General features: G+C 36.1%; 1 protein-coding gene across 1 annotated transcript; it reads left to right on the forward strand.

Moving 5' to 3' along the window:
- Positions 1 to 273: 273 nt before the first annotated feature.
- On the forward strand, positions 274 to 35,500 carry TLCD4 (TLC domain containing 4; the record flags this gene model as incomplete). Its single annotated transcript, XM_080692813.1, has 6 exons — positions 274 to 428; positions 5,786 to 5,875; positions 8,197 to 8,255; positions 10,367 to 10,461; positions 29,008 to 29,081; positions 35,182 to 35,500. 6 exons carry the CDS (start codon positions 274 to 276, stop codon positions 35,498 to 35,500), a joined length of 792 nt encoding a protein of 263 aa, XP_080548939.1.
- Positions 35,501 to 72,089: the final 36,589 nt, after the last annotated feature.

Below are 72,089 nucleotides of genomic sequence, written 5' to 3' on the forward strand. Positions count from 1 at the left end.
CAGTACTTGAAATTCCTTTTTACTGTTAAATTCGAATAAAACTTACACAATTTTGAATATCATGACATTCAAATGTCTTCTGAAATTTAAAATATTGAGATATTTAACATAATAAATTTTTCATTTATAAGTTCTTTATATTCTTATATTTGTGCTATATTTTAAAAATTACTAGAAATAGAAGCACATGCTCTTTAAAATTAAAGAGTTAATATAGGTTTATCATGAGATAGCAATTTATAGCGATCCTTTTTCTTAACAGATTGAAGAAATATGGACACCAACACCAAAGTGGTCACCAGCACGCTTTGTACGAGCTTTCTTGCCTTTCAGCTTCTTTTTCACTTTGTAAGTTACTGGTTTTCAGCAAAAGTTTCTCCAGGTTATAATAATCTCAGCCTTGAAAAGAAGATTGAATGGAACTCAAGGTAAAACAAACAAAAATCTAATCAACTTAAAGAAAAACTAGTTTTATGAAATAAATAAAAACATTTTTAGAAGTTTTTCAAGCCAGTATGGTGGTGTACTCTTGTAATCCCAGTAATTGAGAGGCTGAGACAGGATGGGAGGTTTGAAGCCAACCTCAGCAAGTAGTGAGACTTTCCATCAGCATGGATACCACCAACACCAAAGCAGTCACCAGCATGATTTGTATGAGCTTTCTTGCCTTTCAGCTTCTTTTTCACTTTGTAAGTTACTGGTTTTCAGCAAAAGTTTCTCCAGGTTTTAATAATCTCAACCTTGAAAAGAGATCGAATGGAACTCAAGGTAAAGCACATCCTTTGAGACCCTGTTTCAAAAAAAAAAAATAGGACTTGGGGTGTAGTTTAGAGATAGAACTCCTCCCCCAAAGTTTTTCAATTAAAATATAACAAAATTCAAGGTCATTCTTTATTTGACCTGAAAAATGAAAGACAAATAGATCTCATACAAGAAAAATTTTAAGAATTCTAATATTGAAAGATGTTAGGAAAAATTTAACTTTCTAGGGAAGTATGGAAAGATTTAGTAGACTCCAGTTAACTGGAAGTTTGTGGTTTTGCATATTTCCCAGAAATCTAATCTTTGAAGTAGAAAACACATACTCTTTGGCAATGATAACAGAAGAAAACATGGAGCCAGGCGTGGTAGCGCACGCTTGTAATCCCAGCATTTGTGAGGCTGAGACTGGAGGATTGCAGTTTGTGGACAGCCTCAGCTACTTAGAGAGGCCCTTTGCAACTCAGTGAGACCCTAAAAAATAGGGCTGGGGTATAGCTTGGAGGTAGAATGCCCCTAGGTTCAATCTCTAGTACCAGAAAGGAAGGAAGGAAGGAAGGAAGGAAGGAAGGAAGGAAGAAGGAAGGAAGGAAGGAAGGAAGGAAGGAAGGAAGGAAGGAAGAAAGAAAGGAAGGAAGGAAGGAAGGAAACAAACATGAGTTCTGAGTAGCTTGTATGTGGTATCAGCTAGCTCAGTCAGACCTAGATCAGTTAAGCTCTACAACCAGAGGACATAGTATATGACCTGCACATTTGTATTTTTTTAAATGAACCTTTCATTATAATTTGGAACCCTCTAGAATTTCTCTTATTAAGCAATTCTAAAGTAAAACTTCCTTTTACTATTTAACAAAAGCAGCACCAAATTTTTTTTTAAAAAGGAAAAAGAATTAGTTTATGGATGAAAAAATCTGGAGTTTTCATTGGCCCTTTGCAAGTTTTGTGTGTGTTTGCACAACTAAGTCTCGCAAGAGTTCAAATGCAGAAAAACTCTGACTTCTGCTTTTCTTGCTTTAGAGTATTTATGCGTCTAAACATTACAGCAGCCATTTGGATATTTTTTATTGTTGTTATTTAATTGAAGTTAATGCTAACTATAAATTTATTTAGTAAGTCTCAAACTTGTGACATTATTCTTCACTGAAATTTTCTTTTAAGATTTAACAACTTCTGCCCATGTCTAAGGATTTATTTGAGAATGGCCATATTTGACCTGGAATCCCTTGTCTTTCAGCCAAATCATTTTTCAGGCATTTACTTTTATAACCCAGAATGAATTGTTTTCTTTTGCATTTCACTCTGATATGTATACTTCAGAACTGCAGTACTTTTAACCCCCAAACCAAGAATTATTTTATTATATCTTTTTTTTTAAATAAGAGGTGTAATTTTTCTGTCTAAACACCAGCACAAAAACATTGTCCAAATGTGATATATCAGAGATATCATTATTTAAAAAACTTTTTCTAACATTTGAAGATGGAATGATGGGAAAGGCAGGGGGAGGGAAACATTCTTTTATTAAATTTTGAACTATTTTTATTTCCTTTTCTCTGTGGTTAGGATGGGTAAAGGCATTTGAATCTTGGGTAGATCTAATGCAAAGAAATAGGGAGGGTAAGGAGAGAGAGAAAAACCATGATGAAAATGAAATGATGAAATTGCAAAATATTGTCTTTTTGTTCTTATCACTGGCATTCTATGATTCAAGAAATTACCATTTGGTAAACTGAGTTTCAATTTGAAGAAGGAATCTAGGATAATATAAGATTCATTTAATAATTCAGATGGTGTTTTTTTTCTTTCTCTTTCTCTCCCTCGCTCCCTCCCTCTTTTTCTGTCTAACTTACTCATGCTTACTCCAGCCTGTTTACATGGAATTTAAGTTGTGAGGTAGAAGTACAAAGAAGGGGAAAATGGGGCTTTTAAAAATAGTAAAATGTGTATCAATGTCTTAAAATTCTGCCTCCAGTCCTAAAACATTCACATCAATACAACATACAGAATTTTCTCTAGTAACCAGGAAAGAGTCTTTCCTATTTGATGGTCTAAGCCATCAAATAGGAAAAGGACAAAGGAAAAATATTGGGAAAAATGTACACTTAAAAGAAAATAGTTTAATTATTAGTGAGAAATTGTACTTAGTTATTGCTTTTTCTGAAAACATATCTATATATATATAGATAAGATTTACATATTATAATTTTAAAAAATGAATTTATATCCAGTTGCTTACCCATGGCATAGAAAGTCCTATTGTGTTCAAATATTACTAATTTTTTTTTTTGTGGTACTGGGGGTGGAACCCAGAGTCTTTCTACCTTTGGGCTATACTCCCAGACCTATTTTATACATAATTTGGAAACAGGGTCTCACTAAGTTGCTGGGAGCCTCAATAAGTAGCTGAGGCTGGCTTCAAATGTGTGCGATCCTCCTGTCTCAGCCTCCCAGGTGCTGGGATTACAAGTGTGCGCCACCACACCCGGCTTGAAATATTACTAATTTTTAAATCTATTTCTTAAAATTTTAATTTTTTGTCTGTAAAGCTATATAATTTCTACTGTCAATACTCAAATTACTTGTTTAGATTAAATTAGTAACTTTAAATTGCTATTCTAAAAATTGCTGTTCTAAAAATGGTTATTATTTTTTTAAAGTGCTATTTTTTTAAACAAATACTTTTTCAACTCTTTCTATTTAGGTGTTTCTTTTTATATGCAGAGGAATGTGCTTTTTGCCTTGCCAGGAAGCTGATTATAAATAATAAAATGTGAAATTTTTAATAACAGAAAATATAGATTTTTGGAGGCAGTATTGGGCTTGAACCCAGAGGCATTCTACCTTTGAGATACACTCTCAGCCCTATTTTATTATTTATTTCTGAAATAGTCTTTCTCTAGGTTGATGAGTCTCACTACTTGCTGAGACAAGTCCTTGCATCTGTGATTCTCCTATTTCAGCCTCCGAAGTACTGGGATTACAGACATATGTCACTATGCCCAGCTTGAAAGTGTAGACTTCTACAAGATACTGTATGCTTACAAGGTGTTTGTTCTTCCTATTCAGTATGGAAAACAGGAGCTATTTGACAACAACAAGTAATATTTAATTTTCTCTGATGAAAAATATGCCATATCTGTCATCTGAGGGAAGTAATGCTTCCTACTTACCATAAGACATCTTGGCAGAGAAGGGCATCTGAAACCTGGATGTCACTCATAAAAATAATTTTTCAAAAGCAAAATTTTTGACTCAAGGTTACTAAACACTAAAACAGGTTGGCAAGAGAGACTTTGTTTTTCCTTTCATAGAATTTTCTAGTGGCAGCAGAGACCTGTCTTATTATTTAGATGGAGTGTTTTACTTGATATCAAAGACTTTACATTTTTATCCTGCTGTGCTCAAATGGAATGCAGGTGTTCTTGGCATGAAAATTCCAGGCTTTTAAACCACATAAATTGGGTTAATTATTCACATTTCAGAGTGATCCTCTAGTATTACAAAAGATTCTTTGTCAATCACTAAATTAATAAAAATCTTTATTAAAAGATTTGGTTTAGCATGGTATATCTAGTTATATCATTTATTAAATCAAGTATATTGATTTTTTCCAGTTACAATGAAATTTTTAATAACAAACTTAACAATTTATCTTATTTTTATAGACTTGGGGTCAATGCTGTATAAATTTATTCATCCTTTATTCTAATAAAACTGCATTATTTATAAACTTCTAAGTAACGACGTGATAAATATGAAATTGTTAGGTTAAAAAAACTTTATTGTGTGGCTAATTACATAGTATCTTGTATAGTTCTATAAGTAGCATATCATAAAGCTTGAGTACTGGTTGAGTCATTAAATTATTAGCAATGTTCATAAAAACATATTTTCCACCTAAACCTTTCTATAAAAGAAAACTTGACCTAGATCTTTAAACATTTTGCTTTCATTTAGAAACATATTTTTGTATAATTTTATGGTCCTCAGTTTTTCTATTGGGAAGTGTTTTCATAACAACAATATAGAAGCACTAATAATAGCTGCCCTTGGCTTTGCACAGATTTGTTACAGGAACCAAGGCAATGATGCCTGTGAATAGACATTTAAAACTGGAACCTCCAAGATAATCTTCATGTCATGGCCCATTGACATTTTTTTTTTTTTTAATATGAAGCTGGTGAAGGCCAATGGATTTGGATTTCCAGCTGACCGGAGCAGGCACTCCCTGTAGTGATGCTGTTGGGGATGGAGCTCTCCCTCCGTGGAGGGAGAAGGGTGCAGGATAGAGGCCTTAACTACATCATCATGTATATTCTACTTTAGAACTTTTTTATTTTTTGTGGTACAGAGGATTGAATCCAGGGGCATTCTACCCCCAAGCTTTACCTCCAGCCCTTTTATTTTATTTTATTTGTTTTGAAACAGGGTCTTGCTAGCCTTTGAAGCTGGCCTCCGACCTACGATTCTCCTGTCTCTGCCTCCCAATCACTGGGATTACAAGCATGTTCCACTGTGCTACATTAGAACTTTTAACCAAGAAAAGATGTATCAGCTTTTTTGTTTGTTTGTTTTGTTTTTTTGTGGTGCTGGGGATTGAACTCAGGGACATTCTACCTACAAGCTACATCCTGAGCCCGATTTTTTATTCTTTATTTTGAAACAGGGTCTCACAAAGTTGCAGATGGTCTCACTAAGTATCTGAGGCTGGCCGCAAACCCATATTCTCCTGTCTCAGCCTCCCAAGTACTGGGATTACAAGTGTCTACCACCACGCCCGGCTTTCACCAGTTTTTTAGCACAAAACCTTAGACCTTGACATTCTTCTGGTTATTCATTTCAATATAAAGTTATGGCCTAAAATTTCTAAACGGCAATTTTGTATTATTCACTCAGATGTACATCAATTCTGTATTTTAATGCTTTGAGGTATAACTTTTTCAGAATGTTAACTATTTTACCAGAATGAGTAAAAGCTTATTATAAGGGAGCTAAAATATTTATAATGTGTTTTGTTTTGTTTCAGGGTAGTTTCTACATGCCATTCTTTGGTGGTTGGGATCTTGGGCCTGTACATTTTCTTTTTTGATGAGGCTACTAAGTCTGATCCACTTTGGTAAGCTTTTCTATCCAAGTTGGTCAATTTGATTTATATTTTGATATAAATTATTAACAAGAATGTCACTTTATTTCAAAATAGAGCATATTGATGATATATTATTTATTACAAGTTTTATATTCAGGCTTATTTCAATATTGTATTAAAGAGATTTTATATTTGAATACAAATAATGAGGTTCACTTTGCCTTAGTATTGCAGTTATTATCCAAAACAAGTAAGAATACGATAATAAGGTAAATAAGAATTCTGTGCTAATGAGTCAACCTAAGTTACTGTAAATACTGTTTTGAGAAAAGCTGGGTCATTATGAGATAATTGAGTCAGCTGGGTAACTATTTAAGACTTTATATTTAAACTTGTGTTTGATATGAAAGAGATGATATAAGAATTATATATGTCCATGTGAGAAGATTTTAGCTATACAAGAATTACTAAAAACTATGTTTGGCAATAATAGAATCTTTTATAAGATGGTTCCTTTTGAAAATCTTAAACATCATTCAAATGGCAGATACTTTGCCAACTATATTTCCTAGAACTACATAAGGAGGCCTATAGCTCAGATTAATTTCAGAGAAAAGGCGTGTTTTGTGGAAGCACTGCATTAGAATGTGTGGTAATTATGGGCTCTCTTAGATGTAGGACAATTTAACCAGGTCTTTTGACCACTGCTGTTTGACTATAAGGATTTTCATAAGTATTATATTATTATTGTCAGGATTATATTAGTTGATGAATTTTTATTGGGAAAATATTTTTCAAAGTGAAATTAATTATACAAATTTATTTCCTTGGTCATATTTTTATATCTGCCTAGACAGTTTCTGACTTTCCCAATTGTTTTTTTTTTTATTTTTATTTTACAAACATGATTGTCAGAAGAATCAGTTATTTTGGGAAATAAATTTTATAAGAAAGATTTGGTTCATTGGTCACTTTACATTGTTAAGCATTAGCCTAACAAAATTTGATAATTTTTTATTTTTATCTTCAATGTCATGATTTATTCTAAGTTCAGTTTTCCTAAGTCACACTTGTAATTTAAAATTTATAAAGAAAATATGATTTCTACTAAATATTTTGATTTGCTGTTTGGCTATTATCAGTTTTATTTTATATTAATTTTGCCAGTAATTAATATTACAAATTAGATAAAGGTCCAAGTAGGGCAAAAGTGTACATTCTTGACCTATGTGAGAATGGAAACATCAGGGCTAAAATACCTTAACTATTTCCTAATTGTATGATAACAGGCAGATCCCTCTCTAGTCCTCAGAAGAATGCTAATAATAATACTATACTATGGTACCTTAAAATAAGAGGTGGACTAAATGATATTTTAAGGTATTTTGAATCTCTAATTCAGAATTAGGAATATAAAATTGTAGCCTCTGGAATCTCACTTGAGTCCTTTTGCAAAGAGATTATAAGAGAATACATTCATAAGTGTTAGTAAAATTTTAGCATATGTATGCATGGGTGTATATATAAAAACACATATATAAAGTTATAGTTACTTCTATAGTTAGAAGTATTATCTAGGCTAAAACAGTTCTTTAAGCACTTAGGTTTATGATAGGATCTGGGGTTGATAGTGAGACAGTGTTCATTCACTAAAATCAGTTATATTGGGCTTTTCAATTGTCCTCCAAATTTATCATAAATGCCACAGGTGCTGTGGATGATGCCTTCCCCATTTAAAGCAGACCCTATGCTGTGCCCTGGATTAGGAGATCGTGGAGACAGCTCTCAAAACATAGATTCAGAAAATGTACTGGGTCTCTTAGTCATTTTCTGGACCAGCTTTAGGTGTTTTAGGGTATCTCAGTCTAGTTTTTATCCTGAGTTGATGATTTATCTGGAAGGAGATTTTGGAGGCTGGCTTGAGGATAGAGTAGACTTCATGAAAAGTATAGGCAACAAAAGATCTCTTGATTAAATTCATTCATCTTGGACAGGAAACCTGCAAGGGAATGTGGATCCAAGTTATCTTGGGGACAGCATAGGTCTGGTAGTGCCAGTACCACCGGGAATACCACATTTTTGCTAAACTGTGACTGTTTTACAATTTATATTGAAAATGACAACTTACCACTTGAAAAATCTATAGAAATCATTTCAAGCATATTTATTTACTTTTTAATTTTTTATTGGTGCATTGTAGTCATACATCTTAATGGGATATAAGATGGTGGAGACATACATGCACACATAACCCAATTAGCCCTTTAAAGTATATTTAAATATCAATAGAAAAACAGTTCTCATATATAATCCACATGCTTTAAAAAGAATTCTTTTAAAAATATTTACAGGGGTGATTCATCAGTTTCAAGAATGAATATTACAATTGCTTCAGGCTACCTCATTTCTGGTATGTGATATTTAATTTATTGTCTGTTTCTTTTTAAATTACTCATGGAATTATGCAAGGACTATATAGTTTATGTTTTTGGTTTATTTGAGAAATGCCTTTTAGGATCTGTACAAGAGAAAATAATACCTGTGGTGGCTGTAGAATATTAAACACATTCTGGTTCTCACTGAAGATTCAAGTTGCAGAATGGGACGTCAAACCACTCAGGCTCAGACCTTTTGTTGTTGTTAACAAAGGTTAATAAAAGGTTCTTAAAGATTCTTTTCATTATAATTATTGGGAAGCTGATAAAGTTTAAGCATCAGGGTACCTCACTTGCTAGGGCCTTTAGAATGTCTTCCATCATGTTTTGGTAAAATTTGCAAAACTAAGTTGTTTTAGCCATAATCAGTGAAGTTAATGGACTCTTTCTTCTCCATATCCCCTTCTGTTACATTTCCTCTTATGTTGCATGGGGCTGGAATGGCTTTTTTTACAATGAGGTCAAAGGAAGTTAAGTTGAAAATATGCCATTTTAACTGCAATTTGAAAAGACATTCTGAATTATCTTAAAAAAAGAAATAGCAGAGCTATGATTTGTACATTTATGTAGAAACCCTATTTAGTAATTTTTAAACTTGTTAAATAACTTAAAGACAATCCAATAAAAATAATGGGAATGAAACAAAAATGAGGAAGATAAATGGCTTAAATCAATAGAAAATTTTGTGCCGATAAAGAAATGAATTGTTAAAATTAATTACATTTTATTAAAAGAAGTAATTTAGTAACCGGAAGAGATAAATTTTGAAAAGAAATAATGAATGGGAATTTGGATTATTTGATAGCCCAATTAAAAAATGAATCATGTGAACACGTTGGGAAAAGATTTGTTCAGTAGACACAAAATTATGTCATTTACGAGGATAACACAAAATCCATTACATGCCACATGTACTACTTAATGAGTGCTAAGTTTGAGAATAGTCACTCCTCAGGAAATCTCGATTGCAAGAAACTTGATTAAGGTTTTTCCCAAATGAGATAGCAATCCAAAAAACTTACAAACAAGAAATATAAACTGAAATTAACTTTTCTAAATCAAGCTGAAGGAAAAATGAGTTCATTTTTACCTCTATCTAGAACACATTATGAAATCATTATCATAGAAATTGGTGACCAGTGGGTGCACAGCCTAAATATGTAGGGAAAATAAATGTATTTAGAGAAGGATATCAGACAATTATCAATAATGCAATATTACTTTGCTTGATTTTCATAGTTGTGGCATTGGTTTCTCTCTAAAATTTATAATTTGATTTCTCTTTCTAAATATTCATATCTAGTTTCATAATAGTAATTTTTACTTTTAAGAATAGCCTCTATATTCTACAAGTTCTGGCTCCACAAAACTTGAATATTCCCCTGGTCTCCCTCCATGATAACCATTTGTTTCTCTGTCTACATTTCATATTTAGACTCTTGGTGAGGAAAGTAATTATGTTAACATTTTGAGCAGTTTATATTTTGTTAAAGTGAACTATTTTCTGAATCATGATATTTAAACTCAGGACCTTTTAAAAGAAGAATTGAAGCCTTGATTTCTCTCTTGGTATATCTTTTAATAGTCATAGTTTTGAGTGATTTTTTACTATTTTAAGTTAATATTTAGTTACAACCATTGTTAATTAAAATTTTTTGTTGAATTTGTGTTTAAATGAATTGGTCATTTTGTACCTTTTCTATCATTATTTGTGATAAAAATCAGTAATTTGAACTTATTTTAAATTTATTTTTGATAGTACTTTATCACCAGAAACAAGTTACCATTTATACTTTCAAGAAATATTATGTTACAAATTATATGCTGAGTCCTGGTTTAGATTCTCAGGGTACAGAGATGCCCATAGCTTGGCCCTTGTCCTGGAAGAACCACAGTGGACTGGGTGATCCAGATATAGGGGTAGATACTTTATGAGAAAGGGTAACTGGGCAAGCTGAGAGCTAGAGCAAGGGCTGTCTGAGAGGACTGTGATAAGTTGGCAGGAGAAACAACTAAATACATTTGAAAAACAATACAATATAGCTTTCTTTCTATGTAATGTCTTACTTATTTTTCCTTTTTACAGATTTGATGATTCTCATTTTGTATTGGAAAGTGATTGGCGACAAATCTTATATAATTCACCATTGCACGGCACTGTATGCATACCAATTTGTAATGGTGAGTGTCAGGACTTATAGTAGCCTAACCAGCAGACCAGATTGGGAATAGGGATTTAAGGGTAAACATAAATCTACACGTACAGTCTGATTTTTAAAGTCCATTTCCAAGTGCATTCAGGGATTGTGTTTGTGCTATGTTATTTTATTAACTAAAATAATAACTTTACATGTGTGTCTGTATTCATGTGTTTATTTTATTCATAAACTTTGAGATAGGCAGATGACCCTAATTCCTTGATTTTCCACTTAAAAAGTTTAGGATTGTGTAACCCTAGATATTTGTCTTTCTAGATGTGTTTATGACTTAACAGCCAAGATGTGTTTGTGACTTAATAGCCAGGGATATGTATAGAGATTCCTGTATATCTAACTAAAACATATATTTTCTGTTTAATCCATGTATAATTCCATGTACATGCATAATTACATTCAGTTAGGCTGGATCTGTAAGGGACTCTTGCTCAGAGATTTTATCAGAGTTCCAAGGTGGGGTCTTGCTATGGTGACCAGGTGAGCACCGACTCCTGAGCTCAGGTGATTCTCTTGCCCTAGCCTTCCAAGGAGCTGTGGCTAGAGATGCACGCCACAGTGCCTGGCTGAAGATTGAGGTTAATATAAAATTCTTAAAACAAATATCGGGCACTTGAAGCATATTAAATTCTATTTCTAAAATTATGTTTAATGCATTTAAATTTATAAAGTAGCCACTTTATATCCCTTGTATGTTTGTTAGGTTTCTCTACAGTAATTATTTTTCAGCCTAGATACAACAGGCTCGGGATAGGTATCTGTGAGTAACAGAAATAAACTAGAATTTTATGAATTTTATGTAGTAGATATGGTATGCAAAGTCATATTTCTGTTTTAAAACTTACAGGTAACCTCTGGATTTTTAATCTTATTTGATATTACTAACATACTTATATCATTAGATATTTATAACTCTTAGGAAGATTTTTAAAAATTCCTTATAAATGTAAACTAAGAGTTTTCTGTTTCTGTTTTTATTGACCCACACAAAAAATAAGTTGATTTGGCATCATTTTTGCAAGAATTGGATATATTGAAAAATATCAAAACCTCTACTATTTTCTAATTAAACTCACAAATCTAAATGATTAATATGCATTTTAAAACTTTGCTTCTTTTAATGTATATGTAAATGCTTATGAATTAAAAGGTATCTATACTCACTTGATTTTTCAAAAACAGCTATTTTTGCTGGCTTTTCCTACTACTTATTTCTTTTTCTTTTTTAAAAAAATTTTAATAGATCATAAATAGTTGTGAAATATAGATGACTGTCATTTATAAGTCTTAGGTATTTGATATACAGACACTGTTTCCTAGGCACTTTTGCTAAAAAGACATACGAGCTGACAAAAACCAGTTAACTCTGGGAAGAATATAAACAATACCAGTTTAATATCAGCTGCAAGTTAGAAGTATAGTCTCTGAAAATGAGTCCTAAATAATCAGTGTGTATGAAAAGAACATAAACTGGTGAGAAATGATAGGTCACGTTCCTTCTCCCTTCCTTCCTTCTTCCTTCCTGGGATTGAACCTAGAGACACTCTACCACTGAGCTACATCTGCAACCCTTCTTGTTTTATTTTGAAACATGGTCTCTCTAAATTCCTGGGATGTTGACCTGGCACTTGTGAGCCTCTTGCTTAGCCCCCCTAAGTTGCTAGTATTACAAGCATGTACCACTGTGCCCAGCACTTACATCCCTTTTAAAAAATGTGATCAGTGGGAACTGCTGTTCTATCTTGGCTGCTGAAATAACAGGCTTGGAAAATGGCTGGTCATGCCTGGATTGGCAAGTTGAATGTTCAGTTATATAAGATAAATGCTAGCTTTTCTTTGGATGTTTATGTCTTAAAAAATCAAATGCATGCTAGAGTTTTTAAAAAGAAATTAACAGTTGTTTTATGGAGTAAGTTGATAAAAGAAATTCACTGCAAATTTTTTTCTAAATATAATTACTGGGGGGAAGAGGGACAGTCCGTAATGTACATGATGTACATTCACAAACATATCAATTTCAATCACTAAGCCAAACATGAGAAAGGAGGGAGGGGGAGAAAATGTGGTTGCATTAGGGTAAGGGCTAAAGTTATGTGTGCATATATGTCTCTAACATCTTGTTATCATAAGATGTAGGACTACAGTGCACCAATTAAAAGAGAAAGAAAAATGTGAAATATGAGAATATTAAAAATAAATAGTAAAATATTCCTGCTCTTCAAAAAAAAAGATGGTTACTGTTTTGATATGTCTTTCTCTGTTCTGTTTTACTGTGAAATAAATTGATCTAAGGTATTCATTTTTAACAAAACAAAATAGAAAGAAATAGGTGAAATAAAATGTTGATAGATACAGAGATCCTGTGTTAGTTACAGATCCTACATTTACTTGTCGAATATAATAACCTTTCTTCCATGCAGTACTCTCCCAGTCAACTTTGCATTTTAATATTCTAAAGGGCTAACAAAGTGATCAGTATTATTTTGTGGTATAAATGGCCATGAAATTCTTATCACTTATGAGAATTGGTGTTTGGCAAACATCTGATACTTTTGCAACCATTTAAATTGTTTTCTTAAATGATTTTGTTGTTCAAACTAAGTAAAACTTAGAGTGATGAATAGAAGCATGTTCCCTGTAGGATTTTAACATATGTCCTACTGATGAAATAGTTGAATAGAAAGATTCTTTTGGATTTAGCATGTTTTAGGTTATGAGGAGGTTATATAATGTTTAATCACTATTTTTACACTTCTCTCTGCTATATTTACTGGAGTTTTAAAATAGTTTTGCAGAGTAATTTAGAGCTTAAGGGGTTTTCTTCTGCCTCTACAGAGGAGTAAAATTCCCATAGCATTTCCCCCCTGATATCCAGCTTTTAGCTGAGTCAGGATATTAATGCCAAGAAAAGCATGGCAAGCTGATCTTTCATTGTAAGAGAAATGAACAGATCTGCGCTTTAATGGCTTATTTTTAAGGATAATACACCTTTGTTTCTATACTCTTTCTGACTTCTTTGGCATACTCTTTTTTTGCCTACCTTGTGAATCATCTCCTCTCTCCAATCAAATCATGCCTATAGACAATGAGTTATGTTACATTTGGCAAATATGTAAACTTGAAAATCATTGAGTATGTATCCTTAACCAGATCTCTGGAATCTGATCAGTAAATCATTCTTCTGTAACTTAGGAAGAAAATTTGTGTTCCAGTGGGTCTTTGTTCATTTATTTAAGGGTATTAGGGTGCAGACTGAAGCCTTAAATTAGGTGAGAATTTCTGGGTTTTGCTTAATGCTTTACCCCAGCATCTATGTTTTAAAAATGTTTTGTAAAGCAAATATGTATGAATTGAGCTAGGTATGGTGGTACATGCCTATAATATAAGGCTAAGGCAGGAGGATCAGGTTTGAGGATAGCCTCAACAAGCAGCAAGACTCTTAGCAACTTATTGAGACCCTGGTTCAAAAGAAAAAAAATGAAATTGGGCTGAGGTTGTAACTTAGAAATAGAATGCCCCTGGGTTCAATCCCCAGTATCCCCCACACAAAATGTTTTAAGTAGTATTAAAAATGAAGGATTTGTTATGTCATTTATAGTAAAGTTGTAATTTATAGTAGGAGATAAGCATTAGGAAAACATTTGTCTTATGTATAGTCTAAAAAAATGTCGAGAGCAATGCCATAAAATAAATGCCACTCGTGAACAATTTATTGTTAACAATATTAGAAAAGAAGAGTTCTTGTTTTAAAGGGATTTTAATATTACTGCCCAATCTCAGCTATACATAACTACTTTTCTTCCATTAGGATAGCTTAAAAAAAACTTTAGGTAACTATTATAATTAACTATTATAGCAACATTTCAAAATATAAAAAATTACAAAAATTAACTAGGTTGGTTTTAAAAATAGCCACTTAATATAGCTTATTAAAGTAAGACGCAGCTGGGTGTGGTGGCGCACACTTGTAATCCCCGCGCTTGGGAGGCAGAGACAGGTGGATCGCGCAGGTTCGAAGCCAGTCGGGCTGACTTAAGAGACCCTGTTTCCAAAAATAAAAAAGTATAAATTAGGTCTGGGAGGAGTGTAGCCCAGAGGTAGAAGGGCTTCCAGGAACTTCAGTACCACCTAAAAGAAAAAAAATTAAGATGCAATGCTAAGAACTGTGATTTCTATTTCTCACTATATTTATAGTCAGTAAACCATATTAAATATTTAATCAATGAAAAATAGTTATAAACTCAAGTAACTTGTTATATATTTTCCTCTATGGGAATAAAAGATTTTTAACTTATAGTAATGAGCAATAGACTGGCAAGTAAGGTTTGGGAATTGTTTTTTTTAGTATTTCTATAGATTAGGGAAATATATAAAGCACAAATATACAGGTAGTTATAACATTTATTACTAGTTGAATGATTAGTCAATGGCAATAATGTTGCGTGGTCATTTAAAAATATATGCATTATAAGTTTACATTCATATACATATACGTATGTGTATTTTGTTTTGGAGTTTGTTTTTACCTTTCCTGTTTAATAGAGAATATCTGATATAACCATTTCTATAATTTCTAAAAATAGCAAAGTTTCTGTAAGTTCTTCTTTTGGTTTAGGGGTTCCAGTCCCACTTTACCTTTCTTGTTCTTTGGTAACTGTATCACCTTCCTCTTTGGTCACAAAACACCTCTTTGCATTTGTATAGTAAAATCACCTTATCAGAATTGTCTTCCTTTCTTTACCTAAGCTTGCTTGATTTTTTTTTTTTTTTTTTTTTTTTGAGGTATTGGGGATGGAACCCAGGGGCATATTGTACTTCCTAACTATACCCCAGCCCTATTTTTTTTTTTTTTTTTTTTTGGTGGTACTGGGGTTCCTGGAAGCCCGAATCCCTTCTACCTACGGTATACACTCCCACGGGCTACACTCCCAGACCTATTTTTTTTAACATTTTTATGTGGAAACAGTCTCTTAAGGCAGCAAGGCTGGCTCCGAACCAGCGCGATCCTCCTGTCTCCGCCTCCCAAGCGCGGGGATTACAAGCTTGCGCCACCACGCCCGGCCCCAGCCCTATTTTTTATTCTTTTTGTTGTTGTTGTTTTGCAGTACTGATGATGGAACCCAGGGGCATTGTACCTCTGAGCTACACCCCCAGCCTAATATTTTTTTAGTCTTACTTTTTGAAACAGGGTCTTGCTGAGTTACAAAGTGCCTCACTAAGTAGCAGAGGCTGTCTGCGAATCATGATCCTCTGCTCTCCACTTCCTGAATGCTGGCATTACAAGTGTGTACTACCACGCCTGGCTATTCTTTATTTTTAAACAGAGTCTCACTAAGTAGCTGAGGCTAACTGTGAACCTATGATCCTCCTGTGTCAGCCTCCCAAGTACTGGGATTACAAGCATGCACCACCACGCCCAGTTAGCTTGCTTGGTTTTTTGTTTTGTTTTGTTTTTGTTTTTTTGTTTTGGCAATACTGGGGATGGAACCCAGGGGCCTTCTACTTCCAGGCTATACTCCCAGACCTATTTTCTATTTTATTTGGAAACAGGGTCTTACTAAGTTGCTGAGAGCCTCACTAAGTAGCTGAAGTTGGCTTTGAACCTGTGCGATCCTCCTGTCTCAGCCTCCCAAGTGAGGGGATTATAAGTGTGTGCCACCACGCCCAGCAACTTGCTTGATTTTTTAATCCTATTTTCTTTTTAGTGCCAGAATAGAAAAACAATTGATAGTTTGGAGTTGGTTTGTGGTGATAAAACAGCTGTCAGCCAAGAAGTTGCCATCTAGTCTAGTCAATATATTGTTCTTAATTAGGTTTTCTCAAAAAGCAAGTTTATCATATGGTTCTGGAGGCACCTAGAAGAACCAAATTCATAGACAGAAAATAGGACAGCACATTACCAAGACCTGCACAGAAGGATTAATGGGGAGGCATTGTCTACTGGCTAGGGTTGCAGTTTGGGGATTTGAAAGCCTCCACTACCTGGAGATAGTGGTGGTAGCTATAGGATGAATACACTTACTGCCACTGAATTATATAACTTTTAAGTTGTCAAAAGGATAATTTTTTTATGAATATCTTACCACAATAAAAGTAAGAAAAGCAAATTTATCAAGTGACAAAGTTAGGAAGGAGAACTAATAATATGTTGAACAGTGTATAACATTTTTAAAAACTTCATACTAGGTGGGAGCAGGGTGTGCATGGGGTGGGGAGGGAAGCTCACCAAGTGCTATGTGCATGTGTGTCTCATCATAATATATGACTAGAGTGTGCCAGTAAAAATTAAAAGAAAAACTTCCTACCAGAACAGTAGGTTGAAACAAGTAGGTGGGGCTTAATAGTGATACCTTTTGCATTTAGGTTTAGTAATATGTAGGAAAGAAGAATGACCCGGGAGTGGTAGGTAACCATATACTTCATTGTACCAATAGTGCATCACATCTGCCGGAAGAAGCTATTTCAACTTAAGACCATTGGGGATGCATAATATCTACTTGAAACATGTTATAGTTTGCCTGGTCAGACCACACCCAGTGTCCTCATTATCTGGAGTCCCTAATCTTGCATATGTCTAGAGGAGAACTGCCTAGGAAAGGCAGCCAGTTAACTGTAGAGGGGAGATTAGATTACATAGGTCTTGTATTTTGACAGACAATTAAAGGATTTCCAGACATGTTAGCCTGGAAAAGATGAGAAGTCAGGGGACATGCCGGCTTTGAACTGTCTCTAAAAATGTGAAAGGACAAATAAGTGGAAAAGGGTTAGACTTATTCTGGATTGATTAAGATGTTGGAACTAGGACTAATGGGAAGGTAAAGTTGGGTGACTTGGAACTAAGAGAGGTGGAGGGTAGGAATAGGATATGTATCATGAAAATTTGTGATTTCAGTTTGGGAACTTATATTTAAGTGTAAGGAACTTTTAAAATACTAACAAATTATCATTCATTGATAAATTAGTAATACCACATTAGTTTAGGGAATGAAAAAATATTGTATTAATTTCTTTCCTTTTTTATACTCCTTATAAAAAATTCTGACTTTGTAGAAATTTGAGGTTTAGTAAATATAACATTTTCTGGGTCTGATTCTCCAGAGATAACTACTGATGTATGTTCTTACAGTTTCTGTAGTTGTACATTAGTTTTTCTATATATTTATGCCTTTTTGAATTTTCCAAGAGAACTTTTGAGATAGATGGGATTTAATCTCAGCCTTTAAAATATGCATATTTAATTCAATTGTGTGTATTTCCCATAATTTTGCAATCCATTCATCTGTTGATGGGGACCTGGGTTGGTTCCATATTTTGGCTATTATGAATTGTGCTGCTATGAACATAGGTATGCATATGTTGCTGTAATTCTCTGATTTCAATCCCTTTGGAAAAATACCCAGGAGTGGTAGAGCTGGATCATATGGTGGATCTATTCCCAGCTTTCTTAGGAATCTCCACATAGATCTCCATAGTGGCTTAGCTAGTTTGCATTCCCACCAACAGTGTAAAAGTGTTCCTCTTTCCTCACATCCTCGCCAGCATTTGTTGCTATTTGATTTCTTTATGCTTGCCACTCTGACTGGGGTTAAATGGAATCTCAGTGTAGTTTTGATTTGCATCTCCCTGATGGCCAGTGATGTAGAACATCTTTTCATGTATCTATTGGCCATTTGTATTATGGGAAATACACACAATGGAATTCTATTCAGCTATAAAGAAGAACAAAATCATGTCATTTGCAAGAAGATGGAAAGTCCTGGAGAGCATTATTATGTTAAGTGAGATCAGCCAAGCACAGAAAGAGAAGGGACATATCTTTCCTCTAATATGCCCAAACTAGGGAGCATTGGGGATACCAGAGGGACTCCAGGTAATGGAAGGGAAACTTCAACAAAGTTTGAATGGAAAGATAGGAGAGAAAGAAGGCTGGACTTGATTAATGAGGGTCTACATCCAAATATGTGTAAAAGCATGAGTATAGCATGGATACCCTGGACAATCACTGTTGGGGGGAGGGAGGGAAAATGGGAGTGGGGGAAGGGCACCAAGTACAGTTTAAATGTATGCCATTTATTTTCAATTAAAAATGTGTTAAAAATTGGGCTGGGGGAGTAGCTTGGAGACAGAATGCCCCTGGGTTTCATCCCTAGTATCACACACACACACACACACACACACACACACACACACACACACAAAGAAGATGAAACAAACTAAAGGAAAATTGATATTTTCATGAATAAAAAGTGATTTGTATAAAAAAATGCATATTTAAGCCAGGTGTGGTGGTACACGCTTGTAATCCCAGTACTTGAGAGAGGCTGAGACAGGAGGATCACAAGTTCTTGGCTAGCCTCAGCTACTTAGTGAGACCCTGTTTCAAAATAAAGAATAAAAGTTAGGACTGGGGGGTGTGCCTTAGAGGTAGAATGTTCTGGTTCCATCCCCAGTACTGAAAAAAAAAAAAAAAAGCCTATTTTGATTTGCAGACAAAAAGAAAGAAAGCTTCTTAGGCCCCAAAACATGAGGAAAAGACAGGGGGAGAAGATGTCAGCTCTTCCTGGGAGATATTCTGGAATTGGGATGTCAGGGTAAGGGATTTGCACGAGCACAGTTCGGTGGCACATTTGGATGAGTAAGAGGGGGGCCTCCTGATCGATGAAGTGAAAAATTCCAGTTCACCAGCCTTGAATTTTTACTTTCCACAGAACAATTGTAGGGTCTGTAGGTCAGAAAATAACTTGATCGAATTGGCATATTAGAAAGATAATCTGAAGCTGGGCGTGGTGGCACACACTTTTAATTCCACTACCTGGGAGGCTGAGAAAGGAGTATCGCAGGTTCTCTGCTACTCTCAGCTACTTAGGCCTTCCTTAGTGAGACCCTGTTTCAAAAACGAGGCTAAAGGTATAGTTTGGAAGTAGAATGCCCCTGGCTTCAATCCTCAGTACTGGAAAAAAAAAAAAATCTGATGATGAGATGCAAGAACATCGGGTGGGGGAGTGCGGGGGGAGGGCATCTTTCAGGAGGTGATTGACGTGGCTGACAGTGGCTGCAGGCTCTCTGCTGGAGGTCGGGGAGAACTGTACACTAGAGATCCATGCAACACCACTGTGTGGCTTGGGCTTCTCACAGAAAGTTGTGTTCTGAAAGGCAGCTCTCAAGAGTGATCATTGTAGGACAAGGCAAGGCATCTCTTGGCCTCGCTTCTGAAGACTCAGTAAAATCCACTGCATCTTGCCGAGTGAGTGGCTAAGGGCAGCCAGATTGAAAAGGAGGGAAGTAAGACTTCACCTCTTCAGTGCAGGAACATTATGCACTTGGAGCGAAGGGAAGGGATGGATGGTGAGCGTTTTCATAAGCTCTCTATATCTTGATTTGTCAGTGTTAGTGATTATCTTTTGGGGGGAGAGGAACCATTTTTATTTACTTTTGATTATCCTGTCAGCACCTACCTCCCTAATTTTCCCAATGTCTTTACTTTAAGGATTAAAGGGAAAACCTAGGCTGGTTGGACAAGAGGGACCTCTTGCTTTATGCAAGTGACTGGGGCGGGGGGAGCACCAGCTAGTCTTTTGAAAACATCTAACTACCCTCTCCAGTCTTTTGCCTCATCTAAACTGTGGAGACTTCTTTAAAACATTGTAGATATGAATAAAGCATGAGAACGAGAGACAGGATGGTTTAGCAGATAAGAACTTGGGCTCAGAAGCAAACTGATCTGCCTTAGCACTGTAGGTAGCATTGCTGCCGCCGCCCCTAACCCTGATAGACTCCTTCACCTTCCTGAGCCCGTTTCCCAGTCTTGCTAATGGATCTGCCTCACAGAGCCATCATGTGGATTAGGCAGCATTACACATGGATTGTTCAGCACATAATAAACACAGCTTTGCAAGATGCTTAGAAGACAGCATGGGGTCAGAGATCCCTTGAAAAACCAAACTGACTAGCCTGGGAAAGTAAGTCCATTGCTCTCATTGCACTCACAGGCAAATAATTGTTCTGTTGTGGTGGAAAGGGATTTAACTCACACCTGTGAAGAAGGAAAGATAAGAGGTAAGGTGGTGCTTGGACACCAGGTTTAACCCAGGAAGTATGGGCCAGGTACTGTGCTGGGCTTTATGGATATAATAGTGGATGAGGCATGGGAAATAGAGATATGTGGAGAGATTTCTGGAGACAGTTGACCTAGGTAGGAGTTACAGGATCAGGAAAAACTTTTCTAGAAGAAATGTAGCCAGTCCTCCTTGATGATCCTGTAGGATTTGGTGGGGATGTTTGTAAACTTTCACTAACCCCAGTATAGGGAGTTAGGCTTTTGGGGCATAAAGATGTTGGAGCCGGGTGTGGTGGCACAGTCCTGTAATCCCAGTACTTGGAAGGCTGAGACAGAAGAATTGCAGGTTCAAAGACAGCCTCACCAAGTAGTGAAACTCTTGGCAACCTAATGAGACCTTCTTTCAAAAACAAAAAATGAAAAGGGCAGGTGTGTAGTGTTGTAAGAATTGTTAGTCATCCACTTTGAGGCCACCTCAGTCCAGCTTGGGAAGGGCACAAACTGCTCACTCAAGTGGGAATTGTTTGCACACAGAAAAGTTTCCAAGAACCAAATGGGACCCATAACCAGGGACCCTGACTGATGAACAAAGACCCTGACAATTTCCTTATTTACCCTTTCTTCCCTGACTCATCTGTGACTACCTTGGCATAATTCCCCCACTCACCCCATGATTGCTTTGCTATTTCCTGTGATTAATAATTTCTTACAATGTTTTGGTTATAACTTTCAATGAAAGCAAGATACCAGTGGAAGGACGGCAGAAATAGAGACAGCTCTCTCCTCCCTGGCCTCCCCAGCTGCCATGTTGACACTTTTGTCATTCACGTGAGAGAAAACTTCTCACCAATCAATCAGCATCAAAGCCATTCGCTACAGTGGAGCTCAGAGGTAGAATGCCCCTGGATTCAATCTCTAGGACTGGAAAAAAAATACATTATACATACATACATACATACATACATACATACATACTTATATGTATATATTATTTAAGTTAAATATATATGATTTGTATATTAGAATTGCATATACCAACCTCTCACCTTGATATATGTTGGAATAATTTATGTATATTCCAGTCACTTGTAGAGGGCCTGTTGAAACACAGATTGCTGGTCCTGGCCTGAGGATTTCTGATTCCGTATGTCTGGTCTCCAGCCCAAGAATACACATAACAAGATCACAAGTGATGCTGTGCTGGGCTTTGGGAACCTCACTTAGAGAACCACTGGGCACAAAATAAGAGAACAAACCATTGTTTGGGAAGAGGAGAAAGAAATTAGAAGGGCCAGGATGCTATGTCCAAATTTTTATAAATTCAGGAGAATGTTTCTTCAAGATGTGGAGTATTACCATGTTGGCCCAAGAAGGTTGGATGAAAACAAATATTTTATTTGTATTAGTCATTCTTTCACTATTTAAAGGATATCATAAATTTAGGTTATGTCTGGTATTAATTTGGTACCTTGGTTTAGTAGTTAATTTTAATTCTATACCATTATAAAAGGAGTTGGAAGAAGTAATCTTTTAAACTGTAAAAAGTGATTTATTCGTTGAATATTTTATGAATATATTTTATATTTTTAAACTTAAAAATAGAAAAATTCAGAATCATCAAGGTTTATTTAAGACTAATATTTTAAATGACTTTGGAGTATCTGTTTTAAAATATTCTGGATGTCATAAAATTAAATTTTGGTAGTGGATCTCATTTTGGAAAAAACTATTTATTTGAAAGACACAGTAGGTAATTTAGCAAGGATTTTGTGAGGAGGTACTGGGACTTGAACCCAGGGGCATTTGAACTCTGAGCTATACCTCGAGCCCTATTTTACTTTTTATATTGAAACAGGGTCTTAGTAAGTTGCAGAGGGCCTAAGTTGCTGAGGCTGGCTGTGAACTTAGGATCCTCCTGTCTCAGTCTTCCAAGTACTGGGATTACAGTTATGTGCAACCACACCTGGTTTAGCAAGGATTTGACCTTAGAAATACCTTAGCTCATATTTTGAGAAGTTTGGTCTGTCATATCCTCTAAACATTGGACATTGTTACATGGAATACCGTAGAATTAAAACAGCTAACAAAAAAAAAAAAAGAACATTTTTGTTAAGAAAGATAGACTGGAAGAAAAGATGCCTTTAACAAAGGGAAAACAGACAATGTTATAATTGAGAAAATTTATCTTTATTGTATACATGAGCTCCTCATAATGAGAGACCATACTAATAAAATATTTGTTAGATTTTAATATTTGGTTTAAGTAAAAATCTTACTAAAATAACATTTTCCCTGCATTTAAAAAAATCACTCCCAGAGTCATGTTCTAGTCATGAACTATTTTCAAAGTTCTCTTTTGGCTTATTCACTATAAAAGTTATTTTATTTTTTATCTTGTTGTGGTTCTGAGAATTGAATGCAGGTGCATTCCTTCTTTTTAATGTGGTACTGAAGATGGAACACCCCCCCCCCCCCCGCCGCCAGGGGCATTCTACCTTTAAGTGACACCCCCAGCCTTATTTATTTTTATTTTTATTTTTTATTTTTATTTTTGGTGGTACTGGGGATGGAACCCAGAGGCTTTCTACCTCTGGGCTATACTCCCAGACCTATTTTATATTTTATTTGGAAATAGGGTCTCATAAGTTGCTGAGAGCCTCCCTAAGTAGCTGAGGCTGGCTTCAAACCTGTGCAATCCTCCTGTCTCAGGCTCATAATCGCGGGAATAACAAACATGCACCACTACACCTGGCTAGTCTTTATTTTGAAACAGGGTCTCTGCAAAGGGCCTCACTAAGTAGGTAAGGCTATCTGCGAACTGTGATTCTCCTATCTCAGCCTCTCAAGGGCTGGGATTACAAGCGTGTGCTACCACGCCTGGCTCTCTTGAATACAGAGACATTCTACCTCTGAGTTACATCCCCACCCCTATTTTATTATTTATTTATTTGTTTGTTTGTTTATTCACTATTTACTTATTTATTATGGTCCTGGGGATTGAACCCAGGGGCATTCTACCTCCAAGCTACACCTACAAGCCCTATATTTTATTCTTTATTTTGAAACAGGGTCTCCCTAAGTTTTGGAGGGCCTCACTAAGTAGCTGAGGCCTGGGATCCTCCTGTCTTAGCCTCCCAAGTCCTGAGATTATAAGCATGCGCTACAATGGTCTTACTAAGTTGCTTAGAGTCTCAGCTACTTAGCTGAGGCTAGCTGCAAACCTGCGATCAGCCTTCCAGGTACTGGGATTACAAGAGTGTGCTACCATACCCAGATTACTACAGAATTTAACTATGGAGGGAGAGAACAGAACATTTTAACTTTCTTATCCTAGTTGGATTATCTACAATTGAACAGTGATTTAATCTTCCAATTACTTCTTAACTAAAATATTCCAACCAAGTCTTCTGGACAAACTCACCTGATCTTTGGAGAAGTCGCCAATTTTTTTTTTTTTAATTAAAAAAGCATACAAGCTGGGCATGGTGGCACATGCTTGTAATCCCCACGGTTGGGAGGCGGAGACAAGAGGATTGCGCAGGTTTGAAGCCACCTTCACTGGTTTAAGAGACTCTGTTTCTAAATAAAAATATAAAATAGGTCTGGGAGTGTAGCCCGGAAGTAGAAGGGTTTCCAGGAACCCCAGTACCACCAAAAACAAAACAAAACAAAACAGTATACAAAATGTGCATGAACTTGAAACATGCATGGCAATTTGTTTTCTGTTACCTTTTTTTTTTTTTTTAATACTGGGGATTGAATCTAGGAGCATTCTACCTTTGAGATCCAACCCTTCCTTCCTTCCTTCTCCCTCTCCTCCTCCCTTCCCCTTCCCCCTTCCCTTTTTTTGAGGCCCTTCTTGCTAACTTGCTGAGGGTCTAAGTTGCTGAAGCTGGCCTCCAGATTGAGATCACCCTGTTTCAGCCTCCCAAGTACTGATTTTACAGGCCTATGCCACCATATTTGGCTCTGTTTCCTGTTACTTTTAAACTGCTCATTTAATGATGGATGGGTTAGGTCAGACATCTGCTCTTTTCTCATCCCTTTGTCTGCTACCTGCAAATGTGACTTCTATTATATATTAAAATGAATTTGTAATTAAACAGTTGGGAATGCCCTGTCCAAGGCTGTCTTGGTTTTATCACTTACTAGTGATAATCCCACATCCCGGGAAACTTTTGCCTATGATGTGAAGATATGACAACCATGATTTGCAGTTCATAATAATGAAACATCCATTGTTGCATAAATTCTTAAGTGACCTAAATCAAGTGTGATGTAATTATGAGCAGTAGCAGCAGTCTACCTTTGACTTTGCCTATCAGATTAACAGTTGTGATTTGTATTCAGCCAGTGCTAATTTAATCTCTAACACTGTGAATACTTTGACCAGATTTTCTAAGAGTTCCAATAATGAAAATAAGAATGATTTAATACCAACACTGAATGTCCTACACCTCATTGAAAAAAGGTTATTATTGTATGTGGAGATTTATATATTATCTTATGTCAGTATATAGTGACAGGTTATTATAGATAGATGGAGAAGAGACACACAAATTGAATTAGCTTGAAACCAAAACAAAACATACTGCCACAATATGCCAAAAAAAAAGAATTAGGGATTGGATATCATTATGAGTTGAATTATGTCCCCTCCACAATCAATATGTTGAATTCCTACCTTTTAGCTCTCCAGAATGTGACCTTAATTGGAAGTAGGATCATTGTACTTGTGATTAGTTAAAATAAATTTATATTGGAGTAGGGTGATCCCCTAATATACTATAACTGATGACCAGATAAAAAGGGAGAATTCAGACCTAGACACACAGGAGAATGTCACAAGAGGGCTGGAGATAGGCTACGGAAGCCAAGGACTTGCGAGATAGTCACAGAGGCCTGGAACAGATCTTTCCCTAGCAGCTTTAGAGGGAGCATGGCCCTGTTGACGTGGTTTTTCCACCTCCAGAGCTGTGAGAATACATTTCTGTTATTTAAGCCACCCAGTTTATTTCCACTGGGACAGCCTGAGTAAACTAACTACAGGCATGGAGAGGGAGATGCAAAAGCATGTAAAGAGACAGAATCTTACACGTCTGGAATGCAGTAGATGAGTGTGTCTAAATCAATCTGTATCTCTCTCATCATCCCGAAAGAGACACTAATAATCGGGTGAATAGCAGGCATTGATTTAGCTTGGACAGTATCACATAAACATAAACATGTTTTGTTGTTCTCTTGATTATTGTGTGAAAATGAGTAAAGCTACATCTCCTAATTGAGATGTTGCAATTAAAATATACTATAGGCAAAAGTAGGGGGAATTCTGATGAGATGTGTTGGCTTTTTACAATATAGAGCTGATTTTGTCAGATTATACTTTCTATAGTATTCAAGTGATAGATCAAATGACAGCAATAAAAACATGCTTTCCTACCTCTTAGGGACTTTGATTAGAAAAATAGTTTCAAATAGATTTTTTATTTCTATAAAGATTTAAAGAAAACACAGAAAACATGAAGCAAAAATAGGTGTGTTGGTCAGATACAAATTAGGAGCAAACTCTATCTGCACATTCACAGATAGCACAAATGTAAGTGCAATGGCATTTTCTTACAGAAGAAAGTGAATTGATGTCACCTGCTGAATGTCTTGATACCTTGCACACAACACTGCTATAAAATGCATGTGCTTTGTTTACTTCTGATAATGGAGGCTTTCATAGTGAAATTTTTTAGTCACTTTTAAATTTCCACAAAATCTGCAGAAGCACTTGAGATTTTTTTCCCTTGACTTTATGGAAACAGGAGATGGCCTTTGAAGACCTGTGACTGTAAGTTAGGTGGCATTGTTGCCAGACTCAGAAAAGATGCTAAAATGTCAGTGTGCCATAAAATCCATATTTTCAGAATTGGGGCAAAAGTATCTGTTCTTTAATTTGGAAATATGTTGAGGATGAAAATATATAAAACCGATATAGTAAAGCACAGATATTTATATTGTTTCCCTACAAATGGTGATCTTTGAGCTGACTATGCTAGGTTTGATGGGTTGGTTGCAACAAAAATTCATACAACGAAACAATTATTCAGTTTTTGGGAATAAGATAACTCAAAATTTAAAACATGTGTAGCCATGTTGAACAGGAATCTTTACAATTACTTATTTGGAATTCATCCAGTTTACTTTGGCGTATGTAAAGGAGCTGACATCTTAGACTGGGTAGTGTAAATGATACATTTATACATGCAAAGGAACTTAACAATAGCTGGGCTATCGAATCAAGCATATAGGTAGAAAGCAGATGTATGGACATTTCTGAGGAGCCAGAAACTTAATTTTTATAATTAAAAAGCTTTGTGTTACTAGAAGTAAAATCTGAAGTATTCTATGCCCAGACAGCTCCATTGGGAGAATATTTAGCTTGAGCTCATCATGATGGAGTGACATCAGGAACTGGTGAGGTGTGGGCTGAAGAGTAGAATCACAAGTCAACATCAATTTTAGATTTGATCATAGTTTTTTTTATAACTTGTACAAGGAAAGAGGGATGTTCCTAAGGATACAGGCAATTTGGAGGATAAAAATATCCTACTATATTATAGGACAGAAAAAATGTTAATTTTTATTCAACATGGGTAGTAACTTTTGTTCTATTATGTTTACATTCTTTTTTAAACATGTCATATATTTTAAGCCAGGCGTAGTGGCACAAGCTTGTAATCCCAGCATTCAGGAGGTGGAAACCAGAGGTTTACGGTTCGCGGACAGCCTCAGCTACTTAGGCCCTCTGCAACTTAGTGAGTTCCTGTTTCAAAATAATGAATAAAAAATAGGGCAGGGGGTGTAGCTTAGAAGTCAAATGCCCCTGTGTTCCATCCCCAGACCCGCAAAAAAGTCATATATTTTTCTTAAAACATAGAATAATATAGCCTACTAAATTTAAATATCCAACAGAGTCAAAAGGACAGAAAGAAACATAAAAATACTGCTATATTTTTCAAAAGTTTTATTTAGTTTTATTACTATTAATTGCCTTTGTAAACTCTTCACCATACTTATATGTTGAAGCAATAAAAACTATGTGTAATAATTTCTCATGGTAGGTGTGTCTTTCACCTGGGGCTGTGTGCTGTTTGACTCTGAATAGTGCCCCCCCTAGGCACAGTGTTCATCAGGCTGCCTGCTCTTCTTGTCTCTTTGGCCATCCTTCTTCCCTTCTCACTCCTTATCCATTCCAGTATCACTAAAGGAAATGAATTTGAGATTATAATGTTTTTAGCCGAGGAAAAGCTAACTTTATATATACGGCATTAAATTTTAAATTCCTAAGTAATTCTTAAGTAATTTACATGGATAAATACTAAACATCTTCAAATAGGAAATTCACTTATTAATATTTTAGTGTTCCATATTGTTCCCATTTTACATGGTATACACAGGAAAAAGTAGTTTCCCAAGTTTTGTGGGTTATCTAATTATTGGGAGTGGGTGGGGTTATTAAAGTTCTTTGACATGTAATCATAATTCTGATGTAATTGGAAACACAGGAGTGAACCCATTTGCCTAGTAGCAATTTTTATTAAATAAAATTCTTGGAATATATACTTTTGGCTCTGTTTCTAATGTTAACTCTGCTGTACTTTATATTATTAAATTGGTAGAATGCACTAGATATTATGTTTGAATTTAGAAAGATGACAAAGGTGTGTGTGTGTGTGTGTGTGTGTGCATGTGCATGCATGCGTGCACTAAAATCTTTTGATTGACAAGTATATTTTTTGGTACAGTACAATAGACAAGATTTCACATGTTATATCCAGCAAAGATGCATCTTTTTACAGACTTGCATATTATTATTTAGGATTATTATTCTTTTGAGATATTAAGGTTCTTCTTAATAAATAAGTTCCTATAGGTGTTTAATTCCTATAAAATTCCTCAGCTTTTGAATTTCATACTACTTTGATAATTCTCTATGAAGTAATTTGAGAATGCTATTACTAACAGAGTTCATTAGTTCAATGTGAGACAACCTGAAACCTGTTTTCATAAGTAAACATTAGGTATATATATATGAACATAAACATACAATATACCATGTTTTAAAATTATGTAGAAAATACACCAAGTGGAACATACATGTATGAATGTATCACTTTGAATCACACTGTGGTATAATTACAGTGCACCAATAGAAGTATAAAAAGTAAAAAAAGTACTCTATAAGTCTAAGGAATTTCTAAATTCTCATAAAGAAAATCAGTTATTAATAAAAGATAGAAAACTTCATGGTCAGTTTTCACATTGAATGTTATATCATGTTAATGAATATTTCTTTTTAATGTCATGATAAATTGAATATTGAATATTTGCTACTGAGTATTTCTCAAGTGTTTGGACATTTTGATGAGGGTGTTATGCTTGACCTTGTATCTTATGTTTATCATTCAGAGAGATGGAGTGCTAATATACATCGCAAATTTCCGTCTGCTCGCCGAGCTTTCCAGCCCTTTTGTGAATCAGCGGTAGGTTACTCACATCATTATTTTAAAGTTGTGCTGTTTTAGTCTGGGGAAATTTTTCCCCCAAGATGCGAAAGCTATGATACAAAACATGAGGGTAAGCGCTGGGCGTGGTGGCGCACGCTTGTAATCCCTGCGCTTGGGCAGCAGAGACAGGAGGATCGTGCAGGTTCAAAGCCAGCCACACTGGCTTAAGAGACCCTGTTTCCAAATAAAAAAGTATAAATAAAATAGGTCTGGGAGTGTAGCCTGGAGGTAGAAGTGTTTCCAGGAACCCCAGTACCACCAAAACAAAACAAAACAAACATGAGGATATGCAATATGAATTATTGTCACCAATGGACAAATGAGGAAAAAGAGTGGAACAATTCATCCAAGGTTCCCCTCTAGTAAGTGGTGGTGGCAGCTTTTGAACCCAGCTCTTTTTGAGACTGGGCATTATTCTACTGGTAGCAGGGCATTCTTTCACCCTCATTACTGAATCTTGGAATTCAGTGGGGTCTGGTCCTGGTCCTCCATGGTAAGGAACAAGCAATCTCAGGCTCATCTTGGGTTTGGTATATATTCCTGACACTTTGTCCTGTCCCCAAATTCCGATTTCAACATTACCTTTGTCTCTCATTTTAAAAATATCTTTTAAATTTAAAAGGTGACTTATTTCAGATGTACGTGCTAAGAGTGTATAATGTCATCGGAGAATATTTAACTATCTTAACCATTTTAATAATATAATCAATTCGTGTTAAGTATATTCATATTGTGCAACAGATCTCTAGAACTTCATTTTGCAAAATTGTGATTATATCTATTAAACACTAATTCCCCTTCTCCCAGGACTATTTTAGGCATTTTATCTGAATGGAATCAGATAGTATTTTTCCTTTCATGACTAGCTTATTTAGCTTAGCATAATGTTCTTAAAATTTATCATATAGCATGTGGTAGAATTCCTTTTTTTTTTTTTCGGTACTAGGGATTGAACCCAGGGGTATTCTACCTCTGAGCTATACCACAGCCTTAGTTTTTTATTTTTTATTTTGTAACAGGGTCTCACTGAGTTGAAAAGGGCAAAGGGCCTCACTAATTTTCTAAGGCTATCCACGAACCATGATCCTCCTGTCTCAGGCTCTTAAATGCTGGGATTACAATGAATTCCTTTTTTTCTTTAAAGCTGCATACTATTTATTCTGTTGTATCTATATGCCACATTTGCTTTATCTGTTCATTTGTCAATGAACATATAAATTGCTTGCCTTTCTTGGCTATTGTGAATAATGCTGCGGTGAACATGGGTGTGCAAATATGAGATGCTGCTTTGAATCTTCTTGGATGTATATTCAGAAGTGAGGTTACTAAATAGAGTAGTTTTTAATTATTTGAGGAACATCCTTGCAGTTTTCCAGAATGGCTGCACTTTTTACATTCCTACCAAAAGAGTACAAAGGTTCTGATTTCTCCATATTCTTGCCAACATTTATTTTCTATCTTTCTGGTAGTTGCCATTTCAGTAGGTGTAGGGTGACATATCACTGTGGTTTTGATTTGCATTTTTCTGTAATCCTGGATGTTGAGTATCTTTTCATATACTTATTGGCCACTTGTATATTTTCTTTGAAGAATTGCTTATTCAAGTCGTTTGCCTGTTTTTATTTGGGTTGTTGTTACATTGTAATAATCCCTTTGTCTTCTGAATATTAACCCTTTATCAGATGTATTATTTGCAAATGTTTTCTCACATCCATAGGTTCCCTTTTCACTCTGTTAATTGTTTCCTTTGATGTACAGAAGTTTTTAAGGTTGATGCAGTTCCATTTCTCTATTTTTATTGCTTGTGCTTCTGGTGTCATATCCAGGAAATCATTGCCAAATCTAACATCTGGAAGCTTTTCCTTTTCCTTATATTTTCTTGCAGAACTTTTACAGTTTGGCTTTACATTTTGGTCTTACATTCATTTTGAGTTAATTTTTGTATGTAGCATAAAGTAAGGTTCCAACTTTATTCCTTTAAATGTTCCAACTACATTCTTTACAGTTTTCCCAGCACCATGTGTGAGAGAGACTATTCTTTCTCCATTGTGCAGTCTTGGTGCCCTTGACAAAAATAATTTGGCCATATATGCAAGGGTTTATTTCTGGGCTCTGCATTCTAGTCCACTGGGGTGTGTGTACTTTACACTAGTACTGCACTGTCTTAATTACTTTTGCTTTCTCATCATGGATTAGGTCTCTTTGTTATTGTTAAGACTGTTTTGGCTATTCCCTTGAAATTTTGTATTTTAAAGTTTTTTCTATTTCTGCAAAAAAAATTGCCACTTCAATGTTGATAGGGATTGTATTGACTCTGTAGATTACTTTGGGTGATATAGACATTTTAATATTCCTACCTCTTCTAATTCTTGAACACAGAATGTCTTCCCACTTATTGTATCATTGATTTCTTTTAGAAGCATATTGTCATTTTCAGTGTATAAATCCTTTCCCTTCTTGCTTAAGTTTATTCCTAAGTATCTCATACTTTTCGATACTATCATAAATGAGATTGTCTTCTCAATTTTATTTTCATATGATCATTTTTTTAAAATTTTAGATTTGTAGAAAAGTTGCAAAGATTGTTCAGAATTCCCATGTGCCCCTAGCTTAGTTTCCCCTATTGCTAACATTTTACATTACCACAGAGCATGGGTCAGAACTAAGAAAATAACACTTATGAATCACTATTAAGTAAACTGCAGACTACCAGCCTTCATCAGTTCTTACCTTAGTGTCCTCTTTCTGGTAGAAGAACCAGTCTAGATTACCACACTGCATCTAGTTGCCTTTCCAGTCTGGGGACTTGTCCCCTGGTCTGAGCAGTGTCATAGTCTCTCCCTGTTTTCCTTGACCTTGACACCTTGTTAAGGAGTAACTGGCCAGTTTTCTCACAGAATGGCCCCCTGTGTGGGTTAATTTGATGCTTTTCTCATGAATAGACACAATTTACAGGACTTTTGAAGGAATCTGATCGAGTTAAAGGACTCTTATTTTATCAGGAGTACTTCTCATGATAAAATGATGTCATGATGTCATTGGAGAATTTAACCTTTATTACTTGGTTAAGGTCCTACTTCCTAGGTTCCCCCACTGTATAGTGGTCCCCCTCCCATATTCTAGTCAGCTTTAAATTGTAACCTACCCTCAAGATAATGAAAGAGGAAGGGAGTTGTCCATTTTTGACAGTGGGTTTACTGTCTCTTCATTATGCTCATCCTTTAACAAGGTCTTCTAATTCTGTTTCTTGCACCTGCTTAGCTGTCTTTCCATGCCCTTGATGCTAGGTCAGGCCTTCAGGATCTCCATGGTTTGGTCATTTCAGAGCTTTCTGACTTCCCTAATTCCAGATTCACCTGCTCTCAGCCTTTCCTTGCAGTGCTACCACAGTCATCTTTTCTAGGTTTCATTTTCAGTACCTATTTTCTTACTAAAAACCACATCCTGTTTATACTTCTCTCCCTGACTTTTGAAGCTTCCTATGATGTGCTCCATATGTTTCCAACCTTGTTTCTTACTACTCAGAATCAGTTTTGTATCATTACTATTTAAGGTACCTCTATGGTAGGTTGTTTTAAAATACATTCCTTTATTTCTCTATATCTTTCATTTACCCCATGTTTTTTGAAAACAAAAGTTTCCTATCCTTCAAGTTTTAAGTCAAAATCCAAAACCCTTGCAAGGCTTTTATGGTTCTATGGAGTCTTTTTTGATTTAGTACAGAGATAGCACCATTAGGAGTCTTGAATCCAATATGAGTTTGAGAGCTCTACCTCTATGAAGTTTTATGAGGGGTTCCAATGATATTGGTGATGAGGAGACACAGGCAAAGCCAGGAGAGTGGGGTGGCATTCAGGACCTTGACCCTTTCTGCATTGGCCCACTCTGGAATGATATCATCTGTGAGGTCACTAAGTGATGTAGGTAGCTTGTGTTGCTGATATGGAAGGAGCTCTCTTCATTATGAAATACTCAGAAAATAGATAGCTTATATGACATTCCTAAGGAAGTCAGACACCATAAAATCATTCCTCCCTGGGCTGTTTACCATAAGCAATCATATTATTGCTTGTATGCCCTGCTAAAAGCTTTCCCTTGTGAAAGCTCTTTTACTACAAATACCACTCATCTATTTACTAGGAGGTCTGACATTAGTAATATGTACTAGGCAATTAGCCGGGATTACCTTTTTTTTTTTGTCAAGGGAACAGAGAGAGACATGTTGCTTGTACCTAAAAATAGAAAAGAAGGAAATGCAGGTCTGCTCAACCTTTTCCTTTCTCTCTCTCTCTCTCTCTCTCTCTCTCTCTCTCTCTCTCTCTCTCTCTCTTTCTTTTCTTTTTTTTTTTTTGCAGTACTAGGGATTGAGCCCAGGGGCATTCTACCTCTGAGCTGCACCCCAAGCCTGAATTTTTATTTTTTATTTTGGAACAGGGTTTCACTAAGTTGCAGAGAGCCTCACTAAATTGTTGAGGTTGGCTTCAAACCTTGGATCCTCCTGTCTCAGCCTCCCAATACTGGGATTAAAAGCATGTGCCAACATGCCCAGTCTGCTCAACCTTTTTTTCTTTTTGTTTAGAATTAGACAGATTCTCTTCCTCTTCATCTTCCCTAGACCACCTCCCTGGCTCCACTGGAGTTTCTCCTCCATTATCTGAAGTCTCTCTTATATCCCAATCACTCCCTAGCTTCCACATCTGAGAAAACATATGACCTTCACTTTTTGTAACTGTATAATCTCACTTAGCATAATGTTCTCCAGATCCATCCATTTTCCTGCAAATTATATAATTTTGTTCTTCATTGCCGAGTAAAATTCTATCATGTTTATATCCCACAATTTTATAATCTATTCATCTATTGATGGACACCTAGGTTGGTTCCATAATTTGGTTATTTTGAATTGTGTTGCTATAAATATACGGATATGCATATATTACTAATTAGTGTACTTTTGTATTGGTTTGTGGACCTATTGTATTGACCACAGCCTTTGCATGTCGAACCTCATTTGCTTTCATGACACTGCGCTCATCTGGTTACTCCTTATATTTTTCTGGTTATCCCCTTTTAGTCTTTTTACATTAGAGTTGTCTAAATGCCCATGTCCTCCAGAGTTTTCTTCTGGACCTGGTCTTTTCTTTGCTTTTCCTTGAGTGAATTCTTATCTTTCAACGTTTCACCTCATCTTGGTATAATCCTCATCTTGGTATAATGAACGATATATGATATCAAAGACACTTTTAAGTTTTTCATTTTTGTGAAGTCCAACTTACCAATATTTCTTCCATGGGATGCTCTTTTGGTATTGTATCTAAAAACTATCACCAAGAAGGAGGGAGGAGGAGGGAATGGGGAAGGAATTGGGTGATGTGTGTATATATGTCTCCATCATCTTTTTTTTTTAAGATTTAAAGAAGTTTATTAAAAAGATAGAAATACAGAAAATAGTTACAGCCCCATCCCAAAATGGCATGAAAGGGAAGGGTGGCCTGGGCCAACTCACCACTCCCTCCACCATCTTTTATCACATTAAAATGTATGACTACAATGTACCAATAAAAAAATAAAAAAATTAAAATACCACCAAACTGAGATTGTACAGGGCTTTTTTCTGTGTTTTCTTGTGGAAGTGTTACAGTTTTTTCTTTTACATGTCTTTAGTCCATTCTGAGTTTATTCTGTGTAAGATGTAAGATCTCTCCTAAATTGTTTTTTGCATAGGGATATATAGTTTTACACATTGTTGAAAAGACATTCTTTCTCCCTTGAATGATCTTTATGCCTTTGTAAAAAAAAATCAGCTGAGTATATTTATGTGAATTATTCCTGAGTTTTCTCTTCTGTTCCATCAGTTTGTTTTTTCACCAGCACCACGCTGTCTTGATTACTGTAGGTAGTGTCTTTTAATTGTTTTTTTTTTCCTAGTATGGTGTTGGCTGCTCTAAGCCTTTTTCCTCTTCATATAAATATTAAAGGGATGTTCCCTGACATTTACAAACTAAAAAAATAAAATCGAGGTGATTAATTCCGAGATGCAGAATAAATGTAATGCTTCTTTAATTCTCTTTTTCAGGTGGTTCTTTGAAGTTCTGAAGTATCCTAAGTTCTCTAACGCTAACATCATCAATGGGATTCTCATGACAGTGGTATTCTTCATCGTGCGGATTGTGGCAATACCTCCTCTGTATGGCTTCATATATTCTGTGTATGGAACAGAACCCTACACAAGACTTGGATTTTTAATCCAGTTTTCCTGGATCTCTACTTGTCTGGTTTTGGATGTGATGAATGTTATGTGGATGATCAAAATTTCAAAAGGGTGCATCAAAGTCATCTCTCTCATCAAACAAGAAAAATCCAAAAATAGTGTTCAGAATGGGAAAGTTGACTAACAGCGTGCTTCGTTGAACACTTTTGTTTCAATAAGTGATTTCATTACTACCCAGCACTACTATACCTACTAATAGGATGAAGTCTTGGCATGTTCTTGTGCTTCTTTATTAATTATAATTGTTATTTGAAGTTTAGTGTCTTTATTTTTACCTTTGTAAAAGGGAAACTAAAATTTAGTTCCCATTCCAAGATTTCCTCTTTTTTTTTTCCCTGCATTATAAGCATGGATAAAGTCTTAAAGGTCTAAATAAAAATTATAAATGTAGTGGTAAACCTTTTTAGAAGTCTTGTAGGCTACATTGGTGTTTTTCTCTGTGGAGAGATGACTGTGATAAATTGGCACGCTTTGTGTGTCACCAGTTTTCCTGGAAGGATGGACACTACTTCAAAATCTGTAAATAGGTCTCAGCATTTTGTTGTGCTTCACTCTTTTCTTATGTCAACATCTATATAGGGCTTAATTTCTAAATCGTTGACATGTTCTTTTTCCTAGGCTATGAGAAGGCATTTTCTCATTTCAGATATGCAGTCATTTATTAATGATGAAGTATTTTGCTCACTTTGGGAATATCTTGTTAATTTAGTTGTGGAGAATAACCTTTGCATTTTACTACTTTTTAGATATCACTTTTTTATTTCTATTTTTAGCATTGTATCAAATTATTTCTTTTTTTCTTTTATAGTAAAGCTTAAGACATATCTTATGGACTCCATAAGGGATGAATTTCTTCTTCTAAAAATGTTTGCTGATGAGCACTTAGGCTAACAGGAGTAATCATTAAGAAAAAAGTTTAACACTGCTGTTCATCTGCCTCCCATGCACTTTTTATGAAAATATATTATTTCTATTTGCAAAATCTCCCAAGTTGAGAACCTGGCATCATCAGTACCAGTTTTATGCAGTGTGTAATTATTTGTAATACTCCTAAATACGCCTCTTTTTGATGAGACCAAAACTACAAAAAGATCAGTATTCATATTTTATAATTTCTATCCATGCTTGTCTAGTCAGCATTTTCAGTGCTGTGAATTTCTTTCTTAAAAAAATAAGAAGGAATGATGTAATTTAATCCAAGCATTCTGTTATCAAGTTTATTGTCTCATTATGTGAAGATAAATGACTGGGGGAGAGGGAGAGAAGGAGAAAGGCAGAGAGGGAGAAAGAGAGAGAGAGAGAGAGAGGGAGAGAGAGAGGAGAGATTGTTTCTTGCAATCCAAATATAGAATTATATTTTTAGATATTATTGCCTTTATTTATTTTTTCATGTACTTAACTTTGATGATTGTTCTTACTTAAAACAAATTAAACTAATGGTGAATACTTGAACTTAATTGAACCCAAGCCAAAAGATACCGATTCATTTTCTCAGTTTGAAGGACAATAGTTGATGTACTTTCATTGTTCATGTTATGATGATGAAAGACGGCCAGTTGAAGATAATCAAGACTTTTGATTGTCTGATGTAGATAGACCCTGTTAAGTTCTAGAACATTTAAAGATAGGAATTAAAATCTCAGTAGAAAACTAAATGATGAAATGAAGTTGATTGGCCTATACCAGGTACATTTGTTTTTGAGGGACAAACTGAAGTAAAATATAGGTCTTTATTTTTAAAGCAGCTAAATTAAATTGATAATAGGCTACTAAATTTATTGTTGTTCACATCACAGGGACTTAAATAGGTACTGGTTGTCTAGAGAGTGAGGGTGTAGGAAAGCAAGTGATCTTACCATGTTCTTGCTCTTTTGCTAGAAAAGTGGCTTTTTAAAAAAGGAAGACATATTATAAAACTATTTTGGGAATTCAGTCCTTTATAAAGGAATAAGCCTTGAAATAAATATTTTTTACTTTGGGGCTATTTCTGTAGTTCTGAGCACAGATTGTAAACCCACCGTCAAAATGATGACAACATAATTTTATGTTAGTGAATCTCCACATAGCCGTTGAATAGTTGTTTCATGCTTAAAACTTCATTTTTACTTTTACTGACATTACCTTTCAGTGACTGGCATAGCTGCACATCAAATAAGTATATTTAAAATATCAAAGTTTTGAACTAAGACTTGTTATTCTCAGTCAGCAGTCTTAATGCTGCTAAATGACAGGAAAATCAACATCAAGATTTAGTGTCAAAAAGTAGGTTTTATTCGTTTCTTCAGACAACAGAAATAATGGAAATGCCACTACAGACTGCCATGCTAAAGTCAGTCAAGTCTTTACAGGAGTGATATTAACTGTTCTATGATTGTATCCATCTACCTAAAATATAAAGACAGAACATATCACTTATTAAACAATGAATTTTTCATTTATAAATGACAAACTTTTGCTAGACATTTTAGATATTAAATATTTTGGCTACATGAATTTAAATGATTCTATTAGGCATTCTGATATTTAATAAATTAAAATATTTATAGAAAATAAAAGCAAATTGGTATAAATTTTTAAGCAATTCTATTTTTCTAGAAAATTAGTGACAACCTGAATATGTAGTATTCTAAAAAACAAAAGTTCTTGTGCAACTTAAAAACAAATGAAAACCAACAAATAGCATGAAAGATTGTCGATCCTGCATTAAATTATTTAATTTGTGAGAATCTAAATAATGTTAGCTTGAGTTTATAGAGTTTGCATTCTTATGTCTAAAATCATTTTAAGGATTGTTTGCATATATTTAAAATCTAAATGAAGTTATATATGAGTATGAAGAAGTTAATTCAAGCTTAAATTACCCCATAGTATGTTGACATTAGGGTTTTTCTAAATTTCAACTCTTAGTGTGTTATTTTATAGACTAGTTCTGTGTTATGTTGTTACCATCTTTCAGATTAACTTTGATGTATTAGGTATAACCCAGTATTTTCTTAAAGGTCTAATTTTAAAAACTGCCTACTTTATAGGTACTTGAATCAAATTATTTTCTAAATTTTAATAATACAAGTCAAATCAAATGTTTGCTATAGTGTCTTTTTGAATTGTATGTTTTCTCTGAGACACATTGGGTGTTTGGAGAAGATTTTCAAAGGTGTGAAGAACCAGCTTTATCACCAGGGGTGCCATTTGTTATGCATTTCGGAACATAATTTTCATGGAGATAAAGAGGGGAAATAATTGTAATGTACATATTTATTTTTCATTTTTAAGGAAATTAAACATGTTCTAAAAGACCCTATTAAAACAAGTATTTAAATGAATCTCTGTTTCTATGTTGCTCTTACCTCCAAATACATAATACATATCCGGATTGGCTTTAAGTGGTTCCTTCTGATGTATGAAATTGAAAAGCTTACGAATTTGTTGACATCATCAGTTATTCTTCAGTTTATGTATTTGTATATTTTCGATTCCATAGGAAGCTACAGTGTCTTTCTTTCAGAAGAGTGGCTCAGTGTTTTTTTTAGCAGGTGTGAGCCAGCAGAGCAGTGAGACCCCTTGTGTGCAGAGACTCGAGATGTAAACACACACTGCCCAGCCTTAGCCACAGTTGGCTTACACTAAAGCTTCTGAAAGCCAATTCTCTTTGCTCATGTTTGTCTGTTTGTATTTTAGTGTTGGGGATTGACCCAGGGTCTTGTGCATGCTACAGAGGAGGTTTACCACTGAGATATATCCTCAGGCCCTGAAAGCAAATGTTGATGCAAAATACATGTGATGTGGTAGGAACAAGAAAAGTTTTCAGGATCTGGAGTTGAAGGAGACAGCCAGACTGCTTTGTCCCTCGAAAGATGATGCTTCTTCCTGGATCTAGAAGTTTGTTCTCTGAATCCTTCTAACCCAATCCATCTCTCCCTCCTCATAGCTCAAGACTTCCTCAGCACCTCCCTCCCTCATGTTAGCACCTTTCTTCCTTGGTTCCTGAGACATCTTCATTCATCTGTAAGCCTCTCAGTCTCTTGTGGAAAGTTTAAAAGTTTACAAATAGGTTCTCTCATTTAAAAAAGTATTGTAGTAAGTTTAAGAAGAGATCAGACAAACCACAATTTATTAAGAGGCTACAGGAAGCCATTGAGCATTTAATAACACCTTTTTACAACACAAATCAAAGCCAATTGTGTGGCTTTATTAAGGCCCATCTGTAATCTCTTTATTTTAAGCTGGTTTAGCAATAAGAGTTTTGCAGAGTGTTTCAGCTAGGGATTTATTGCAGGCATGTAATTAAGTAAATGTTCTTCTTAGGCCCTCTGATAGTAGGGGGTGTAGGGAACTGAGCTAACACAGTGGAGTGGGGGACCTGGCCTATGGTATAATTATTTTAGAGTCCTACTCTTCAATAAAATATACTTTGTTATGGTAATATTTCTTTAAAAACAAGCTTACTGGAAAATAGCTTACCCACTGTTTCCCAGAGTATAATACTCAAGAACTTAAGCCCTATTCCTTTCTTGCCCATACTTCAAACAGCCTCTCCTCTCTTTAATAAGTCATACCTTCACTGGAAGACACTTTGGAGTGCGGTGAGCAGTTGTGAGTAGCTCCTAAAGATCAGTTTGTCTGCATAGAAAATGTTTACACTTACTCACTCTGAGCAGCAGACAGTTTAGATATCAAGCCCTTTACATGAGACCAAAAACAGTAAGAAATATTTCTAAATCTCAAAACATTTTTAAGTATAATACCTCTGGCTGAAAACTCGTTAAACATCACTTGTATATTTTTCTTTATATTTTTATGTATTTTTCTGTAATTAAGTGTGAATTAGAATTATTTGCTGCTTCTGGGTTAAGGAAACCTAAAAATTATGCCTGTAAATAAATTGTGCTATGTATTTTTGTTTCTTGCCTAGTTCCTTTCTGGTATCATTGTTTCTTTTTACTATGGAATTTTTGTGTGGATAATACTCTCAATAACTTATAACTAGGACAAATTATGAATTTTTTGGTAATAAGAATTTGTAATAGTGTATTTAGACAGATTTTATTTGAAAAGCTACTTAAAAGAACACTACATGCAATATCTATAATGATATATATATACATATAATTTTTTCCCTGTGGGTATATAGCACATGATATTGTCAATGATTTTTGGAAGTCTCTCAAAAAACATTTAACATTTTGAGAGTCATATTCTTTTAATTTCCATAAGGTGGAAGAACTTGTTATATTTACAAAATATGACTAATTTATGAATCAGTGTTACTAAGACTTATCAGTAATTAAAATACAGTCTATTATTCTATATTTTGTTTTCTGGTTGTGCTTTAAATGAAGGGATAATGTTTCGGTATTTTCATTAAAATTTTGAAATGTTTGTATACTTTGTATGCGTGCCATTTTAAAATATATGCAAGTTCTAAGCAATAATCTGCATGTATACAAGGTCAGTATACTTTTTCATGACAATTTTATTCACTACTAATGTTAAGGATGATAAAATCAATGTTCTATAAACCACTTACCCATGGACACCTGGATTTTCTTGTGCTAGAACACTACAACAATGTAGTACAAAGCTTTGTATTTTGTGAAAAAAAATAAAATCATAATTATTTAGTGCAAAATTCGTCTGCAAGGTGTATAACAGTAGTGATTATCTGATGAGACAACTTTCTTCAATTCAAATGATCTCTTCTATAACCTGAATCCTAAAAGTGTGTTTTTATTCCTCAAGAGCTTCTTAACCCCTTTTCCTCCATCTTTTCCTTCTGAGGCCTGAGACTTGTAGCAAAACAGAAACTGCACACATTTCAGTCATGCTTGTTAATGGAAGGAATGGTGCTATCTAATCAATAGGCTCATTTAGATTAAGTAAAACTTTGGCAGTTAGGGTTTTAATCTGCTTTCCTCTGTCCCTTAGGCCTCTCATGTGACCTCTAGTGTTTTTTTTTTTTTTTCCAAATGTTTTGGCTTGAATTCCTACCTTCTCAAATTGCCTGTGGCCTTCTTGCCTTGCAGGCTGAGAATATCCAGTAGATCAGGAAGCAGAACACTAATTGAATAGAATACTGAAGTGGTTTGGCCTTTGGAGAGTATCATGAGTCATGCTTCAGAACATGCCTAAAATGTTGTGTCAAAGCTGGCAAAGGAACAGCTGAATTTCAAAATGAAAATAGCAAGCACAGCTGTCAGTGGAGACAGGCTGCAGGTGAAACTGCAAGGATTCAGAACTACTCGAAGCAAGTGGAAGTGGGGTCTCTCTCTCCAATACCTCTAGCTGTCTTAAACATAGTTCCTCCTTTATTCTCCTATCCTGTAGTCTTTATCAGATGGACTTACTTTTCCTTCTCCTTTTTAGTGGTCCTTAAGCATGCACAAAATAAATGAGTTGGCAAATTTGTAACTTTTCCCCATGCTGGTAACTGATAGTCTAACCACATATTCCAGGATGCTCCCCTAACAGGACATTTCACCCAAGATTGTGTGCACCATTTTCTGCCTAAGTGGCAGTGATCATCATTTATGACACAGTGCTCCTCAACTATCCCTGCCATTGCCAAATAGCCCCTTATCTCCTTTCAGCTAAGTTCCATGACTCTATCTGTTCTTGTCATCTTGCCAGATCATTGATTACATCAGTAGGAGTTACTTTAGCCAGCTTTTAAAGGGGTCAGAGGGAGAAATGAAAGGTAATGGAGATGGTGGGCTGCATTTCTACCCAGGGAAATTGGAAAGCAAAAAGGAAGGAGAAAAGGGTCTCAGAGAATAAGAAAAATAAAGATTCTATGTATACATACATTGAACTTTGGATAAAATCTTTATGGAATCAGGATAAAAGTTTTATGACTTCACCATATTACTATATTCTTCATATTAGAATGCAATACACACACACACACACACACACACACACACACACACACACACACATATATATATATATATATATATTTATTTCTGTGTATGTGTATATGATCTATATATACTTAGCTGCTGAATTCATGAGTTGCCCTGCAGTTTCAAAGTCATTTCTGTCTGGGAAAGAGCGGGTCTCCTCAGTGTTTCACCCACTACCAATGACCAGGTGCCTCTGTACAGAGACAGTAGTGAGGCAGCTCTGTGGAGCCAGGGTCCTGGTAGATTGCCCAAGATTGCAGGGGAACCCAAGTCCTGGTTGGTTAGAGCTCTATCAATAGTGCCCACTCATGAAACTTCCTGGAAAGATCCATGTGCCAGGCAGGCTCATCAGGAAAGGTTTTAGAAGATAAAACGAGCAGTTTTTAAAGTTTGCTATGTTTTGGACAAAAAGGATTATGAATTGGTGAGGCACCAGCAGAAAGGACTTTGAATTGTAAATTGCAAAAGAGCAATTTGGAAAGAGTGAGATGCCTGGAAGCCTATGGTAACCATAAGGAAGCTATCTTAATCTCTCCCAGTCAGTTTTGTTATCTGTAAAATAATGTTGAAAGCGTCTCTGCCATTCCTTCCAACTCTTCCATCCTATTAGGAAGAGTTTAATTTCAAACAAGGCAATTAGGAAAGAACAAGTGTAGCTTTGAAAGCGGCTTGGTAAGGTGATTTAAATGACGTTTGGGGGGTATTCCCAGTGTTAACTTAGAGGAATGAGTATGGATATAGGTTAAGTGATGCAGAAATTTGCTAAGAAATTTCCAAGTAATTGACCTGATAAGATAAATAAAAGGGCTAGATCTGATAAATATGGAGAGAGAGAGAGAGAGAGAGAGAGAGAGAGAGAGAGAGAGAGAGAGAGAGAGAGAGAGAGAGGATTTAGAAAAAACTGAATGTAACTCAGGAATAAGGCCGTGGAACTGAGAGGAGACAGATGCCACTGGGTTGTGATACCAGAACAAGGGAATCCATGGACTCAGTGGGAGGTTGGTCGACAGGGTGGTGACAGCTCTGAAGGGGACCCTGTGGATAAGAGGAAAAGGACAGAAATCACACTGAGGCACTTTGGCATGAATAAGGAAAGAGAAGGTATACAAGTTGGAAAAACAGAATAGGGTCCATGATAGACTTTGACCATAATGTCAGGACTATGCAATTCAATCTGGGAATTCAATTTGAGAGAAAGAAAAAACAATGTTACCCTGTTGTGGTTTTCATTGGGTTTCTGATTTCCCACCCACTCTCTTACCTTATCCTCTGGTACCTGTGTATTCCAGCTTTATTACAGGCCCCTGATCTATGGTTTCCTTGCAATCTTCTCAGTTTCCTACATGGTTCCCCATGGCATCAGCCTAGTGCATCGAATCAAAGCAATTAATAAAAGCCTAGAGTTGGACATTGGTGGCGTACGCTTGTAATCTCCGCGCTTGGGAGGCTGAAACAGGAGGATCACACAGGTTCGAAGCCAGCCTCAGCTACTTAGTGAGGCTCTCAGCAACTTAGTGTGACCCTGTTTCCAAATAAAGTATAAAAAATAGGTCTGGGAGTAAGCCTGGAGGCCCCTGGGTTTTACCCTCAGTACCACAAGATAAATAAATAAATAAATAAATAAATAAATAATAAATAAAAGCCTAGAGAAGATGGTCAGAGGCCTAAAGAATAAGGACCTTTGTGGAGTGTCAGTTGTGGACCCAGGCGCCCCCAGCACTACTGTTGGATTAGCCACCTAGATGAGGCAGCTCTGGATGAACAGAGAAGGGGAAAAAGTACAAAAGTGGAGCAGAAGAAGCTGCACGTCCTGAGCAGTGTGGGGGCTGTGGTGACCTTGTTTTAATCTTCATTTTATGCACTGTGAAGAGGTGAAATGGAGAGGCACTTTTAAAACATAGCCTCTTAGAATGCCATACCGCCTCCTAACTTGTCCCTGTCCTCTCCCCCATCCCTCACACATGCTCTTGTCTGAGTCCTTTTAGGACACATATTTAATTTTTGTTACAATTCTGCTCAGCCAGGTAGCAAGGCTTTCAGCAAGCAGGGGAGACCCTATTTCCAAACCCAATATGAGAAAGGTCCGGAGGTATAGCTCGGAGGCAGAGTGTTCCTGATCTCAATTTCCAGTGCCCACTCCCCAACACAAAATGATGAAAATGATTATTTTAATAAAAAAAGAAAAACCAAGTAAGCCGGGCGTGGTGGCGCACGCTTGTAATCCCCGCGCTTGGGAGGCAGAGACAGGAGGATCGCACAGATTCGAAGCCAGCAGCACTGGCGTAAGAGACCCTGTTTCAAAAATATAAAATAGGTCTGGGAATGTAGCCCGGAGGTAGAAGGGCTTCCAGGAACCACAGTACCACCAAAAAAACAAACAAACAAAACAAAACAAAACAAAAAAAACACAAGTAAATGTTCGGATACAGTTGAGAGAAATACGCTCACTAAATTATTTTAGCATTTTCTGAGTGCTTGCTAGATTGTTAGGTGAATTTCTGGAGCAGCCAGAATAAATAAACTCATTCAGCCTGGACCATACCACTTCCAGTCCTGAATAAACTTCTGTGACCACAGCTGAGCTGCTGTGCTTCCTCCCAGGCTACAGGTCAAAGACATGAGTTCACCACCCCACTGCCTATGGCAAGTAGTGGGCGCTCCATGCTCTTAAGGCTTTGGCATTTGGACTTTGGTAGTGGAATAAAGTAGTGGGAAGACTTTTCATCTGTGAGTGTAGAGACTAGGATCCCAGTCTGGCTCCTCTACCCACTGGTAACCATTTTAGACAAGTGCTTTTACCTTGTTGACATTTGTTTTTTCATCTGTGAATTGAGAAGTTGAATTAGATGAACTGAAGACCTTCTTTCTTTCAAATGCCATCATTCAATGATTGTGGCAATTAGAAACGAAGGTCAGATGTAGCTCAAGGTATGGCAGGCCATAAGTATAATTCCCATCAGACGGAAATTACAAAATATCAGTTTCAGTTGTGTACGTTTTGTAGTAGCTTGAATTCTACTTTTGATTGTGACTTTTATGCCCTTCAGTGGGGCCACTTGTTTATGATTCCATCTGCCTCACTCGCCAGAAGAGATGGTATCATTTGCAATCAATGAACCAAGCCAAAAAGGCTGAGTATCATATTTGCTGAGTGCCTCCCAACATTCTTAGGGGAAAGAGATAAAGTTTTAATGATGTACTTTCCCACTATACTTCCTGCCAAGTTGATTAAAAAAAAAAAAACTCTTCCTAGTGCTAACTTTTGGAAGGTGTAAACATCTTGATCATGGTATCCAAATATAGAATTCATTTGTTTTATTTCTCACAAAAATATAATCATTAGAAATGATTATAAAATGGACTGCTAATAAGAATGTAAATAGGGAGTTATTCATTTCTCTCTCATGAAAACAAAAATTTGGAATCTTCCATTATCTTTAGAAGCCAGTCCAACTCTAATGGATCAATCACCTTAGATGACTTAGTTCTGGCTAATCAGGACTTTCCATAAGATTTCTATATTCTTAGTGACCCTCACTAAGGCTTCTGGGATTATTTGGTGGGTTTTGTAGAGAGTCAAAGCCAAGCTAAATTAGGATGGAGGGATTATAATGACTTTACTGTCTGTTGCTTAGTTGGGTGGCATACTTTGTTCCTATGACTTTATTGACCTTTGGTTGACTAGTGACCAAATTATCTATAGTAAATCACTCCAGAATTTAAAAGTCAATAGGTGGATTTATAAGAAACTAATATAATGATGGGAAGTAATGTAAAAAGTGAGTTTGGGGAAAAATATTGATAATTTCTTATCTATGTAATGATCTAAAATAGATATTAAGATTTATGTTATAAAGAAGGGAGTGAGAAAATGGATAAGCTTGGACCAATTTTTTTTATAAAAGAATCTAAACTGTTTATATAAAAAGTGAAGCAGTGAAGCTAGCCTGGTGTGGTGGTACACGCTTGTAATCCCCATGCTTGGGAGGCGGAGACAAGAGGATCACGCAGGTTCAAAGCCAGCCTTGCTGGCTTAAGAGACCCTGTTTCCAAATAAAAATATAAAAAATAGGTGTTTGGGAGTGTAGCCCGGAGGTAGAAGGGTTTCCAGGAACCCCAGTACCACCAAAAAAAAAAAAAAAAATTGAAGCTAGAATACGTCTACACTCCATTGTCTACCCATTTCATAAGTGTCTATTACTTCAATGTTAAATATTTTACCTTGAATCCACACAATTGTGTGTGTAACACACAGAAACACACACACACACACACACACACACACACACACACACACACACATATATTTACTGCTTAATCCAGGCTGCAGAAACTTGCTAGAAAATCACTGTGTGTTAGAATCACCACACATTTTAATCATTCCCTTAACATTAGCGCTCCATTCTAGGCACTGTGCAAAGCATATAGGCTAAACAGCAAATAAAACTGTGAGGGCCTTTGGACTTGGACGCTCAAAGGGAATGGAGGTGGCAGTGGGTTGAATTTTTATGCCCTCTCAAATGCATATATTGAAATCCTAATCCCAAGGTCATGGTATTAGAAAGTGGCACTCTGGGGAGGCGATTAGGTCATAAGAACACTCTTACTAATGGAATAGTATCCTTATCAAAGAGATCTCAGGTCCGCTGTCTCTTCTGCCACTTGAAACTCACCTTCAAAAGATATTTGAATGTACTAATGCCTTGATTTTGAACTTTTCAACCTCCAGAACTATGAGTAAATACATTTTTGCTGATACCTGCTAGTTTATGGTATTTTATTATAGAAGCCCTAATAGAGAGAGAAGAGAAGAGAGAGAGAGAGAGAGAGAGAGAGAGAGAGAGAGAGAGAGAGAGAGAGAAGAAGAAGAAGAAGGAGAAGAAGAAGAAGAAGAAGAAGAAGAGGAGGGGGGAAGAGGAGAGGAGAGGAGAGGAGAAGAGAGGAAGAGGGGGGAGAGAGGCACATGCCAAGGAACAGGAGAAAGTATATAGTGATCCTGTAAGGTGTGTCCTTAAGCTTTGGCCTCTAAATATATATAAGCTACTCAGTCAAAAATATTTATTCACTGTGTGCTAAGTGTTGAGCTTTGTTTTAGCTTCTGGAGAGATATCACTGCCTCTGCCCTCTTAGAACTTGCAGAATGCCTCTGCTCTCTTAGAACTTTCAATCTTACAAATAGAGATAGTCAGTAAGCAAATCTGAACAAAGAAAATAAACATACATGGTTGTTTCAGATAGGAATTGGTGCTATGAAAGAAGCAGAAGGATGGAAAATGGGGGCATTTTAGAAAGGTTACTGCATGGAGACAGCATTGCACAAAGATAGTGCAAGTGTTGTGAAGAGCAAACAAGTGCAAACTCCATGGGCAGGGAGACTTTGCTGCTTTCAGCAAGTTCTCCAAGTGTGATTGGAACATGGTTAGTGAGGAGCTTAGGGGAAGATGTGGCGGGACAGGTAAGCAAGCACCAGAACCTGTTGGGCTATTAGGCTATCATGAGGTGTTTGGCTTCTTATCATTCTTAGAATAAACTTCTAGGTTTTAATCAGTCCAGGTGAGAAATAATGCAGACTTATAAAAAGGCTTTCAAACATTTAACAAAATCACCATCCATAGGAAGAAACACTTTATGTGGTGACTCAGAACATAAACACATACACATAAACAAAGATTTCATGAGACAGTGTTCTTATAAGCAGTGATGTACTCTGAAATTTTCTATTCTCTTTCGCTATAAAAGAAAAAATTCTGGTTGTCACCCACTAAACTGATTTCATAATTCACCAGTGGGTTGCAGTTCCTTGCTAGAGGAATGTTGGTTCAGGCCAAAGTGGTGACAGTTGAGATGAAGAGAAATGCATGGGGCCAGGACATATTTTAGAAGTAGAGTTGACAATTTTTGATGGATTACTTGTGGGAAGGTGAGGGAAAGAGCCACATAAGTGATAATTTTCTACGACTTTGACTTGAATAAATGGGAAGATGCTGTTCCTATGAAGAGGGAGGGAGACCAGGAAAAGCAGGTTTGAAGGAGGAGTAGAGTAGAAATTAAAAATTTTTCTCTAAACACTTTAAAAAATCTTTATTATATATGCCCATATGCCTACTGATTTATAGTATTAATTGCTAAGTTAGAAGCCAGTTATAAAATCATTTTACATACTATAAAAATTAAAATACTTTAAGAATGTTAATTTTATTTCTCCATAAAATAAGACATATTTATGAAAATTTAAAAATACAACCCATGATCAGCCACACAAAGATTACCATGATTAGTTTTTTAATGTTTTCTTAATATAACTTTTACTGTGCATAATTGTTTTGGTCATTGTCTGAGCCTTTATGATGATAACGAGGACTGAAATAACATAAGCAGTATCTAAATCTGCTTAGATTATTATATAAAAGAATACCTTCAGCTGGTAGTTTATAAACAAGAGAAATTTTTCACTGTTCAGGAGATTAGAATGTCAAGCCAAGGCACTTACAGATTCTGTGTTTGGCAACAGTTTCTAGGTTCTACTTCCTGGTTCCGAGAAGAGGCAAGCTATAGATTCTCTACTAACATTCTCAGAAGCCCTATTGACATTGATTTTGGTCCTGTAGGTCTCATTATGGACTTCTGATCTCCAGAACCACAGCAGAAAAAATTTGTGTTAAGTCCCCAAATCTTAGTGATTTGTTGCAGCAGCAATGGATGAGCTATGAAGAGATTGCTTTTTTTTTTTTTTTCGTGGTACTAATAATTGAACCCAGGGGCACTCTACTATTGAACTATACTTTTTTTTTTTTTTTTTTTTTTTTTAAATTTTGGGACAGAGTCTTGCTAAGTTGCCCAGGCTGGCCTTGAATTTGAATCCTCCTTCCTTAGTTTTCCAAGTAGCTGGGATTTAAAAGAATGTACCACCAAGCCCAGCCTAGGGATTTTCTTTCTTTCTTTTTTTAATGAAAAGAAAGACATGGTATTTAGACATCATAGGATTATAAGAAGTTAGATTCCAAAGTTCATCTCTACTCTAATCCCAAAACATTTTTTTTTTTTTTTTGGTGGTACTGGGGTTCCTGGAAGCCCTTCTATCTCCGGGCTACACTCCCAGACCTATTTTATATATTTTTATTTGGAAACAGGGTCTTTTAAGCCAGCGAGGCTGGCTCCGAACCAGCGCGATCCTCCTGTCTCCACCCCCCAAGCATGGGGATTACAAGCATGCGCCACCACGCCCCGTGATAACATTTTTAGTTGAAAATAATGATGAAAAAAATGTATCTTCCAACCGTTTTTTTTTTAATTTAATGTTACTTTGATTCATAATAGCCCCAAACTGGAAACAACTCAAAAGCTACTAATAATAGACTGTTATATATTCCTACAAATGTAAGCTACAGAATAGCTAGAATGTGTGAACTACAATTATAAGTAGTAATATGGCAAATCACGTAAACTCATTGTTGCTGGAAAACCACATATAGAAGAGTTAATGCAGCCAGACATGGTGACATATACCTGTAATCCCTGTACCTGGGAGGCTGATACAGGAGGATCACAGGTTCATGGCCAGCCTCAGAAACTTAGTGAAGCCCTCCTCAACTTAGTGAGATGCTGTTTCAAAATAAAAAAATAAAATAGGGCTGAGAGTATATCTCAGAAGTAGAATGCCCCTGGGTTCAATCCCCAGTTACACACACACACACACACACACACACACACACACACACACACACACACAGTGTTAATACTATATGATTCCATTTACATAAAATTCAAAAATAGGCAAAACTAATCTATGATGTTAAAAGTTACCTAGCAGAGGGAATGAAGGGGCTGAGTAATGACGGGGAGGGACAGGATCAGTTTATGGGGCCTGGCAATGTTCTGTTTAACTTCTGAGCTACTTATATGGGTGAGTTCACTTTGTGAAAATTATTTTAATTTGTACAAACTTCTGCATGTTATATATCAATAAAAAGCACATGCATAATGAAGCTGTATGAATGTGTGTGGTTGTAATGGTTATTGGAATAGTAATTTGATTGAAAGAATCCAAATTTAGAGAGATAAATGAGTAAACTTGCCTAATGGACCTTTCCCAGATCCATTTCTCTCAAAGACACCCAACAAAATTAGAATATTAGATAAAATATTTTGCCCTAAAAACATGTGAAACACTTGCCTTATGTTCTCCTTATTAACCTATTTTCACCCAGGATAGATTATTCTAAAGCTAGTGTTTAAAAATATTATTTAGCCGGGCGTGGTGGCGCACGCTTGTAATCCCCGCGCTTGGGAGGCAGAGACAGGAGGATCGCGCAGGTTCCAAGCCAGCCGCGCCGCTGGCTTAGGAGACCCTGTTTCCAAAATGAAAATGTAAAAATAGGTCTGGGAGTGTAGCCCCGAGTAGAAGGGCTTCCAGGAACCCCAGTACCACCAATATATATATATATATATATATATATATATATATATATATATATATAATTTAATTGTAGGTAAGTAATTTAGAATGGAAAAAAAATCTTTAATATGAAAAGATAAATAGTGATTGCCTAATTATGATTCTGTGCAATAACCAGGGTTTCTGGTATGTTTTGAGTTGTATCTAATAGGGGCACCTTCATTTTGAGCTGGCTGCAGGTGGAAAGCCAAGCTCAAGGCTGCCTACTGAGACCTTTTGCACTAAATATTGTGGTGGGATAATTTGTTTGATGCTGATGAATTTATGAGTGCTGGGTGATCCATGTGCTAAACAGTCTCTAGAGTGAATGTTTTAAGTAAACATTTAACTAGTAAGCATCTTAGAGTTGCAACAAAAGAGAATTTTCTATAACAAGTATGTTTTATAAGACATATGGTCCTCACATAGTACTTGATTTCTTGGAAATAAACAAAAATTTTGTGGCTAATAGCTGAATTTCTTAGAGGAAATTCTCATTGTTTAACAAATATTAAAGAGAACTTCAATTAAAACTTAGATAAGTTCTTTACCCTTCCATGCTAGTGTTCTTTGTTTATTGTGTTTTTGAGGTCACAGGAGTGTAAATACCTCCAATATTCTCTTATCTTTGCTAAGAAGGATAAGAGCCAACACAGTACTTGGAATTCTCAAAGTACTAATATCAACAAGATTATTTCTGTATGAGGTTCATTGCCAAATATCATTGTGACCTCTGGGGATATTTTTAGGTTTACTTAAGGCTGAAAGTATTTAGAGGATGCTTATAATATTATTTCATGATTTTAAGGTGGTCCAAATTCAGAATTAAATGCTGACTTGGTACGTTTTGATTTTTGACATCTTGTTTCTTACTAAAACAAAATGAATATTAGTGCTCAGATCTAGTGTAGAACCTGGAGAACACTATGTTAAGTGAGATTAGCCAATCACAGAAAACGAAAGTGCTTTGGAAATAATGTTTCTCTCTGAGTCTGTTTTCTGCTGCTGTAAAAAAAAATACCTGAGACTGGTAATTTATAAAGAATATAAGTTTGTCTCACAATTCTTTTTCTTTCCTTTTTTTTTTTTTTCAGTACTGGAGATGGAACCCAGGGGATTTCTACCTCTGAGCTACATGCCCAGCCCTATTTTTTTTTAATATTTTTTATTTATTTTATATTTATTTATTTATTTATTTATTTATTTATTTTTATTGGTGCACTGTATTCATACATCATAGTGGGATACAAACTTTTGTAGACATACATGCACACATCGCCCAGTCAGCCCCCACCCGATCCCCACCCCATTCCCTCCCCATCCCTCCTTCCCATGCTTGGCTTAGTGGTTGACATCTAGTATTATAGCAATTTATCCAAAATTAACAATGATAATCTCACATAACAGTTTCATTTGATGATACCAAGCTTTTGATGACTTAAAGATAACATTTCAATATTTCTCAGAAAAAAATCTATCCTAATATGGAATATGGATTCTAGATACCCAAAACGATCTTGAAAAAGAACAAAGCTAGAAGATATATATTTTCTGATTTCAAACCATATAAAGCTACAATAATTGAAACAGTGTAGTACTGTTCTAAAGGCATATATATAAACCATTGGAGTTAAATACAAGCCTAGAGCTAAGTTCTTCCCTATATTATCAAGTTATTTTTGACAAGGTTTCCATGAACATTTGGTGGTGGAAATAATAATCTTTTAACTAAATATTGTTGAAAAATAATAATTACATGGAGAAGAATAAAATTGGACCCTTACCTAATCCCATATACAAGTATTAACTCAAAATAGATAAAAGACCTAAATATAAATCTTAAGACTATAAACTTTTAGAAGAAAATCTGGGTCATAAAACCTCACAACATTGAAATTGGCAGTGATTTCTTGGATATGATTTCAATGGCACAGGCAACAGAAGAGTATACAGACTCCCTAAAAAATAAAAAATATTGTATATCCAAAGACAATGTAAACAGAGTTAAAAGTTACTAATAGAATTGGATAAAATATTTCCAAATGCTATATCTGAAGGTATATTAATATTCCAACTAGAAATCCTAAAAATTAACAACAATAAAGGCAAACAATACCATTTAGAGATAGGTAAAAGACTAACATAAATAATGAATTTCCACAGATAACCAATCTTAGTTGTCTGTTGGATGGAAAATCTTGTTTCTCTGGTTCTGGTGTGTGTTACCTATTTCTTCTTTGTAGTTAATCTCTTTGAGTATTTTCTCTAGCGCTGGTTTTGAAGACATAAATTCCTTCAGTTTCTGTTTGTCATGGAAGCTTCTTATTTCTCCATCTAATTTGATAGAAAGTTTTGCTGGGTAGGACATTTTCCAAGAAGGTCGTGAATTCCTTATAGGGAGTGAGTCACCTCTCCCCAGTGACTATCTCTGTACATAAAAGGGAAAGACAATTATTGCTAAAGCAACACAAAAATAAAAATAAACCCTTTATTCCAGAATGAAGGGCACCTATGTGCCTTATATTTGCATAACTAACCCTTCTTTTAACCAGTAAGCCTAAATTTTATCAATTGAAAAAACACAAAAATTAAAAACAGCAGAGGGTAGGCATCTTGCTATTTTGGAAAAGGAGGAGGAAAATTAAGAAGACTATGAGGGGAGATTGTGATAATGAAACTGAGATTTTTTTTTGGTGGTACTGGGGTTCCTGGAAGCCCTTCTACCTCCAGGCTACACTCCCAGACCTATTTTATATTTTTGAAACAGGGTCTCTTACGCCAGTGCGGCTGGCTTTGAACCTGCGCGATCCTCCTGTCTCCGCCTCCCAAGCGCGGGGATTACAAGCATGCACCACCACGACCGGCTTGAGATTTTTTTTTTTAAATACTAGAGATTGGACCAAGGGCATTCTACCTCTGAGCTACATCACCAACCCCCCCTTTAAATGTATTTATTTATTTATCCTTTTATTCATTCATTTTTATTCAGTGATACTGGTGATTGAACCCAGGGGTGTTCTACCTTTGAGTTATATCTCCAGATCTATTTTACTTTTGTATTTTGAAACAGGGTCTCACTAGGTTGCTGAGGCAGTCCACAAATCTAAAATCCTGTTTCAGCCTCCTAAGTACTGAGATTACAGATGTGTGCCACCATGCCAGCAGATTTTCTTAGCTTTTACCTAATATCCTTTTCTTGTTGCAAGGTTTCATCTAGTCATTTAGTCATGATGATGATGATGATGATGATTATAATAATGATACCTAAGCAGCAATGGGCTGAGACAGCTCCAGCATTCTTGTTTCTGAATTGAAACTCAATTCAGAATAATTTTACCAATTGTAAACTTCTAAATCTCTAATTAGGGCCTCTAAATAAGACATAGATCCACTTCAACCAGTCAACAATTTTCTTTGTCTTACCTGTTTCCCTGAGTCCCGTACATGGAACCCAAACTGGTTGTGATTTAATACTGCCCAATTCATGAGTCACTCTTTCCTAAAACTATAAAATGTTAAATGTGTCTAAGTGTATTTTTAATAGTTTCCTCTTGGCTGTGATAGTTTCTCAGACTCTACTCGGTTTTGATGATCTCCACAATTTTGAGGAGTCATAGTCAGATATTTTGTAGAATGGGATTTTGTAGGATGGGGTTATTTTTCTCACAACTAGACTTGGGTTATAGGCTTTAGGGAGGAAGACCACAAGAGTAGAGTAATTTTAACCATATCATGTCAAAGGTTTATATTGCCAACATGATTTATTATGGTGAGATTGAGCTTGATTATATGACCTAAATAGTGTTTCTCAGGTTTTTCCAATGTAACATTATGGTCCCCACCAGCCCCACCCCCTTTCCACATTGCCCATACTTAAGGAATAAGATGCTATGCTTCACAGCCTTGGGGGTGGGGGGAACATCTACCTAAATTATTGGAGTTCTTCTGTACCAGAGTTTTATTTCTTTTCTTCAGAGTAAGTGGGTTTTTAATTCTAAAAAAGACTCAGTGACTTCATCCCTTGATTACTAAGATCAAACTTGTAAGATAAATTTCCTCCAGGAAGTTAGCTTTTTGTTTCATATTTTTCAGTACAGATTAACATGCTGACAGTAGCAGAAGTTTGTAGCAGTGAGGAAGAGCTTCACAAAAATAATGTTAAAAGTGTCTTAGTCACATATTTCTTTTCCAAGTCATCAATATCTCCATAGGCCAAATGAAAAGTCATTTTATGGAAGTGACTTTTAACAGAGATCGAAATAACATAAAGCTGAAGCACTGAATCAACATTTTTATCTGTCACTTTTCATTTTCTGATTTCTACATAGGTAGGCATGGTGAAAAAAATTAGTGGGAGAGTTTCTTGTCCTTATAATTTGCACTGGGAATGGAAGAGAGACCACAGAATAAGACAAATTGTGTTGGGTAGCCATCCTCCTTCTAGGCTCTACCATTTCCTAGTTATGCGATCTGACAAATTAGTTAAATCTATAATGCCTCAGTGTTCTTATTTATGAACTGAAGTAATATCTAATAACAGAATTTCTAAAGATTGAATGAGATGATATGCTTTTAAAAGCATTTATGAATTCTAAAATTGTACTAGTTGCTTAAGCAATTAATTTCTGGGTGAGCACTTAGGCAGGCTGTGCTGCTGTAGCAGGATAGAGGTTTATACCTGATGCTTATTAAGTTGGTCATAGCTCAAGGTCCATTAGCTGTTCTTTTATTGTGGTATTATTATTATTATCATCATCATCATCATCATCATCATCATCATCATCATCATTATTTTCTGTGCTAGGGATCAGGGCATTGCTTATACCAGAAAAACTATGTTCCTGAATAATTACTTGAGTATTAAGTTAGGAATCAGTACAAAGTATAACTCTATCACTAAACTATATCCCCATTTCTTTTTCAAAAATTTGAGACAAGTTCTGAGTTGCACAGGATGACCTCAAACTTGTGACCCTCCTGCCTCAGTCTCTGAGTAGCTGGGATTACAGTTATGAACAACCATGCCTAGCTGCTGTTAAATATTTTGATACCACTGCTTCTAGCTACTGGTGAGCCACACAGAGTCAGTTTCCTCCTGGATGTCCCAGACATTTACATTACATGTTGTTGGAACGAGCACATATTTAGATCTCACTACCCATGAGTGATTAAGATACCTTAATGTTGGGACATGAGGTTGGGGAACTGGGAATTTGGTTGGATAGGCTTTGAAAGGCAAAGTTTCTTTCTGCAGGATGCACATACCAGCTGACTTGAGGCAGTAAGGAGTGTTCCTGCAGGTCTTAGAGTGGATTTCAGTCAGCATTCTCATTGTTCTAACCCAAAATACCTGACCATCACAATTTAGAGGAAGAAAGATTTATTGGCTCACTGTTATGAAGATTTTAGTGGCATAGTCCATGGAGGCTGGGTTATATAGGTGGAGCTGAAGGCATGATGGTGAGAGGCAGACAGAGAGAGAGAGAAAGAGAGAGAGAGACAGAGACAGAGAAAGAGAATATGCAAGAGTTCTGCTCTCACATCAGGGAAGCTGGAAGAAAGAAGGAGCAAACAAGGGGACTATATGGGCTACAAGCATAGTCCCCAAGGCCACACCTCTAGTGACCTACCTCCTCCAACTATACCCTACCTGCCTAGGATCCAATAAAAACCTTGCAATGGATTTATATACTGATGAGATTACAGCTCTCATAATTTAATTATATCAACTCTGAACATTAATACATGAGCTCTTTCAGGGAACATTCTATATCTAAACCCTAACAGCAGGGTACCACAGACAGGTGGTACTCAGACCTTCCTGAGTACACACTGATTCTGTGGATGTCCATCTGCTGCTGGCACACACATTTAAGGTGGTGAATGAATTAATCATACAAGTTTTTTCCCCCTCCTTTTCTTTGTTAAAATGTTACGCAAGCTAGGCATGTCAATGCATACCTGTAATTCTAGTACTTTATAAACCGAGACAGGAGGATTGCAGGTCCAAGGCCAGACTTAGCAAATTAGCATGACTCTCAGCAACTTAGTAAAACCCTGTCTATAAAAAAAGATAAAATGGGTCTGGAGGTGTAGGTTGGAGGTAGAATGTCCCTGGGTTCAATCCTCAGTACCACACACACAAAATATGCTACCCAAACTAACGGGAAATCATGCCCCTGAATAGTTTCTTCAGTATAAGTAAGTTAGGCATCAGTACAGAGCTACTCAAAAACTCAGACACATTTATTACTGAGTTTGCAAATGACTGTTCTAGGGAACTATGGAACATCATCAAATACAAAATTATTTAATAGTATCTTTTCAAATATAACTCCAAGGAAGTTTATTGAATCAATTCTCCTTTAAGAAAAAATGCTTAGTACTTTTGGAAGAAACAATATTATAATGTTTCAGTTACATTTTGTGCTTTATTTTTCCAAGTCAACATTTTGGCTGGAGTTTTAGTTTCTGATTTGTAGAATTATATTGATTGGTTGATATTGTATACACAAATTTTTAAAATAATTTATTAATGTGAGCTTTTTGAATCATTTATTAATACAAGCTTTTTAGATCATGTTTTTGGGGAAAGCAGCAATCATATATTTTATTTTGGCATTAAAAATTGGAATCAATAGTCCAAAGAATACCAAGCACATTTCAGCCTTGTTTTCTTTCCTATCTTTGAAGATCTGATTTTATTTGCAAGGACAGATGCCATTATTCTGTGGTAAAAATTGGAAGTCACCACACCATTCCATAACTTCTCAGTGATTTTTTTCCCAATCCCAAGCCCCAAGTCTTGTAGAATAAAAACTATCATGAGATATTTCCTGAAGATAAGGTTCATAACATTCATCCACAGATATTACATAGGTTTTAAAAATTCTTATCACTGAGCAAAGCCATCTCATGTACATTTAATTTTGCAAGCATATCATGTTATAATACTAAATTTGAATTCTATCAAGAAGAAATACTTATCAAATAAATAGAGTAAAATGGGCAGTGAAATCCACCAGGGTTTACTCACGTATGGTAAATCATGCAATGTCTGGATTAATTTTATCTGTGCAAGAACCAAGAATTTTTGAACCAAAAAGGTTCTGAAAAATTATTGTATAAATTGCACCTTTTTGCAATGAAGAAGACTGAGTTCCATCAAAGCAATTTGCACTCAAATATGAATCTGCCCTGAGGAAAACAGAATGGCTCACTCTGTTCTTTATGCTTCTCACCCAGTGCGGGTCTGGCCACCATCCAGGGCCACCGACAGTGACTAGAACAGCTAGCTTCATTCATTGCACAGCTTAAGCAAGTGAGCTAGCAAGGCTCAAATCTGGCCATCCAAGATATGTTAGAAGTAATATTTTGTTACTAGTAATAAAACATAAAATATGAAGGCTTTGAGTAATTACAGTAGTATGCTTTTGGTGTTAAGTGCTAAAATCATCCCAAATAGAACTAAGACACAATGAGAGGATGCTTTGATGTTAGGAGCCTAGGGAACCTCACATAACTGAAGGCAAACTGTACCACCAAACCGAGGATAAAGCTGGCTTTGAAAATACCCTGGACAGGAACAGCTGCTGCTGCTGGGATTCTCATTTGTTTTTCTTCTCTGCAGCTTCTTTAGATTTCACTTTGAACTAATGAGGCTTTAGGGATGGAGTGGGGTGAGTAAGTAATGTACAAAATTCAAGGGCTAATGCTGGAAGATTGCAAGTTGAGGCTAGCTTGAGCAACCTAGTGAGACCTTGTCTCAATAAAAGAAAAAAAATCATGGGGGTAGAGCTCAGTGGCAGAGAAATTGCGCAGCACATGTGAGACCTTGGGTTCAATCTCCAATACTGCAAAAACAAAACAGAAAAAGCCCTAAGAGCTTTCTGGGTCAGTCAGTCAAACTAGGTTTAAATTCAGCTTTACAACGAGATTTTATATTTTGTGGAAGAGGCAGATTACCAAGTGTCTGCACAAAAGACTTGGATTTCCCAACAAAGGTAAAACATTTGGGCCATATTCTAACCCTAGGAAAACAAACTCTTACCCCTGAGAGAAAAGATGCCATTTTAAAATTAGCCTCCCATCCTATACCCAGAGACAAGTTAGGACTAGGAATGGATGAATCCATCATCCATCCTAGGAATGGATGAATTTTGCTGAATTTAATTTAGATTCCCAGCTTTGTACTCATAGCCAAGCCATTCTATACAGTTTCATTAGGGCTGACTATGAGCTCTAAATTTAACAGAAAAACAGCAAGAGGCTTTTCAAAAATTCAAACATTTGATGCTATCTGTCCCAGCCTTGGGAATTCCTTCCTTAGGCCACTTCCTCCATATGCAGCTGAATGCCAAAGTATGAGTCCTTATTCAAAGGCTGGGAGACATTCTACCACTATGACCTTACTTTTTATAACAATTGCACTCATCGTCATGTGGGTGGCCTGAATACTTATGAGCTATGGCTGTTATGGCACTTATGGCAAAAAAGGCCATTGAATTAACTTTATGACCCTCACCTGAGGTTGAAACCCTGCATAAAGTTCAAAGTGTACTTGAAATCAAGGGACATTAGTAATTAACTAAAGGACAGCTATCTAAATATCAAGCCCTTCTATTAGAATCTTCAGAAATTACTCTCAAGTTCTTCTAAACTCTAAATCCAGCAATCCCGCTTTCTACCCCAGGGGAAGATGATTTACCTCACTTCTGTGTGGAAGCTATAGAACAGGATTACTCTAGTAGGCCTGACCTCAGAATCTAGCCTTTAACTAACTCTGATGCAGAACAGCACATGGATAGAAGCAGTTGTATGAATAATGGAACCTGAAAATCAGGTTATACAATGAGTAGTCTCCAGGAAGTGACTGAAGGAAAACTGCTTCCACCAAACACCTCAGTTCAAAAAACTGAAATAATTTCCCTTACCCAGGTTTTACAATTGGGAAAAGACAAATGAATCTATGTTGACTTCAGATACAATTTCTTAGTCTTTTATGCTCATGCTGCTATATAGAAAGAAAGGAGATTCTTTAAAATTTTTTTTAAAATTTGTGCATTGTAATTACACAACATAGTGAAATACAAAGTGATATATTCAGCCAGGCATGGTGGAGCATACTTGTAATCCCAGCATTCGGGAGGCTGAGACAGGAGGATCGTGGTTCGTGGACAGCCTCAGCTATTACTTATTGAGGCACTTTGCAACTCAGCGAGACCCTGTTTCAAAATAAAGAATAAAAAAAAGTAGCGCTGGGGGTGTAGCTCAGAAGTAGAATGGCCCTGGATTCCATCCCCAGTACCGCAAAACAAAAAACAAAACAAACAAACAAACAAACAAAAAACCCAGTTGGGCATGGTGGTGCACGCTTGTGGTCCCCATGCTTGGGAGGCTGAGACAGGAGGATCACACAGGTTCAAAGCCAGCCTCAGCTACTTAGTGAGGCTCTCAGCAACTTAGTGAGACCCTGTTTCCAAATAAAATATAAAATAGGTCTGGAAGTATAACCTGGAGGTAGAAAGCCTCTAGGTTCTACCCCTAGTCCCACCAAAAAACAAAACAAAACAAAACAAAATACAAATTGATAAATTCATACACGCACACGTAACTTGGTTCATTTTTCTTTACATCCCATTCAGCTACCCCCTCTTTCCTCCTTGTATATGTTAGATTGATAGTGATACCTTCATATATGGATATAACATTATTTGAACTGTTCACGTCCTCAATTCTCCTTTTCCCTTCCTTACCTCCCTTTCTCAGTCTCCTACTATTCAACTATTCGCCATTTCTCTGAAGTCCAAGAGAGGATTCAGTAGAAAACAACAACAAGAAAACTCCCCTGTTAAACATGGTCTGAAATTTTCTCCCTTCTAAAAGCACTATGATTACCTGCTCATGTAGCAATAATGTACTGCACAATTACATCAAAGGGCAAGTCTCCCATTATCCAGATAAATGCATTGATAGATAAAAGTGCCAAATAAACACTTCATGATGTTTCAGAAATGGCCTTAATAACCTTGGCCCCAAATTTAGATACAAGCCTATCTTATTCAAGTCTGAGGCTGAGGAAGAATGAAGAAGACATGGGGTGCACAAAAGCAGAAAACAGCTGGTGGATTACAGAAGGGGATCATAAAATTTTACTATCTCAGGCTGACCAACAAAAGATTATTAAAGGTATCCATGATATAGCCTTTGGGGAGAGAATCATTTCCTTTGGTTACCTGTGCCTTTCAGGGAAAAGGCTTTGATTTCACCATTCTGGAGATTATAAGAACTTGACCCAATATCCATAAAACAATCCAGGGTAGAACTAAGCTACTTCCATTACTTAACCCTGAAAAATGATGATCACATTTCCCCCAGGAAGCTTGGCAACGAGACTTTACCCAGATGTCTCCATGCCAAGGATGTAAATATATTTTAGTTTTTGCTGATACCTTTTCCGGGTGGCTAGAAACATGTCCTACCTGAACCAAAAAGCCCAGGAAATCACTAAAGCTATATTAAAGAAAATTATTGAGCTGAGCATGGTGGCTCATACCTGTAATCCCAGTACTTGGAAGGCTGAGACAGGTGGACAGCAGGTTAAAAGTCAACCTTAGCAACTTAGTGAGACCATGTTTTGATATTTAAAAAATAATAATAAGCTGGGTGTGGTGGCACATGCTTATAATCCCCGTGCTTGGTAGGCTGAGGCAAGAGGATCATGCAGGTTTGAAACCAGCCTCAATTGGTTTAAGAGACCCTGCTTCCAAATAAAATATAAAATAGGTCTGGGAGTGTAGCTCAAAGGTAGAAGGGCCCTGGGTTACATCCTCAATACCACCAAATAATAATAATAATAATAATAATTAGACATGAAAATAAATTTGATATTAAGCTGCTATTATAAGGTATTGTTTGCAGCTCTTTAGAATATATAGAAACATTTTTAATTTATGGATACTAATACAAAAATTCTGCAAAAGTGATTATTCTGTATCACTTGAGAATGACATTATTTAAGTGGCAAAATAGCACTTTGGGGGGAATTATAACTGTTCAAGCTATTATCAGTGTTTGCCTTGTAATCTGTCTTTTTATTTCACTTTGGAGTAATAGTTTTGTCCAAGATTTTGGATGAGTAGCACTTAAAAACAAATTTGCTTGGTGTTTTAAAGTTAATCATATGTTTAATATGTGCTTTTTGCATTCAAACTCATCCTATAAAACATTGTATTTTTTTATTTTTTATTGGTGCACTGTATCCATACATCATAATGGGATAAAAAATACTTTTGTATACATACATGCACACATTGCCCAGTTAGCCCCTACCCAATCCCCACCCTGTTCCCTCCCCATCCCTCCTTCCCATGCTTGGCTTAGTGGTTGACATCTAGTATTATAGCACTTTATCCAAAATTAACAATGATAATCTCACATAACAGTTTCATTTGTCTGATACCAAGCTTTTGATGACTTAAAGATAACATTTCAATATTTCTTTTTGCTTTCTTTCTTACCAGAGAATATTTTTTTCTTTTTTTTTTTTAGGTGAAACTATCATACATTTATTTATTTATTTTTCTGAAAAAAATCTATCCTAATATGGAATATGGACTCTAGATACCCAAAACGATCTCGAAAAAGAAAAAAGCTAGAAGATGTATATTTTCTGATTTCAAACCATATAAAGCTACAATAATTGAAACAGTATAGTACTATTCTAAAGGCAGATCTATAAACCATTGGAGTTAAATAAAAGCCTAGAGATAAATTCTTTCATATATTGTCAAGTTATTTTTGACAAGGTTTCCACGAACATTTGGTGGAGGAAATAATAATCTTTTAACTAAATATTGTTGAAAAATAATATTTACATGAAAAAGAATAAAATTGGACCCTTACCTAACACAATATACAAATATTAACTCAAAATAGATAAAAGACCTAAATATAAATCTTAAGACTATAAACTTTTAGAAGAAAATCTGGGTCATACAACATTGAAATTAGCAGTGATTTCTTGGATATGATTTCAATGGCACAGGCAACAAAAGGGTAAACAAACTCCCTAAAAATTAAAAAATTATTGTATATCCAAAGACAATGTAAACAGAGTTAAAAGTTACTGATAGAATGGGATAAAATATTTCCAAATGCTATATCTGAAGGTATATTAATATTCCAACTAGAAATCCTAAAAATTAGCAACAATAAAAGCAAACAATACAATTTAGAGATAGGTAAAAGACTAACATAAATAATGAATCTCCACAGATAACCAATCTTAGTTGTCTGTTGGATGGAAAATCTTTTTTCTCTGGTTCTAGTGTGTGTTACCTATTTCTTCTTTGTATTTAATCTCTTTGAGTATTTTCTCTAGCACTGTTTTTTTTTTTTTTTTTTTTTTTCGGGTCTGGGGATGGAACCCAGGGGCATTTGACCTCCGAGCTACACCCCTGCCCTATTTTTTATTCTTTATTTTGAAACCAAGTCTCACTGAGTTGCGGAGGGCCTCACTAAGTAGCTGAGGCTGTCCGCAAACCGCGATCCTCCGATCTAAGCCTCCCGAATGCTGGGATTACATGCGTGCGCCACCACGCCCGGCTTTAGCACTAGTTTTGAAGACATAAATTCCTTCAGTTTCTGTTTGTCATGGAAGCTTCTTATTTCCCCATCTATTTTGATAGAAAGTTTTGCTGGGTAGGACATTTTTGGCTGGAAGTTGTTTTCTTTCAGGGTTTGGAATATGTTACTCCAAGCCCTTCTGGCTCTCATGACTAGGTTTGGGAAGTCTGGAGTGATTCTAATTGGTTTGCCTCTGAATGTCACTTGGCCCTTTGTTTTTGCTACCTTTAAGATTCTCTGCTTGGCTTCCACATTGGTCATTTTGACAATTATGTGGCGTGGGGATCCTCTTCTCTGGTCCTGTCTAAAGGGAGTTCTATAAGTTTACTGGACCTGTGTATTGACCTCTTGCTCTATGTTTGGAAAATTTTCTGCTATTACTTCCTTGAAGAGATTGTTGATCCCTTTGGTTTCACTTTCTTTTCCCTCCTCTATTCCAATTATTCTTAGGTTAGCTCTCTTAAAATGGGCCCATATTTCTTCAATGTCAGATTTCTGCTGTTGGATATTTTTTTCTAAATTAGAAACTATGTGTTCATTTTTGGAGTGCTCATCTTCTAAGAGCAAGATTCTATTCTCCATGTGGTCTAATCGGTTGTTTGTGCTTTGAATTGAGGGCTTTACTTCATTAATTGCATCCTTTATCTCTTTTTGGCTCTCTCTGAATTCTTTTTGAAACACCTCTATTATTTCTACAGTTATTTTCCTTATTTGATCTTCTAGAAATCTCTGATTTTCTGTTTTATCGGGTTCTGATGTTGTGGGATTGTGGGCATTCATTGCTCCATTGTTATTCCTCTTTCCCATGATTTCGGAAGTTTGTGCCTTCTCTGGGTTCTTCCCTTGGGTCGCTACGACTTCACTTAAGGTGCTGTGGATCTCGAGTCTGTGGTATCTCAGTCCCCACTACTCCTGTACTGGGTTGTATCGCAGAGTCTCAGACCCTGTGAATCAATTGAGGCTGCTTTAGACCATGGTGGGTGCCAGGTTGGGCATTCTCCTATGGTGTAATATCTCTGCCACCGCCACTCCCCCACTGGGCCAAGTCCCAGGGAGTACAGTACTGGGATTTCTCCTCTAGGGGCCGCAATTTGACTCACTTTTGTTGAGTGCGCAGATGGAGCTGTAGTGGACTCGGTGGGTTCGCTGCTGCTGCCGCCGGTGGCAATATGGCGCCGCTGCCACGCCCTTGGCTGTGAGGCTGGCGTATTTCTTCTCTGTTTTTGAGCTCCACTCTGAGTCCCTGCAGGGTGTGCTGAGCCCGGCCCCTGGGAGCTTTAGATGCTCCCTGTGCCAAGAAATCTGCCGAATTCCTCCCGGCTGATCCACAGTGGCTCACCTTGGCTCGCTGTCCGCCGCTCCTCTCTGGAGCCTGGTGGGCTGTTGAGTGCATTGGTCTCATACATTGTATTTTTTACATTCAAAAAACAAAATAAAGAGAATGCCCTTGCGTTCAATCTCTAGTACTATACTGGTAATAATAATGATAATAGTAGTAATAATAAGATAAAATAAATTATTCATAGATTTGGGCTCCCTAGATCACTTCAGAGTGATAATGGTCCCTTCTTTGTTTCTAAGGCGATATAAGAGGTGTCACAAGCATTGGAAACAACAGTACCTTCATTCCTCCTGGCACCCACCATCAGCAGGAAAGGTGGGGAGTGCTAATTTATGTAGCAAAATCACCTTGGCAAAATTATGCCAAGAAACCCTAGAATGCTGGTTATGACAATTAACTATTGTTCTTTTAAGAATCAGAATTGCCCCCAAAACTTTTCTCCAATTAAGCTCCTATGGAATGCTCAATGGGAGGCTTTTTCCAACTTCAGGCTTTGTTACTGACCCCAAAAACAGAGAAAATGACTAAATATGTAATTAACTTGGGTCAAGAACAAACAGCTTTATTGGAATATGGTAATAAAATCTTTGTGGCTCCACATAATTCAGCCGTCATGCCTAAAGTTCAACCTGTTGATTATATCTTACTTATAACCTAGAAAAAAAGATAATTATTCAAATCAACTTACTTCTAAATAGAAGGGCCCCTTGTAGGCTCTTTTAGGAACCCTCACAACAATTCAGTTATAAGAACATGCCTCATGGATTCACTTACCCAGAAGTAAGCCTGTTCCTTTGAGATCCTACAAGATTTGTCTTTACCCCAAAATAGTCAGAATCCTTCAGAAGTCGTTCACTATACTTACAAACCATTTTTAGGTCTCTGATTCTTATTGAAGAGGACAAGAGCTGCTTCAGTGGAAGTAATTTCATGCAAAGATGATGTACTCCTATGGATTCTGGTCCATCACCACTGCTCAACAACAACCTCTTCCCTCATCCCCATTAGATCAGGCAGGTGTAGAATATAGATTCCTGTGTAATAGGAGGCAATAGCCTTCTATAGCTCTAAAAAGTTATAAAAGATAGGTCTTTTGCTTCCTTTAAGAATAAGCAATAAAATTCTCTGGATTTTGATGGTTGTGGATGAGATAGGTGGGCTCCCAGTGAGAGAGAAAGAGGCCCTTAAAAGATGGAGACTCAAATCAGCATGCATGAGCAATCATTCTTGTCTCTTTAGTTAGAAGAACAAACCCTTCAGTGTATGCTTGTACCAGATCAACTAGAAGAGAAGCATAACCAATTTATTTATTTATTTTAATATATTTTTATTTTTATTGGTGCAGCATAAGAAATTTAAATGTCACCAGATTTAAAGATTTACATAATGCATCCATAACTGATTTATGGCTAGAATGCTTAACCCAAAAAGAACATTATTTTTAAAATTATTTGTTGGCTCATTGCAGTCATACATCTTAATGGGTTACAAGATGGCAGAGACATACATGCACACATTACCGAATTAGCCCTTACACAATTCCCTCCCCATTTTCTCCCCCTCCCTCCTTCTGTGACTGACTAATCTCACTTAGCATAATGTTCTTAAGTTCCATCCATTTCCCTGTAATAGACATAATTGTGCTTTTCTTTATGGCTGAGTGAAATTACACTGTGTACATATCTCATAGTTTTGTAATCCATTAATCCATTGATAGACATCTTGGCTGTTCCATAATTTGGCAATGGTGAATTGTGCAGCTATGAACATAGATACACATGTATTAGTTTGGTAGTTTGGTTTGCATTTTTTTGGGTAGATACCCAGAACTGGTATTGCTAGATCATATGATAAGTGTGTTTCCATTCTTCTGAGGATCTTCTGTACTGTTTTCCAAAGTGATTGCACTAATTTGCAACCCCACCTACAATGTTTTAGATGCTGGCGAGTATGTGGAGAAGTGGGAACTCTAATACATAAATTTAATTTCCTTTCCTTGCCTTATTACTCTGGTGAGAGTCTCAAGTACTATATTGAAAAAAAGTGATGATAATGGACATCCATTTCTTGTTCCTATTTTTAGGGGGAATTCTCACAATTTCCCCACATTTAATATGACGTTAGTGGTGGGCCTATTTTAGATTGCCTTTGTGATGTTGAAATATGTTCATTCTATTCTAATTCTCTGAAGTGCTTTTTAGATTCAATGAATGTTGGGTTTTGTCAAATGATTTTTCAGAGTCTATTGAAATTATCATATGATTTTTGTCTTTGGTTCTGTTTATTGTGTTGAATTACACAGATAGATTTTCATATGTTGGACCAGTTTTGCATCTCTGGGATGAATCCTAGTTGGTCATGGTGTATGATTTTTCTTGATGTGTTTTTGAATGCATGTTGCTAGTATTTTGTTTAGCAGTTTTACATCCAAATTCATCAATGATATAGGCCTGTAGTTTTGCTTTCTTGAGCTGTCTTTATTTGCTTTGGGTATTAATGTGATTTTGGCTTCATAAAATGTATTTGGGAGAGTCTTATTTTCTTTATATTTCACAAAATAGATTGAGGAGTATTGGGATTAGCTCTTCTATAAAGGTTTTATAAAATTCACTTGGGATACCATCTGATCCTAGGCTTTTCTTTGATGGTAGGCTCTTTATTGCTGCTTTAATCTCTTTGATTACTATTGGTTGGTTTAAATTATCTATATTTTCTTGACTCAGCTTAGGAAGATTGTATTTATCTAGAAAGCTGACAATTTCTTCCAGATTTTCCATTTTGTTGGAGTATAGTTTTTCGAAGTAGTTTCTTATAATCCTCTGGATTTCTACATTGTTGTTGGCAATATCTCCTTTTTCATCTCTCATCTTCATAATTTGGGTTGATTCTCTCTTTTTTTTGGTGAAGTTGGCTAGTGGTTTATCTAGCTTGTTAATTTTTTTTTGAGAAAACAGCTTTTGGTTTGATTGATTTTCTATATTTTTTAATTCTCTACTTCATTGATTTCTGCTCTGATTTTTAATAATTTCATGTCTTCTACTGGCTTTGGGGTTAGACTGTTCTTGTTTTTTAAGGGCTCTGAGGTGTGTCATTAGGTTATTTATATGGTGATTTTCTGTTTTTATGTGGGCGCTCAGTGCTATGAATTTTACTCTTAATTTGCCTTCAGAGTGTCCCAGAGGTTTTGATATGTTGTATCTCTATTTTTGTTTGTTTCTAAAAATTTCTTGATTTCACCCCTTACTTCTTTGATTCATTCTCCATTCAGCAGTGTAGTGTTCAGTCTCTACATGTTTATGTTGCTTTTCTGTTTTTTTTTTATAGTCAATTTCCAGTTTCATTACATTATGGTTTGAAAAGACACAGGAAAATATGTCACATTTTTTAAAATTTTGCCCAGTATATGATCTATTTTGGAGAAGTTTCCATGAACATCTGAGAAAAATGTGAAATCTGTTGTCTTTGGGTGTAAATATTCTATGTGTCTAATAGGTCCATTTGGTTAATGGTGTTCTTTAGGTCTGAGGAATCTTTACTGACCTTTTGTCTAGATGATCGGTCTAATAATGTGAGAGCAGTGTAGTAGTCTCCCAGTGTTATTGTATTGGGACTTATGTGTGACTTAATGTCACAAAGAGTTTGTTTTATGAAAGTAGCTGCACCTATGTTTGGGGCATAAATATTGACTATTGTTATTTCCTCTTGCTGTATTGTTTCTTTTACCAGTAAAAAATGACCTGATTTGTCTCTCCTAATAAGCTTGGGCTTGAAGTCTAATTTGTCTGATATCATAGTTGCTATTCCTGCTTGTCTTTGAGTTCCATTGGCATGGATAACTTGCTCCAGCCCTTTATATTAAGTTTGTTATTATCTTTACTTGTAAGGTGTGTTTCTTGCAGGCCTCAGGTAGATGGATTCTGGTTTTTAATTCATTTTGCCACCTTATTTCTTTTTATTGGGGAGTTGAAGCCATTTATGTTCAGTGTGATTACTAAGAGATGATTTTTAATTCTTAACATTTTGAATTTTAACTTTTGTTTGAGGTAGTGTTTGTTCTTTGCTTAATTGTTTGCTTAATGGAAATTCTTGTTTCTCTGGTTCTGGAGTGTATTACTTATTTCTTCTTCTAGTTAATCTCTTTGAGTATTTTCTCTAGTGCTGGTTTGAAAGACATAAATTCTTTCAGCTTCTGTTTGTCATGGAAGATTTTTATTTCTCTCTCTAATTTGATAGATAGTTTTGCTGGGTAGGAAATTTGGGGCTGCAAGATGTTTTCCTTCAGAGTTTGAAATATGTTACTCCAGGCCCTTCTGGCTTTCATGACTTGGTTTGGGAAGTCTGGAGTGATTGTAACTGATTTGCCTCTGAATATCACTTTTTTTTTTGTTACCTTTAAGATTCTCTCTTTGGCTTCTACGTTGGTCAGCTTGACTATTATCTGGCATGGTGAACTCTTTCTCTTATCTTGTCTAAGGGGGTTCTATTAGTTTTCTGTACCTGTGTATTGACCTCTTGTTCTATGTTTGGAAATTTTTCTGATATTACTTCTTTTAAAAGATTATTGATCCCTTTGGTTTCACCTTCTATTCTCTCTTTTATGCCTATTATTTTTAGGTTAGCTCTTTTAAAATTGGCCCATATTTCTTCAATGTCCAATTCATGCTGCTGAATTATTTTTTCTAAATTATAATACCAAGTGTTCATTTTTGGAGTGACCATCTTCTAAGAGTAATATTCTATTCTCCATGTGTTCAAATTGAATTTTTATAGTTTAAATTCATGCATCCTTAATTTCTTTCAGACTCTCTCTAAATTCTTTTCAATAGTCCTGTATTACTTCTACAGTTACATTCCTGATTTGTCCTTCTGGAGATCTCTGCAATTCTGTGTTGTCATGTTCTGTTATTGTGGGATTGTGAGATCTTATTGCTTCCTTATTATTCCTCCTTCTCATGATTCCAGAAGTTCATTTTTGATACTTTTGATAGATTTTTCTCATTTTCTAGGTGTCATCTAGTGTATCCAAGGGCAAGTTGTGTTGTATTCAACAGTGAAGGTTGAGTAAGGAAAGAAGTGAAGTTGTAAATGCAAGAATAGGATCAAATAGAATGAGAACATGAGTTTTTTAAGGTAATACATAGTAGAGATTAGAGATAGTGAATATGTACTAGTATTCTAGTAGCCAATGTAGAGTATTTAGTATAGTGATATGAAGTGGATTTAAAACAAGACAAAGAAAAGAGAGAAAACTAAAAGAAAAGGGATGGAAAAAAGAGAGTAGGTATGTACAAGGGAAGAAGCTTAGGAGAGGTGTTAGGGAGAGAGAAAACAAACAAGCACACACACATAAAATAAATAAAACAAAATCTAAATAATGCAACCCTACAAATATATGAGTATTCAGCAGACTGGGCCTTTGCAGTCTCCCTATGCAGACACAGAGTGACACCGCCACCTTCCTGCTGCAAGCCTGGTTCTCTGAGTCTTTCTCAGTCTATGCAGATGGTGAGTATCAATGTGGCTAGATCTAGTGTTAATCATAGATCACCCTTTACACTTTCCACGGAAGAGGAGCCTGACCATCTCTGCCTGCATAGGTGCTGGATGCTTCTAGGACCAAAGAGTCTCTTTTCTGCACAACTGGGCTGATCTGACTTTTCTTCATTTACCAGAATTAGGTGGTCTGTAGTGATCCTGGAGATTCTACTATTTGGATCTAGTATTAAGTATAGGTTACCCTCCATGCTTTCCACTGATGCAGAGTCCGAGACTCTCTGAGCCTCTGCTATGTTCAACAGCAGACTCCATCCCCACCTTTTCTGGGTTGAATCACAAAGTCTCAGGCCCACGGAGTTTATTGCAGCTGTGTGAGTCCCTGGGGGCATGTCATTGAGTGTTCTCCTGCAGGGTTGGTGGGTTCACTTATAGTGTTGTTGAGTGCTGCTCTGGATCTCTGGAGTGTGTGGTGAGCTTTGCTGCCACTGCTGCAAGTTGTAGCTGATATTTGTGCAGGAGGAATTGATGGCTTAAAATTCTTATGATCAAACCCACAAGGTAGGTGGGTTTTTTATTTTTTTCTGTCTGACCTGTCTTTTAGCTTTTTTTTCCCCCTGCTGCCTTTTACTTATTATGTTCTTTTTAAAGTTATGGTGTTTCCTTGCTTTTGTAAGAACACTGTTTTTAAGGCAATGGAGATTGGGTGTTAGCAGAACTGATCTGTGCTGCCTCCCTCAGTTGCCATCTTCCCAGAAATCCCCCAAATAACATTCTAATCCCCCTTCCTTTCTCTCTCTCTCTCTCTCTCTCTCTCTCTCTCTCTCTCTCTCTCTCTCATTTGTATTTTTGTATTACTGGGGACTGAATTTATAGAACTTTTTTCACCTCTGAGCCCTATTTTTATACATCCAGCCCTATTTATTTTTAAAGTTTGAAACAGGGTCTCACTAAATTACTGTGTGCTAGCCTTGAATCTGCAATCCTCCCATCTCAGCTTCCCAAATACTGGCATTATAGGGCTGTGCCAATGCAACTGGCTTTGGAATTTGATTTTCAAAGAAGCTTGCCTGAGAACCTGCACATTTCTTCCCTGGAAAATCATGTATATATTCAGAGATCTCAATCCTGGGTGTGGGACTTATCATCTGAGAGGAATGGAGCACTTGCACATTTTGGCATGTGTACCCACTTGCTGTTCTTAAATATTTTTTTGCTTCTACCATGCTTTTGATGTGCCCTAGAATTCTTTTCAGTTACATAGATCAAGAACCCTTCAGGGCTGAACTGAGACCCCATTGCCCACATAGAGGGACCTCCATGGATCCCTTTATGGTGATAAAGAAAAGCTCCATTAATACTTTCAGGACTTTCTCTGAGTTTCTCATACTCATTCTACATTCTGCAAGTTTTGATGCTTGAAATCAAGTTTTCAGCAGAAATTGTGTCATCAAGAAAAATAACCAAATTAATGCAAATGTAAGCCACATTTTATATCTTTTGTGCTGCCTGGCTCATGGACAGTGTAAGATGTTATTGATGGTATAAAGCTTCTTGATTTCAAACATGTTAAAATATAAAAACTGTGTATCTAAGAATTGATGTTCACATGATACTAGATTGCTCACCTCACAATAAGTGCCTTATTTTACCAAAAATAAATAAGTGAATGAATAAGTAAATAAATAAAACCATCATAAATTATTTGAAATAATGAGTTTTTTAGTGCATTAAAATTATTAAATAATCGTTAGCCTATATTACATGAGTTTTACTGAAATCAAATCTATATTTGAACACCAACAGGCAGACTGAACGTTCAGACTGAAAACAACTTGAATGAAATGGTTTTCTTCAGTTTTATTAGCATCCAAATCACAGATACAAGTTGGTACCATTTGAAGAAACTTAAAAC

Source organism: Muscardinus avellanarius (assembly GCF_963383645.1).
Source record: "Muscardinus avellanarius genome assembly, chromosome: 3".
Taxonomy (NCBI): domain Eukaryota; kingdom Metazoa; phylum Chordata; class Mammalia; order Rodentia; family Gliridae; genus Muscardinus; species Muscardinus avellanarius.